This window comes from Eleutherodactylus coqui, chromosome 5 (genome assembly GCF_035609145.1).
Source record: "Eleutherodactylus coqui strain aEleCoq1 chromosome 5, aEleCoq1.hap1, whole genome shotgun sequence".
Taxonomy (NCBI): domain Eukaryota; kingdom Metazoa; phylum Chordata; class Amphibia; order Anura; family Eleutherodactylidae; genus Eleutherodactylus; species Eleutherodactylus coqui.
Genome location: NC_089841.1, coordinates 43131901 through 43203989, shown reverse-complemented (window position 1 = coordinate 43203989; position 72089 = coordinate 43131901). Strand labels below are relative to the sequence as shown.

Below are 72089 nucleotides of genomic sequence, written 5' to 3'. Positions count from 1 at the left end.
AAGTTATCTGTAGGTCCTGGCCCGGTTCCAGTCTTACTCCTCACGTTCTCCTTCTCCACCAGTCCATATTCACTGACCATTCCACGCTGCACAGCTCCAAAGGTCAGCTATTCTCACAAGCAGTAAAACATCCTCTCTGCCTCCTCCATTCTGTCTCTGCCGGTTGAAGATACCCACAGGTAGCTGCCTTGTACTCAGCTCTCTAGCACCAAAAATCCCAGAACTGCACCACACAGAACTCAACTTACAATCACATATATCACACAAGGTCACGTGACAAAACAAACAGATACATTTTCCAGACAGTCATCTCACTTACCAGACACTTAACACTTTCAGTGCTGCAGCTGTGCAATACACATCCTTCTTGCAACACAAAAGACACTGACATTACATAGACAAATGCATGCATACAGTTATGGAGGGGCCCCGTTGTACTGGGCCACTACACATAGGGGTTACAACATCTAAAAACTGGAGGTACAGTTACAACAGTTACAAACAGCTTTCTTTGCTGCTGGCAGCGGTGGTTCCTCTAAGCTGGCTTGCCCTTCGTATTGCATTATGTGAGCGTAATAATCACCCTTATCTATATAGTACATACATTAATCGAGACGGAGGAGGAATTGCAGCACTGGAGTCCTAGGTTCAAATCTGGCCAAGAACATCTACATGCAGCTTGCATGTTCTCCAAAAATGTGCCAATAGGTGAATACAGATTGTGAGCCCCATAAGGGACAGAAAATATGAAGTGATGTAAAGTGCTGCATAACCTGTATATGCTCTATAAATAAATGTGATAGGAAACACAGGGCAAACATACAACCTTACCCCCCGAGAACCCCACCAATCCTGAGAACGAGGGTCCCAAGTCACCCTCTCCTCCGCACTGCGGGTCACTGCACCCACCCACTTGTACACCATAGGTTGTATATAGATTGCAGTCGCAGCACACTTCACTTGTAGACTTCGGACATAAATGAATTCACATTAACCCGTCTTTTTCCACTGAAGTTGCTCGCACATTGCATGATTTCCTGCAGTCTCACAATTATAGCTCGCTGGCGCCCAAAACACCAGTAAATAAAAGGATGTAATAAAAAAGGGAAAAAGCATTTTCTATTTCTGTTTAAGATGCACATGATTGTAACGAGGGGGTGCCGGACAGTTTCAGGGTGTGAACCATGGATTAAACTATGTACAGAGTCAGCGGAGCTGTAGTTGCTGATGCAGCGCTGTTGGGTTTCTAATTTATGGCAATATGCTATGATATCACATTACCAGTGGTTTTCCATTGATTGGCTGGTAAGTTATTTCACAGGATACTGTAAGTGATAAATGTATGATCACCGACTGTTGGGACCCTCAGGGGTCATGAGAACAGCATACCTCGAGTCCCCCTAGTGCATGGAGCAGCCGTGCATGTGCATTGCCACTGCTCTATGTACTATCTATGGAGGGAGCCAAGCAATGGCAGCGGTAATCACTAGGGGGACTCGGGGTGTGCTTACCAGTCCTTCTCGAAGAGTTATCTACCAACTCTATAAATTATATGTGTTTTTAACAAATAGTGAAAAGTGAAAGGAGCAGAACAAATTTAGAGACAGAATGATAAGGCCCAGGGGTCCTGAACACAATGGGGCCCACAGCCCAGCAACAAGTGGGAGGCCTGTACTTCAATATTGGTGCTGCGAAAGGCTAACAGGGGAGCGGAGTGTAAGATGGCAGCGATAAGAAATAATGGGGTGCCAAAAACCATTGGTCCCATATATCTTACGGCAAACTATATAATAACTACACTAGACGGAATAGACCACACGACGCACAGCAAATGCGGTAAACTCCTCACCAAAATTCACAAGCTACCTGAGGATTTTGATGCCAAATTACAAAATGGCTTCAAGGGCTTATTCCCACTGCTGTAGGCGCAACTCTATTTGGCGGCACAAAGCATAGTTGGACCTGAACGAGGGGAATCCCTTCACCTTTGATGGCTGTTCAAACTCCGCTCCAGAGTGCAGGAGTCTAAAAATGACAGCGGGAAGACAGGTGGGGAAAACAAAACCAATGAAATCCAATAGCGATCAGTGGTTTCCATTTGTCTCATTGCACAGCTATGATTATCACGGCCGTATAAAGGGACAAAACCACGCTCGTCTGAATCCGCCCTCCAACTGACTGCAATTCCGTATTAATTGGGAGTCGGTCTGACCCTGATATGAGCTATCCAGTCTAGTCAAACATGTCATTGCCATTTCAACCTTCAAATTGAGCAAGAAAAACATTTACAAGTTAACCTCCAGTAGAACATCACGCTCCAGGACATTCTTCAGAGATGCAATAAAGTTTAATTAGGTGACTGGATGCAAAAATTCCTAGAGAGAAAGATGATAGATATCAGAAGGAAGGAAGCAACTCAAAAGAAATAACTAAAAGCTTATAAACTGTATGGTGACGTTAGGTACCGCGTAACTCCATGTCTACTCTCAGACGTCTTTCGAAAGACACTTCTTTCTTGATCACAGCTGTGATCAAGAACAAAGCGTCTTTCAATTGCATTTGAATGTAGACGTGGTGTTACACATAGTAACATAGTTCGTTAGGCCGAATGAAGACAATGTCCATTTAGTCCAACCTTTTATCCTCCTGTGTTGATCCAGAGGAAGGCAAAAAAACCCAAGAGCAGAAGCCAATTAGCCCTTTTGGGGAAAAAAATTCCTTCCCGACTCCCTAATGGCAATCAGACTGTTCCCTGGATCAATCCCTAACAGAACCTACCATTTGTAATTTTATGGATTATTTGGAATAAAAGAAGTGTTTTTAAGGAACTGGCTTTTCTTCTTTCTTGTTGCTATTTAAGCCGTTTGACTCACGGCCAGGCTGAGCAGCGGCAAACCTTCAAGTTAAATCATGGTAAATATCACTTACTGACCAGATGAAGATAACGTTGTGTTACGTATTTTGAAATGTGTTCTCTATAGATGACCAAATATTATAGAGGCTATTGAAAATCCATTATTGAGGTAAATTGATGAAGTGAAGCAGCAAATCACAATGATATTTTACCTATCCTGATATAAACTGGGAAGCCGAAACCTGCGATGTCATAAATGTAACACCTTTCTGTCAATAACTAAAGACAATTATCTTTCCCAGCTTGTACAGGACCCAACTAAGGGGACTGCCATTTTCGACTTAATATTAACCAACAGACCTGACAGAATAATAGGGGTGCAGATTGGGGGGGGGGACCTGAAAAATAGTGATCATAATACAATAAATTTTTACATGTCTTTCAAAAGGGAGTTTAATCGGGGACCTATGAAAATAGTACACTTTAGGAAGGCCAAGTTCGATCACCTTAGTGATGCCCTTAACCTTATTGACTGAGATAATGTCTTCAAAAATAAGAGTACAGACAATAAATGAGAAATGTTCAAAAACATCTGAAATACTCACTGTGAGCAGGGCATACCTTACAGGAATAGAAGACTTAGTGATAGGGAAAACCAATGTGGCTTAAAAAAAGATGTAAAGGGGCAATAAACAACAAAAGGAAGGTGTTAAAACTACTAAAACAAGAAGACAGTGAAGAAGCACTAAAAACCTATAAGGAAAAAATAAATGATATAAAAATTAGCAAAGATGGAGACAGACAGACATTGCTAAAAAGAGTAAAACTAACCCTAAACTGATCAACTATATAAATAGTAAAAAGATTAATACTGAAAGTGTTGGCCCTTTAAAAAATAATGTAGGAAAAATTGTAGAGGTTGATGAGGAGAAAGAAAATGTATTAAATAGTTTTTTCTCCAGTGTATTCACAAAGAAAAATGAAATGTCAGATGAGATGCAGTGTTATAATGTAAACTCTCCACTAAGTGTTTAACGCAAGAATGAGTGCAGAACCGCCTTAAAAAGACTAAAATAGACAAATTGCCGGGTCCCAATGACAAATGTCGCTGGGTACTAAGGAAATTCAGTAATGTGATAGACAAACCCTTGTTTCTTATATTTAAGGACTCTATAGTGACGGGATCTGTTCCACTGGATTGACGCATAACCAATGTGTGTCAGGGAACTGGGGTCTGGTACTGGTAGTCCCTAAAAGCTGCCTGCAACCACTGTCCCTACCTACTTGCCCTCTTGGGCTTGGCCCAAGGGCGACAACTGGGTGACGGTCCCTATACTCACTAGGGAAGCGGGGGCAGGGGGTCAGACTTACAAACAGATACAGAGACAAGCAAACACAGAGGCAAGTCAGGAAGTCCGGGTCAGCAACAGGAGAATATGCGGTACCAGGGATCAGGCAAAGGTGAAGTCAGGGTAAGAAGTAATACGTCAAAACAGAGAATCAGGCAAGTACAAAGGACACGAGTGTAGCAGGAGACCAAACTAACACTGGCAATTGCTGACAGGAACCTAGGCATTTAAATGCTGTCAGAACTCCCTCCCCAACAGCTGATTGGGGCGGGGAGCCTGACAGCAGCAAGTCAATACCTGAGGTACTGGGGAAACTGCGCCCCAGCCTAGTTGGAGAGAGAGAGACCAAGGACGCGCGCCTGGTCGTCATAGTGACGGACATGCAGCGCGGGACAGCACTCGCTGCGTCCTTTTTAACTCGGCGGCAAGTAGGATTCCAGGGGCCAGGGGAGGTCACTAGAACCGGGGCTCCCCTGCGCTGCATCACTGCAGTCTGGGTAATAGAGTCGGCGGTAGTATGGGCACGGCGGCCCCACGAGCCGCCGGTCCTGACAATGTGGTGTGAATATTCAAAAAGTGAATCGGTAAGCTACAGGCCAGTAAGTCTTACGTCTATTGTGGGTAAAATGTTTAAATGGTTTCTAAGAGATGCAAAACTGAAGTACCTCAAGGGAAATAGCTGTATGACTCCATATCAGCATGAGCTTACGAAGGGTCACTCCTGTCAAACCAATCTGATGAGCTTCTACAAGGAGATAAATTCTAGACTGGACCAGGGAGTCACTGGATCTTGTGTATCTGGACTTTTCCAAAGTGTTTGATACTGCGCCGCATGAAAGGTTGGTATATAAAAAGAGAATGCTTGGTCTGGGGGAGAATGTGTGTAAGTAGGTAAGTAACTGGTCAGTGATAGGGAGCAGAGGGTGGTTATAAATGGTACATACTCTGATTGGGTCACCATTACTAGTGGAGTACCACAGGGGTCAGTAATGGGCACATTTTTTTTAATATATGTATTATTGACCTGTTAGAAGAATTGCACAGTAAATTATCAATATTTGCGGAGTATACAAAAAAAACTATGTGAAGTAATAAACACAAGAGGGAACAGAATGTGGTTACTAATGGATTAAGCAGTAAAGTGGAAAATGGGGTTTAACACTGATAAACGTAAGGTTATGCACATGGGCAGAGGCACACAGAACTCAAGGACAATCTTCCAAAGAGAACTGATAGGTTAGTGAGAAGACTTAAAGGGGTTGTCCCGTGAAAGCAAGTGGGGTTATATACTTCTGTATGGCCATATTAATGCACTTTGTAATATACATCGTGCATTAAATATGAGCCATACAGAAGTTATACACTTACCCCTCCGGTGCTGGCGTCCTCATCTCCATGGCGCCGACTAACGCTGTCTTCTCCTTCCATTAGACGCGCTTGCACTGTCCGGTCTTCTGCTCTGTTGAATGGGGCCGCTCTGGCATGCTCGCGCCGGAGAGCTGGTCTGCGCATGCGCAGAAGACCTCGGGGTAAGTGTATAACTTCTGTATGGCTCATATTTAATGCACGATGTATATTACAAAGTGCATTAACCCCTTCATGACACAGCCTATTTTGGGCTTAAGGACACAACAATTTTTGGCGGATTTTCTTCTCCGTTTATCAAAAGTCATAACTTTTTTATTTTTCCGTCGACGCGGCCGTATGAGGGCTTGTTTTTTGCGTGGCGAACTGTAGTTTTTATTGGTGCCACTTTTGGGTACATAGACTATATTGTAAAACTTTTTTTTTTTTTTTTTAATGATAGCAGGGAGAGAAAATGCATCAATTCTGCCATAGATTTTTTTTTTTTTTTTTTACAGCGTTAATCATGCAGCATAAATGAGACATTCCATTTTTTTCTGCAGACCGGTACGGTTACAACGATACCAAAATTCTTACATTTTTTTTAGGTTTTCCCACTTTTCTGCAATAAAAACCCTTTTTCTGGGTAATCTTTTTTTTTTCTAAATTGCTGCATTCAAAGTCCTGTAACTTTTTTATTTTTTGATGTACGGCACTCTAAGAGGGCTTATTTTTTGCGAGACGAGCTGTAGATTTTATTGGTATCATTTTGGGGTACATATGGCTTTTTTGATCACTTTTATTGCGTTTTTAGTGAGGCAAAATGCTAAAAATTAGCATTTAGCCTCAGTTTTTTAGCATTTTTTTTAGCGTTTTTTTTTCCGTGCACAGTCAAAAGCATGTGCAACTTATTGTACGCGTCGTTACGGACGCGACAATACCAAATATGTGGGATTTTATTTTTTTTTTATGCTAATCTGAGAAAAAGCATTAAAAAATGTGTTTTTTTACTCTTTTTTTTACATTTTTTTGAATTCTTTTTTTAATCTTTGTTTTTTTTACACTGTTTGTGTCCCTCTGAGGGACGTTAACCACTGCCCTGATGATCGCTGGTATAAGGCATGGTAGAGCTACTGCTCTGCCATGCCTTATCGCTTGTACAGTGATTATAGGCATAGGCAATACAGGACGCCAGTGTCTGGCGTCCTGTTGCCATGGTGACAGGCCGGGCTCTCGCGATCACATCGCGAGTTCCGGCCGGAGACACAGAGGGAGCCGCGCTCCCTCTATGAAGTCACTCTCTGCCGCGATCTACTTAGATCGCGGCAGGGAAGGGGTTAACAGCGGGGGAGGCATCTCCGATGACCCCCCGCTGTTGCAGCGGGACGCCGGCTGTGACTGACAGCCGACTCCCGCTGCGGGATAGCGCGGGATCATATGTGATCCCGCGCTATCTCCAGGACGTAAGTTTACGTCCTGTTGCGGGAAGTACCAGGCTGCCAGGACGTAAACTTACGCCCTGCAGCGGGAAGGGGTTAATATGGCCATACAGAAGTGTATAACCCCACTTGCTGCCACGGGACAACCCCTTTAATGGCAGATTACTAACTTCATCAGGGAGGTATGTAGGCCCGTAGGGACCTCCATCAACTGCCTGTGTCCAGAAAGGCAGTATCCAAATAAGGCGGGTTTGAAGTAACAGCAACTGGTAGAGGAATGGTTGCAGCGTGTTTATTGGAGGTAAAAGCAATAAAAACACAATAAGATAAAAAATATAAAATAAGATTGAAATATAAATAGATAAATAAAATGGGTAGATGAAAAACAAGGGGTGTTCTACAACATGTTTCGGGGTTTAAAGCTAAGTCATCTGCTCCTTTTTCAAGCAGTAGCCATAATGTCCATGTGACAGGTATATATAGCAAAAGTAATATGGTCTTCAATTGAACTTTTGTCATGTGAAAGATGTGCCAAAACGGCCAGAAGTGACGTTCTAAATGTCTGTGCGACCGATCGTTAGTGGATATTCCAGCCTGCATTTCAGCGAGTCGATATTCCAATAATGCGATCCATAATCCTGGATGGACTATGGAATTAGTGAGTTTAATCTTGTGAGATTTAGCATGCCAGATTGCACAGTCCCATACAATGTGTGGGGCAATTCAAGACATTGTGGGGTAGAAACAAGTAGCCTATAGTATACAGAACATTTGTTTGTTTGTCAATCATATAACAAGGAATAGTTATAAAAGACATTAGAGTACATCAAAGTGATGCATAAAAAATAGACAAAATCACACTCTTTATAAAAACAATATAATAAAAACTGTAATAAAATATAATGAAAAGCAATATAAACCACATGAAGTTTGGAGGATAGATATATAAAAACATAAAAGTAATGTATAAGTGTACATAAAATCACACTTTTTATGGAAGCAATATAATAAAAAAATTATAATAAAAAGAAATGTAAACCACATGGAGGGTGGATATAAAATCGAGAGAACACTTACCCTTTTCATTAGAACTAGAAAAAGTGATGAGAGATGATAAATGAATGCTGTGATAAAAACAATAAGAAAGCTAATAATGGAGAGAAAAATACTGAAATGTTTGCATGATAAAATAAAGATATTATAAAATCTGGTGATAGTATATAGAAAGGAAGGAAAGTGTGGGGGGGAATTTATGTAGTGGTGTGGATGATTGTATATGTGAAGGTACGGATGGGCAAAATATATATATATATATATATATAAAATAGAAGTGAGTTAATAGTAGAACGCCAATAAAATAAAATAGAGATAACAAAAAGGGCTCCTGCACACTGGCAAGAGTGAAATCTGGATGTGATTGAGGCCCCAATATCGCTCTCGCAATCCTTCTGAAGCCCTGGATGCAAGGTGTTCTTGCAAGGAAACAGCCTCCCATCCCAGGAGGGCTAAGGGAATCTCCTGCTGTGGCTGTCACAGCCGCGGCAGGAGATGGTGATCTTCTCCCATTGATTGCAATGGGGCCAGCCACAGCAGCACCAGCCCCATTGAAATCAATGGAACACGATCGCTGAAGGAATCCCCTGCTGCAGCTGTCACAGATGCAGCAGTGGATTCTGATGTTCTCCCATTGTTCTCAATCAATGGGAGATGATCGCAATCCTCTGCCACTGCTGTGACAGAAGTGGCAGGGAACTCCCTGCGACAAGGATTTTTCGGGAGGAGGTTTGAAATATAAGCCCTACCCCAAAAATAATCCCTAACTGTAGGAAAAAAAAAACATCCCTTTAGAAGAGCTGTCATCTGCAGCATGTCTTCTAGCAGGTCCCCGACACTCTTCAGCTTCTCTTCTGGACGGGGATTGAAAAACCCCGCCTCCTGAAAGCGCTGCCTTTGATTGGCTGAGCGCTGTGACCAATCAGAGGTAGCGCTCAGCTGTCATTCAATGAATGGCTGAGCACTGCCTCTGATTGGTCACAGTGCTCAGCCAATCAGAGGCAGCGCTTTCAGAAGGCAGGGATTTTTCAATCCCCAGCCACAAAAGCAGCTGAAGAAGAGTACCGGGGACCTGCTAGAAGACTTGCCGGAGATGGCAGCATTCTAAGGTGATGTATTATTATTGTTATTATTATTATTATTTTTTTCCTATAGTCAGGGATTATTTTCAGGGTATTTTTGGGCTGCCGCCGACCCCATTGGACATAATGGGCAAGATCACGAAAAGAATGGACATGCTGAGATTTTGTTTTCACGCTGCATCGCAAGCATTAAAACATTGCACATGTGAATGGAGATAATGGAAGCCATTGGCTTCATAATTTTGTGATTTCTCACAAATCGTGCAATTTCTGGGAAATCGTGCGATTTCATCGTGAGTGTGAAGGCACCCTAAGAACCAAAGGTAAAAATGGGGAAGATAATCATGATAAAAAACTAAAATATTTATGATAATAATGATAAAACTTAGGCCTGTGTGACTAAAAAATCCTAAAAGAAATAGTAAGATAATATTAAAATGTAAAATAAAAAACTAACATAAATAAAAATAACAATAAAAAATAAAATCTGGCTGAGATTTTTTTTTTAAAAGTATTGAAAAAAATAATTAGAAATGGAGGGAGAAGTTGGAGTGCAAAGAATGAAGTCTCATAGATGTTTTCCAATGCTTGGATAAGACCATGAGGAGTCGTGGTGCTCAAACGGTAGATCCAGTACATCTCCACTGGAGTTTGTTCTATTGGTGTAAAACACACGTGGGCTGAATGCTTATTATGATAAACTGAGAAGTGTTTGGACTGACTTTGCTTGTCATAACCATTCGTGATGTTGGATCTGTTTGTTCATCCATTCTTGCAAGGGGTTTATGGTGCAACTCACATATTTAAGGTGACAGGATCACTCCAATAGGTAAATAATGTAGTGTGAGCTGCAGTTTAGGTGGTGTTGGATCTCAACGACATGCTCTTCTTCCTCAATCTCAATTGTCTTTCTCCCATAGTAAATATCATTACAGCACTTACGTTCTGCCTTTTTCCATTTTAAAGCACCCTTATCTGTTCCCATTCGGCCAATCTCATTGGTGTCAACCCCCTGTCATGAGCAGGAGTGGCCAGGAAGAGTTCTTCAGCGTCTAAAGAGATCATTCTTGGTTCAGTAGTCAGAACATTCTTCAGGATATTCAGTGCTTGCAGAGTATTCCTTTGATGTTACTATGTAGCGTGTTGTATCTTGTAATAAAGGAGATATTTAAGTCCTTTGTGTTGCTTGTCGTATTTATGTATTTAGAAATACAATCTTCCTAATTGAAGGCCCCTGCCTTCTCACTAGCTGATTCGATTAAAGCTTTTGGGTGCCCTTTCTCAATATACATGCTCTTTAAAGTAGTTGATTGCACTTTAAGGCGTGAACCTTTCGTGCAATTTCTCCGAACCCTCTTGAATTGGCCATAGGGGATATTGGTGTTCCAACTTTTCAAGTGACAACTTCTAAAGTTTAAATGTTTGAGTAACCTGCCATAAAATGCTTCTCTACAGGGCCTTGTGTTTTCCACAAAAATACATAGACCTAAAAATACTACATCCTTGGAACTAAAATCACCAGTAAAATATAAACCCGAGTCATTTCGGTTGAAGTTCATGATAAAATGTCCCATACACTGGCATACCTATAGGGGATGCAGGGGATGCGGTTGCACCCAGGCCCAGTAGCCTCAGGGGGCCCATAAGGCCTCTCTTCTCCATATAGAGTGCCCAGTACTTTGAATAAAGCATTATAGATGTGGGCTCTGTTACAGGTTTTGCATTGGAGCCCAGGAGCTTCAAGTTACACCTCTGCATTAAGGGGTTAAGAGAAGTTGGGGGGCCCCAAGATAAACTTTTGCACCCGGGCCCATGAGCCTTCAGCTACGCCCCTGGTACCATATCTGACTCAGAGCCTTCCTATTTAATTAAAAGATCATCGATGAATCTTTGATTAAAAAAAACATATACAGGGTCATTTAAAAAGATTTCCTCAAAAGCCCCCATGTAAAGATTAGCGTAACTTAGCACAAACTGCACCCCCATCGCGGTGCCTGTTACCTGCACATATAATTAATTATTGTATTTAAGATAGTTATCGTGAAGGATAAAACTTATTGCATCCAAGATAAAAAAGCTGTTGCCTAATTGGCATCAAGGGGTCTACGCTAAGATATTTTTGGTCCCATAAAAGGTACAGCGATGGGGACGTATTTTGTGCTGAGTTTTGTTAATCTTCACATGGGGGCTTTCGAAGAAATCTTTTTAGAATTCTATTACTAACTGACTTTTAGTTTTTATATAAATTTTCCCCATCCATACCTGCACATATAGAGTGGTCCACACCAATACATAGATCCCCCACACACTTCCCTTCCTTTCTATATGCTATCACCATATTTTATCCCCTTCACAGTTATGGACACATTAAAACCAAAATTTATTGATCCTCTTAAAATCAAGGGTTGACAAGACCAGACTAGAACAACAAAGGAACAACAAAAACACACATACGTTAGTATGTATAATTCTTCACTCTCATAACTGACTAGTATCTAAAGGCTTGTGGGGGAGGTGGTAATTTGACAGTACTTTGTTGGAGTCACCAAGAAGACGACTATGATGAGTCAAAGTGAGCAATAATTGATCACATAAGCCCTTATGTGCAGTTCCAGCCTAAACGATCGGAAGACATATATAAGATAAATATTAGAGATGAGCGAGCATACTCGTCCGAGCTTGATACTCGTTCGAGTATTAGGGTGTTCGAGATGCTCGTTACTCGAGACGAGTACCACGCGATGTTCGAGTTACTTTCATTTTCTTCCCTGAGAAATTTGCGTGCTTTTCTGGCCAATAGAAAGACAGGGAAGGCATTACAACTTTCCCCTGCAACGTTCAAGCCCTATACCACCCCCCTGCAGTGAGTGGCTGGCGAGATCAGGTGTCACCCGAGTATTAAAATCTGCCCTCCCGCGGCTCGCCACAGATGCCTTCTGACATAAATCAGGGAAAGTGCTGCTGCTATAGGGAGAGTGTTAGGAGTGATTTTAGGCTTCAAGAACCCCAACGGTCCTTCTTAGGCCATAGAAATCGCAGATCGCACCTATGTGCGATCTGCGATTCCTGTTCTCTTCTCTATATGCGCTCAATGGGGCCGGCGGCAGCAGCGCCGACCCTTATTGAGAACATATAGAAGACAAATCATTCTTCTCTGCCACAGCTGTGACAGCTGTGGCAGAGAAGAACGATGTTTTCCCATTGAATTCAATGGAGCCGGCAATACAGCAGGTTCCACTGAAAGCAATGGGCTGCCGGCGATCGCGGGATGAATTGTCGGGAAGGGCTTAAATATATAAGCCCTTCCCTGCAATTCATCCAGAAATGTGTTACAATAAAAATATATACCGTATATACCGGCGTATAAGGCGACGGGGCGTATAAGACGAACCCCCAACTGTCACCTTATACGCCGGGAATACAGCGGAGCAAAGAATAAAAATCATTACTCACTTCTCCTGGCGTTCTGCGGCGCTGCTGCAGGCTGTCGCTCCCTCCTGGTCCCCGGCAGAGCATTGCTTTCTGGACACAGGGCTTTAAATCCCCACCTCCAGGAAACACACGTGCCTTCAGCCAATCACAGCCAATGACAATGATGTCATTGAATGATGTCAACGCTTAGGTGGTATGGATTTAGTTAGAGAACCTAGGCTGGATCTGCCAGATCATTTTTCTGTGTTCAAGGAATCCTGCAAATTATACTTTAAACTGCGCCCTGGTTCTCCTGGTGATTAGTCTCAGAGGGTAGGGCTGGTAATCTCCAGGTTACAGGGAGATCCCCAGGCCTGGGCGTTTTCATTGCCTCCCACTTCTGAGGCTTTTTTGTCGGTGGATTTGTTTTTTTGGCTTTGGGTCTGATCTATGATGACCCAGATAGGGTATCCCTGGCAGAGGGTAAGATTAGAGGCCTACGTCAGGGAAAATCGCCTATTAAAGACATTTGCGCAGAGTTTCACCGTTGGTCTAATGATGTACAGTTGAATATTCCCGCACTGTAGAGTCAATTTTGCTTTGTTCTTTGAGACAAGATAAAAGATCTTATGGTTTCACATCCCACAGCTAGAACTCTTGACGGGGCCATGTCCCTTGCCATATGGATTGGTCGATGGTTGAGAGAGCGGGCAAGTGAGCTATTCTTTTCTTTGTCCGTAGAACCCGTGGAGCTTGATGAGCCCATGCAAGTAGGCTCTTTGTCTAGTGGAACAGGGAAAAGAGAGAAGCAGGGGGCAAAGGTCACAGTTTTTTTTACGGCCGTAAGGGACACTTCATACAGGTATGTCCTTTTGGGGGTCCCAGTCGAGAAACTAGGTTGCCTGGAGGTTAAGGGGAAGTTCCCTTTGGGCTCGCAAATCGCCTGGATATCATCCTCCAGGTTGGTCCTTCCCGCAGAGATCAGTGTTGGTGGGCATAGTTGTCCGGTGACAATTTTTGCAGTGGAGCCAGAGTCTATTTAATTTATTATAAGGTGGCCAAGCGTCTAAGACTTGATATTAGACCCTTGGACTACCAAATACCTGTGTCTGCCATTGATACCACCCCACTGTTTCAGAAATGTTTAAAATTTTTTGTGGTAGACGTTTGTCTTAAGATTGGCTTGCTTCAAACTGTGAAAATAATGTTGTTTGTCATGGAATCTCTCCTCACACCAGTAGTGTTGGGTTTGCCATGGCTTAAGTTGCACAACCCAGTGGTAGACTGGGAAAAGGGAGACGTGGTTCAGTGGAATCCTTCTTGTAAACAGAACTGCATGCCAGTCAATGTCTCTGCGGTACAAACCGAGGAGTTACCGGAGTACGTCAAGGATTTTGCTGACGTTTTTTTCTAAGGAGGGAGCGGATAAGTTACCACCACTTTCGCAGTACAGGAGATTTAGTTTCTTGGGCATATTATAACCCCAGAGGGATTTAAGATGGACCTGGGGAAGGTCCGAGCTGTTCCGGACTGGGTTCAACCTAAGAATTTGAAGGCCCTTTAGAGATTCTTGGGGTTCATGAATTACTATCGTAAGTTCATATGCAGGTTTTTGGAGAGGGTCAAACTTTTGACCGATATGACGAAAAAAGGGTCTTTTACTCCTAAATGGTCTCCTAAAGCAATTCTTGTTTTTGAGACTTTGAAGGGGTGTTTTGCGTCTACCCCCATTCTTGTACAACCAGACTCGAGCAAGTCTTTTGCTGTCGAGGGGGACGCTTCAGAGGTCGGGGTGGGGGCTGTTCTGTCTTAAAGTGCTGGCGAATTAAAGAATCTTTGTCCATGTGCATTTTTTTCACGTAAGTTTACCTTTACTGAACAGAACTATGACATGGGGAACAGAGAGTTGTTAGCCATTAAGTGGGCGTTTGAGGAATGGCATCATTTTCTGGAAGGAGCTCAACATAAGGTGACAGTTATCACCGATCACAAAAATTTGATTTATTTGAAATCAGCAAAAAGACTTAACCCTAGACAGGCTCAATAGTTGTTATTTTTCGCTTGATTTGATTTTGTGGTCACATACCGATCTGGCAGTCATAATATTAGGGTGGATGCTCTCTCTAGGAGTTTTGTTCCGGTGATCTCAGATGAACCCCATGCACCCATCCTGTCAGAGGGGGTGGTGGTGTCCGTGGTGTCCCTGGATCTTGAGGAGCAGATCCATAAGGCACAAGATTTGGCGCCGGCTGGCTTGCCTCAAGACAAACTTTTTGTTCTGCTACATTTGAGGTTTCAGGTATTTTCGAAGATGCATAGCTCGGTTCTGGCGGGTCATCCTGGCATCAATAATACACGTAAGTTAATAAGTCAGGCTTTTTGGTGGCTGTCTTTAAGACCTGATGTCTTTTGTTTTATGTCAGCATGCGAGATTTGTGCTAGAGCCAAATCGCCTCGACATCTCGCTGCCGGGAAGTTGTTGCCTCTACCGGTACCAGTAACGGACTTACCTTCCTCCGAGGGAAACACAGTCATCTGGGTGGTGGTTGATCGTTTCAGTAAGACGTGTCATTTTGTGGCTCTGCCCGGCTTACCTAATGCTAAGAAATTTGCTAAGCTTTTCATAGCTCATGTTATTAAGTTACACGGGGTACTATCTAACATTGTCTCTGATCGAGGGGTGCAGTTTATATCCGGTTTCTGGCGATACAACTGTCCTTTTCATCTGCTTACCATCCTGAGACAAGTGGCCAGACGGAGAGGTGTAACCAGAGTCTCCAGAAGTATTTGCGATGCTTTGTTTCAGAGAATCAGGATTGCTGGTCTGGGTATTTACCTCTGGCAGAGTTTACTCTGAACAACAAATCTTTAGCGACTACAGGCACATCTCCTTTCTTTTGCAATTATGGTTTCCATCCGTGTTTTGGTTCTTTTACTAAATTCACGTCGGAGGTACCACAAGAGAGTGAATTTTCGTCCAGCCTCGAAGCAGTTTGGGAGGAGGTGCAGCAAATATCAAAAGATCGGTCAAAAGCTACAAAAGGGTGGCAGATAACAATACGTTCGAGTGGGTTAGCTTTCAGGTGGGGGACTTGGTCTGGTTGTCCACTAGAAACATTAAGCTTAAACAACCATCTTTTAAGCTGGGACCACGGTTTATCGGTCCTTTTAAGATCACTGAGAGCATTAACACGGTGTCTTTCAGATTGGAAATTCCCAGATCGATCACTTAAAATCACCGATGTGTTCCACAAGACATTACTTAAGAAGGTGGTGAATCCTGGACTTGGGTTGTCACCTCCTCCTCCAGTGTTGGTTGATAGGAATCTGCAGTTCGAGGTCAGCCATATTATTGATTCTTGTCGTGTCAGCAGGAACTCACTGCAGTATCTGGTGCATTAGCGGCGGTATGGTCCTGAGGAGAGGACGTGGGTTCCAACGGCTGAGGTCAACACAGACCGTTTAGTTAGGAGTTTTCACAAATGGAATCCTGGTAAACCAGGACCAAAGGGTCCAGATGCCCCTCCTCAGATGGAAGGTACTATCGCGGCTTGTTGATAGCGACAACGTCGTGGCATGGTGGCTTCAACACAGGCAAAGACCTGTTGCCCTGTTAAGCAGGTTAAGGGTTCATGCACCATGCGCAGAGTCTGCTGGTGCTGTCTGCCTTTGCTGCATAGATGCAGGCTGGATTAGCCATGCCTGAGAGTAGGGTGGAGGTGTGGTTTTCTGTTCACTCTGCCATTGTTTCAGGTGCAGAGTGGTTATATATTCTCACCCCTCCTAGTGAGCAGTGCTGCTTATTCCATTCCATAGGGGACAACTTGGAGTTTAGAGCTCTGCTGTGCTGGGTGTTTTTCAACTTGCAGATAAGTAGCTGCTGGTTCCTTTCCAGTTTGATTTGTTGCTTTTCATTTCTGTTTTTGCTTTGCGTATCGGTTCAACTCTCCAGGGGTTCCTGCAGGGACAATCAGGGCTCAGAAAGAAGACCACTCATTACCCTCCCTGCTAGGTTAGGCCCAGGCTTCCTTCCCTCTCCCTGGAGTGGTGCTACCATCCCGCATAGCATGGTGCGTGGCTATTTTATACCGTATGTACGTTCCCTGTCACTATGCAAAGTGTTTTATTCTGGTGTTGCACGGGCCTTACTTCTGGGTTATGTACTTCGGTTGTGGTGTGCACCATTCATCAGCGCAATATGCGATCAACTACTGCCGTGGTTATTATCACCCTGCGTCCGTGTTGAGCTTAGTGCTTGTGTGCTGCATGGATGTGACAGGTATGAGGAATAAAAAGCTTATCCTACCCTATGTTTAGATATAATAATCTGGATATCTGCATCAAGTGTAGGATCAACCTTCAACACAAAACCCATCTATTCCCAAGGATCTGTATAACACTACCTGAAGTAAATACCCCAGATCTCCCTGCCTATCTAATATAAGAGAGTAGTGTAGCCACTAGCCCTGATGGTCGACTAGCAGCATATCAGATATGGCGATTACAAACTCGATAAAAGAGTACAAGGGGGCCTGGACACCTTTCTAGAGCGATACAATATTATATGTTATAATCATTAATAACTTTAGAAGGGTCGGTGATCCGGGGATTATTATGATTGCTAAATTGGAGTCAGGAAGGAATTTATTTCCTTTAAATGAGGAAAATGTTAGGTTGTGCGTCTGGGACCTGTGGTTCTACAGGTTTCCATGAACACACCTTCACAGGTGAGGGATAATTGAGCTGGCTGGGTATGGTGTTCGCCATCCAATCCCCCCGGTCTGCTGCACATAAATACCAGCTTCTCTTGCCAGAGAATGCTGGTCATTTTATCATGTTTATGCACTCTATGTTAATCCTACTCTGAGTTTGGTGTTATGGATGTCTAGATCGTAGGGTTTCTCTCACCTTCCCTGAAGATGGTCTGGACACAAGGCATCTTATGCAGAACCCTCTCCATTACCTTTGACAGCTGTGGCCTCCAGACCTTTGATGTCTTATGAGTGTGTCAAATGGATGATGCCTGACACTATTCCCTGTATGTCAGTATTGTGTCTGACTCTTTCCCCTTGGTGTGAGGACACTTATGCTAGCAATGGTTTATCTGTATGCATTTGAGCTCTGAGTAGGGTTTCTGTGTTGAGTTTCTCTGTAACCCTAGGGTTTTGCTTTTATGCATGATGTGTGGTGTGTGTCTGTGCAGGTAACCGGACATGTGTGTGAAGAGTGTAGTGTTTATTGGGTCTGTGCAAGTGTCAGACAAGGTGTATGAACCGTCCTGTTCTATATTACATGAAAGTCCCTGGGGTGTTGGTGTGAACAGCGACGTGTTCAGTGTCTGTGGAGTTTTCTAGACTCCAATTGTGAACAGCCCTGTTCTGTGAGTTGACGTGAGCTGAATCCTGTCCTGCTGTGGATCATTTGCCATCTAGGGATAGGTAGCTCCCTAGGTTCCAGTGCCGGGTTGTCCTTATCGGGACGATCGCCCTGCTTGCAGGCAGGTATTCGTGTGGTGGTTGTCTCCTTAGAGTAGGTATATGTTATGTCTGCCCTTGAGTTCAGTACGCAATCCAACCTTTGGTGTTCAGTATGCATTGTGTGTGTGCTTCTGGCGTTTGTGTGAATGCTGCCCTGCGTCCGTGCTGAGGCTTGATGCCCTGGTGTGCCCAGCGGATGTAAGAGAAAATTGGCTTTTACCTCGTGGATTTATTTTAACATTGGGTGGTAATAGGCTGAATTAGATGGAAATATGTCTTTTTTGGCCGGATGGAGGTGGAGTAATGATATAAGTAAGGTATTCTTGGCAAATCCTGATTCCTCTTGTTGGTAACATTCACCACCCCTTAAAGCCATCCTTTAAAGTTCCTTGCAAAATATATTAGTTTACAAACAGAAGGCGTTCAATCAATAGTCACTTGGTAACAGTCCAACTTCCTCAAGTCAGTCTCTGTCCTATGCAACAGGACTGCAGGCTAACTAGTTTTAACCCTTCCTGGTGTGCACACCCAGTGTCCCTTATGAGGCCGACCTCACCTACAAGTGCGGGGAGTTGCAGCTTGCACTGACCGCAGATATCACATAGCATTGTCTAGGTGATTAGAAGATCTCCTCTCCACTTCTCTCTCAGTCCTCTTGCCAGTACCAGTCAGTTCTCTTGCCCTTCAGGCCACAGTGAACTCCTTCCTCTCCCATCTGCTTCATAATGCAAGTGAATGGTTCCGTTTTGGGGTTTGGCCATAGGGCTGTTTTCGGTACCTGTGACATAATCACACAGCGTACTGTGCGAACGTTCCCTAATTTCTTTCATTCCTTTGTGGAAACTGACAGCTTGGCATCATTTAGTTCTGCCTAGTTGGATTTTTCAGTCAGTGGTCGGGCATTTATAGTATAGTCAGCTGATTACTGGCATGTTGTCTCCTATCTATTATAGTTGTATCTATTAATTGGTTTGACCTACATAGGAGAAAGTGGATCACAATTAGATCTGTGCAGTGAAATGCAGTTGTCAGACCTCACCAAATACCAGAGAATTCACACCCAGTCTGACTGATAGCATACATAATTTATGACCTCTGCACAACTCTACACGCCCAAAACAAGTCAGGTTTTCAAAACTTTAATAAAACTTTTTTAACCCCTTACCAATGTAGACTGTTCATGCCTTAATGGCCAACTAATTCTTCAGTTTTTTTCATCGCTGGATTCAAGGAGCCATAACTTTTTGCTTTTCCGTATGAGGGCTTGTTTTTTGCAGGATGAATTGTATTTTTAATGACATAATCTTAGGGTACATATAATATAACATTGTAATATAGTATGTTTAAGAATATTTTTAGGGGGAATCGGTAAAAAAAGGTATTCCGACATTTGTGTTTTGGATTTCATTTTTACGGTCCTCAGCATGCAAAGTAAGTAATAATACCATTACTCTCCGGGTCAGCACGATTCCTGCAATACCAAGTTTATACAGTTTTTTATGTTTTGCTATTTTTGTACAATAAAAACACTTTGCTTTTTAAAGATTTGCTTTTGTGTCACCGCTTTCCAAGAGCCAGAACATTTTTATGATGGAGCTCCATGGGGGCTTGTTTTTTGTAGGATGAACTCTAGTCTCATTTATTGATTTTTGGGAACATCAAGCCTTTTAATTTCTTTATATTCAATTATTTTCTAGAGGCAAGATTAATAAAATCTGCAATTCTGGCATGTTTTTTATTTTTATTGGCATTCACTGTGCAGTATAAATAATATGTTCAATTTCTTTTGCAACTTTTTCAGACTTTTTAAAATGTATTTTCTTTTATCGCTGCACTCAAAGACCCCTAACATTATTCTATCCTTTTGTAAGTGGTGCTGTGTGAGTGGTTGTACCCTATTGTACTGCCTCTAGCTTGGATACAAGATGTGATAGAGGGGGGCATGGAGACTCTAGTTCCCTGTTGTACCGCCTCTATCTTGGATACAAGATGTGATACGGGCGGGCAAGGAGGCTCTAGTACCCTGTTGTACCGCCACTACCTTGTATACAGGATGTGATACGGGTGGGCATTGAGGCTCTAGTACCCTGTTGTACCACCTCTAGCTTGGATATAACATGTGATACAGAGGTGGCATGGAGGCTCTAGTACCCTGTTGTGCCACCTCTAGCTTGTATACAGGATGTGATATGGGTGGGCATTGAGGCTCTAGTACCCTGTTGTACCGCCTCTAGCTTGGATACAACATGTGACACAGGGGGGCATGGAGGCTCTAGTACAGGTTGTACCACCTCTAGCTTGTGTACAAGATGTGATATGGGTGGCATAGAGGTTCTAGTTCCCTGTTGTACCGCCTCTAGCTTGGATAGAAGTTTTGATATGGGCAGGCTTGTGTGCCCTCACACATCTACTGGTCCCAACACCCCCTAACAGTCTGGACAGATGCTCCTCTCTACTGGTGGTCTGTCGGGGGGTCCTGAGCCCAGTCAACTTATGTGCCCTCACACATCTATCGGTCCCAACACCTCCTAACAGTCTGATCAGAATGTCCGGAGGGGAATAATTAATCGATACAACCATCCAGTTTCTCACATCCCAATATTGCGCCCCTCTCAGACTCTGGTAAAGGGGTGAAATCTCTTCTCTGCGTCGTAGAGGCGTTTAGTGGTCAACAAGCTCTACACAAGCGGAAGAAGAGGTCAGTACACAAAAGGAGCCTCCGAGAGCCTCTTATAAGCCAAGGGGGGAACCACTTTTAGGGCCTCAGGTGACAAGATCGTTCATCTAATCACCATAACTTTCATCATTTGTATATTTGCCTGAGATGGAACTGCAGGACAAGTTTTACAGCAATATGACAACTTCTTCCAACGTCTGGATTTATTTATTTTTTATGAAGCATATCATCACATATAAGGAAGTGATACAACACGTTACGGCATGTATATAATGAGCTTATAGGGCAGGGCTGTACTGACACATGTATTCTTAATTTTGAACCTTCATTGGGAGATGGAGTTTAGTTGCTCTTGTTTCTGAATTTGATAATCTTTTGATCTTTCTTGTAGCTATAGAGCCCCATGAAAAACAATGGCCTTACATTTATCCTTAAGGTTATGTTCACATGTAATGGAAATTTTGTGAAATCTGCTCTGGATCTGACCATCTTCATCCTCTGGGTCATTTTTGCCCTCTGGTTCTTTCACTGGCCTCCGGCTGCTTGACTCCCTTGGCCACTTCCCCAGCATGGAGTTATGGATGTACCTGCAGCTCGCACCACTTTCAGCCTCTGGAGCAGCCTCCTGCTGCCAGATACCTGGCTGCTTTTGCAGCTCTCCTTACGGCTGCCTCCGCCACATTAAAAGTGCTGCTTCTGGTTAGCTCCACACTGTGCCCCTTGCTGAGCTGCTTCACCCCTTGTGGCACAGCTACTTTCTCCATTATATGGTGCCTGTCAGGCTGAGAAGGTTTCTAAACCATCTCGATGGGACAGGGCTTAGCCCTGCACACTATCCCCTATTGAGGGGGCTGTCCTCTGGGGTGATGTGTGAGCTATGTCACTGCCATGTTACCAAGGGGGCAGAACATTGTCTTCTGGCACTGACAAGCAGTTCTTCTCTTTCTTCCCCCTGTGCCCTCCAGGCCACATCACTAGCTGAAGAGGGAAAGGCTTAGTGTGGCCACCATGACCACTTGTCAGAGCGGCTGTGGGATGCTGTAATAAGTGAGGAGCAAAGCACCGCTCACCCCACTTACAACATTGTCCTTGTAGATACAGGAGTCTCACCTACCAGACTCAGGCCTTCAAAGTGTACTCAGGTAGGAACCATATCACACATAGCTCAAATATCAGATACACAACTGTTATTTAGATCTTAGATCAGACATGGCTCCTACAGGGCCCCTATATGAGATATGGCTCCTATTCCAGTTCTTATATCAGACATGACTCCTACTGGGTCCCTATATCAAACACAACTTCTATCTGGGCCCCAATATCAGATACAACTCCTTTCCAGGTTCTTATGTCAGACATATCTACTATCCAGACTCCTATATCAATCACTACGCTTTTTCAGGCACCTTTATCAGACACAGCACCTATTCTGGCTCTTATACGATACATCTCCTATCCAGGCCCCTATATCAGATATAACTCCTATCGAGGTTCTTATATCAAACATATCTCCTATATGTGCCCGCATGTCAGACATGGCTACAAATCAAGCTCCTATATCAGACACAGCTCTTATTCTGGCTCCTATATCAGACACGGCTACTATCCGGGCCCTGAAATCAGGCATGACTCCTATCCAGGCCCCTATATTAGACACACCTCCTATCCGTTATCAGACATGACTCCTATCCAGGCCCCTATATTAGACACACCTCCTATCCGTTATCAGACATCACTGCTATCCAGGCCCCTATATTAGACATAGCTTCTCTCCTAACCACAATATCACATACAGCTCTTATCCTGGCCCCTGTGTTTATCGTCTATAGACCCCAATAATAGCATATCCTGGTTCTCCTCTCTGATGTAGTTGATATGCCTCGGATATAATTGCATGCTGCAGTAAGTCATATGGTTTGCTGCTTATTTAAATAATTGTTAATCAGTAATGTGATATTTACCAATAATATCAGTAATTACTGTACAAATAAGAAATCTGACTCCTTACATTATATGTCTGCTGCTTCCTACAGCCACTCACAGAGGTTTCTCTTCTTGCAGTTAGAATCGGCTCAGCTATTAAAGGGACATAACTGACTAATAGCAGGGAAAGTCCATTCAATGTGACCCCTGCTTATTAACAGAATCTGCCATCCCAGCCAATCCGCCTTGCTTGGAGATGTGTTGTAGAGCTCCACCCAGTGGATGGTCAGGGGATCCACTATACAAGGACATTGGTTGGACCTCTACCAATTATAAGGTTTTAAATAGTAATGTGTCATAATAATAGGAATAAAAGGGTTGTATGAGAATCATTGCAACTTAGAGTCATAGAATGGTAGAGTTGGAAGGGACCTCCAGGGTCATCGGGTCCAATCCCCTGCTCAGTGCAGGATCACCAAATCATCCCAGCCAGATATTTGTCCAGCCTTTGTTTAAACACTTCCATTGAAGGAGAACTCCCCACCTCCCGTGGTAACCTGCTCCACTCATTGATCATCCGCACTGACAGAAAGTTTTTACTAATATGTAATCTGTGTCTGCTCCCTTTCAGTTTCATCCCATTGCTTCTAGTCTTTCCATGTACAAATGAGAATAGGGCTGATCCCTCTGCACTGTGACAGCCCTGCAGATATTTGTAGACAGCTATTAAGTCTCCTCTAAGCCTTCTTTTTTGCAAGCTAAACATTCCCAGATCCTTTAACCGTTCTTCATAGGACACAATTTGCAGACCGCTCACTATCCTGGTAGCTCTTCTCTGAACTTGCTCCAGTTTGTCTATGTCTTTTTTAAAGTAGGGTGCCCAAAACTGGACACAGTATTCCAGATGAGGTCTGACTAAGGAAGAGTAGAGGGGGATAATTACCTCACGTAATCTAGACTCTATGCTTCTCTTAATACATCCCAGAATTGTGTTTGCCTTTTTGGCTGCTGCATCACATTGTTGACTCATGTTCAGTCTATGATCTATTAGTATACCCAAGTGTGTTTCACATGTGCTGCTGCTTAGCCCAATTCCTTCCCTTCTGTATGTGTTTTCTTCATTTTTCTTGCCCAGATGTAGGACTTTGCATTTCTCCTTGTTAAATACCGTTCTGTTAGTTGCCACCCACTGTTTGAATACTTTCTCTCTCTCTCTTCCTTATTGTTAGCTATTTCTCCAAGCTTTGTGTGTCCTGCTAATTTCATCAGTTTCCCATCAACTCCCTCCTCCAGATCATTTATAAAAATGTTGACCACCACTGGGCCTAGGACAGAGCCTTGTGGTACCCCACTTGATACATTCTTCCAATTGGATGTGCAGCCATTTATGACCAGTCTTTGAGTACGATCACTCAGCCAGTTGTGAATCCACCTAACAGTTGCCTTGTTAATCCCATATTTGGTAATTTTTTCAATAAGTATTATATGACATAGTTTGTCAAATGCTTTACTAAAGTCAAGATATACTATATCCACCACATTTCCCTGATGAACCCAGTCAGTGATTCTGTCATAGAAGGAAATAAGATTCGTCTGACATGACTTGTTTGTTACAAACCCATGCTGGCTCTGGTTAATTACTCCATTTTCATCCAAGTACTTGCATAAATGCTGTTTAATAATTTGTTCAAAGATCTTTCCCGGTATAGAAGTTAGGCTCACAGGCCCGTAGTTTCCTGGATCCACCTTCTTCCCTTTTTGAAGATGGGGACAACATTTACCCTTTTCCAAACTTCTGGCACTTCTGTTCTCAAGGAATTTTCAAAGATTATGGCGAGTGGTTCAGCAATTACCAGAATTCATTTAAGTTAGCCAAGTGTTCCCTCATCATCTCTCTGCTTACAGATAGCCTGCATTCTTTTATCCCCCCAATAGCACAGGGAAGATCAGTTGACGTTCCATCTACTTTCTGAGAGAAAACAGATACAAAATAGAAATTTAAAAGTTTGGCCTTCTCAACATCATTCTTAACGAATTCACCATTTTCATCTTGTAAGCATCCAATAGCATCTTTTCTTTGGCTTTTGACATACCCCCAAAATCCTTTTTTATTGCTTTTGGGCTGTGTTGCAAGCCTCAATTCATTATTAGTTTTAGCTTTTCTGACACTTGCCCTACAGTTTCTGCAAACCGCATTATATTCTTCTTTAGATATTCCCCCTCTTTCCATTTGATAAACATATTTTTCTTCCTTTTTAACATGTGTGCAAGTTCTGCATTCATCCATCCTGGTCTCTTTAAATTCTTCCCATTCTTCCTTCTTTTAGGGATTGTTAACGATTGTGCTTTGAGAATCTAATTTCACAATATTTCTCAACCTTCTTGGACTTTTATGTCCTTAAGAACATCCCGCCATTGGATTCTTCCAGAAACAGTGCCACCCTTGTCACAGGCTGCATCTGGTATTATAACTCAGTTCCATTCAAGTGATTGCTGCAATACCAAAACAATCACAATGACATCCAATGCCTCAGAATCCCATAGGCCACTCCAACCTATAACTACAGCAGTGCAATAACCGGCCGGACAGAGGCATAATCACTTATCATGCTGCAGACAGTCTAATCACCATTGATGGAGCAGTTATGTCACTATAGAAATATGCTACCTTCATAGTGTATATAGCCTGTATCTTGTGGTGTCCCTCATATATAGGGTAGCAGACGTCATGGAAGGACAGATAAAGACGCTCGTTATTTACCGCGGCGGCAGTATTTATCTGTTGTAGTAACTTAACGTTGTAAAAGGGAAACACGTTATGAGATGACTTAACATTGGCCAGCAGATGACTAGAAGTGCAGCGTCATTACGTCTGCTGAGCCTGCAGCCTGGAGATAACCATATTATACCACGCCATAGCTATATATAGTATATCCCTCATGTTGCTGCAGACCGGTCACTATCTGCCACGCTCAGAGGCTCCGATATTAATAATACTGGCAGTCTTGCATTTAACTATAGAACATACAACGTCTGAGAAGGGGCATCGGGGAGACTCCAGAATATACAGCGATGCTTTATAAAGGACATGCCCTCAAAATACGGCAAGTGAGAAACTACTGATCCGATAAAGAAGTTTTCATGGGAGAGCTTCAGGGTCACAGCTTCAAAATTCAGTTTATCGCTCTAGCCCTGTTACTAAATACAATGGCTGAGGTACAGGGGCTCTATAGCGCCCTCTCTGGGGCAGATATCCCACCAGCTTCTCCTGTTCCTCCCCACTAGCTGCACCCTACAGACGTTTATTTTTCAGGTACAACTAAATGCTTCTTTTCGTGCACCTTATTGAGGACCTTTACTGGGTGTATCAAGAAAGCAGAAGGTAAACCAACTAATTACACAATGTATCAGTAATGTAACTTATCAGCATTCTGATTACACTTATCGCATTCTTTAGGTAAACACAAGGAGTAAAGAACATTTGTACAGAACAGCAAACCTTCTACGCGGAGAGCGTACTGCCTAAGAAATCGCTATTACGAGCAAATGTTCCAGTTCTTCCTCCAGTGCAATCAGGAAGAGTGATTATGAAAATTTGTAGGTGTGTTGATCAGTTTCAGTGCGAATCTACATTAGATGGGAACACATCACAGAAGGGGAAATATAAAAACAATCACAGAAAACGGCCATATACTTACTGACTAAGGAGGGCATATAGCTGTATCCCCTCAGCATGCAGGCAGCAGACCACCAAATGAGGGAGCTAATTACACCTGTGAGGGACACCGATGAGACAGCCACTCACACTGCCTCTCAATATAGAGGGGGGTGGCTGTTTGGTGTATATTCCCACACAGAGTAGATACAAAGTGCCAGACCTTCTGATACATGTAGTGCATCATGCAGACCCGCAACCTATTAATGACGCCACAATAGTTTGGCGGGTTGCCCTGCACTTCAAACAGTGAACCACAGGAAAAACATCTCCTGGTCAGATGGATACAGATTTCTGTTGCCTTGTGCTGATAGGAGGTCAGAATTTGGCACAAGCAGCATGAATCGATGACCTCTTCCTGTCAGAACATGTCAGCACCTCCATCTAATCTGCAGCAACTACAAGATGCTTCCTGTCCGCAGGGGCCGATATTCCTGCAGAACGATTTCATCACCTGGTGGGATCTATGCCACGGCGAACTGCTGGGGTTCTGAAGGCCAAAGGAGTCCAATGTGTTACTAGATGGGGGCTAATAAAGGGGCCACTCAATATATATAAACGTATATAAACGTGACTCTTCATACTGTTTAGAGCCTCCTATGAGACAATTAGTAGTCATAAATCACCCCGTCCTTCATATGTGACATCAGTCATAGATGACATCAGCAGTTTGGGATCTCCATATAAAGGATAATGGAATTCCATCAAACACATATTCCTTACAAGTCGGTAATCTCATTACCAGGAGGCTCATCGCAGACTGCATTCTGGGTAAAAGTAATCAATAGTAAGTGAATAAGTGTACGCTACAGATTGGAGCTGCGCTGCAGGCCGGGTGTCACTCGCCGCTCTGCACTACAGCCATGTATTATCCCTGTACACGGCGGATTACTGCACAATGTATCCCAGGGTGCAATGATATCAAATCCGTGGGCAGTGCCTTCAGTGATGATGTTACCAAAAGCCAAAGGGAGCTTTCACACTGGACAGAATTGTTCCAAAAATGGCACGCGGATTTTGTCAGGTTATGCAGAATTTGTTGCACTTTTAACTGCTGAATGTGTTCTGCGGAACGCCTTGTGGAATTTCTTGCTTTTTTTTACACGGACTTATAATTGGGGAATTCCATCTCCTGTATGTTAGAAATTCACAACAACAATTCTGCAAGACGTCCTTAATTCTGCAACAGAAAGCTTTTCTGCTGCAGAGTTTAATGTTGCATTATTGAAGTAAAGAAATGTTGGTTTTAATAGATGCGGAATTCAAGTCCTATAAGGATAACATGACGCAGAAATGTCCGCACGGAATAATTCCTTCCCGTGTGAAAGGTCCCTGAAACTTCCTGACTGCTCATAATAAAAATACTAACAACCACCTGTCTGTGAGTGACTGTGTGAGTTACATGCTCCGCCCCTTATCACATGACGGTGACATCAACAAAGGTCCTCAAACATAAAACATGCAGAGCCGGAGAGCAGCCTTGTGCTTACAGGACCTGTGATGATGTCATCATCATGTGATCAGTCACCTGGGCTCTGTGTCCGTGAATGAGTGAGTTACATGCTCCGCCCCTGATCACATGATGGTGATGTCATCACAGATCCTTTATCCCTGTGCAGATTACAGGCAGACTAAGTCACCTACAAACCCCAGCGGTCTCACTTGCAATGGAATACTAATGACCACCTGTCTGTAAGTGAGGGACTGGGTAAAAATGCCACCATAATGGGATTTGTCATTGGGGCTCTGAGCTCCACCCCTCATCACATGACAGTGATGTCATCACAGGTCCTTCATTTTACTAAAAACCTGCAGAGGCGGACGCATATTAGTAGTTTACACTGCGGTTATTCCTGCTGCCGATTCCAGCCAATGAGGTGGCTGGAATCGGCACCACGTGACCTCCCATTGTGCACGAGCAGTACAGTTCAGCTGCCGTGCACGATGAGAGCTGTGCCCGCGCCTCACGTGACCGGTGACGTCACCGGTACTTGAATTTGCCCGCGAATTCCGAGCCTACAGAGGAAGCTGATGGTTGGAGCCTTTTATACTTACAACGTGGGAGAGGAAGATTTCTGCGCTGTGTGGTGAGTACCTACCTGAGATTAATGTGCTGTGTGGTGAGTACCTACCTGAGATTAATGCGCTGTGTGCTGAGTACCTACCTGAGATTAATGCGCTGTGTGCTGAGTACCTACCTGAGATTAATGCGCTGTGTGCTGAGTACCTACCTGAGATTAATGCGCTGTGTGCTGAGTACCTACCTGAGATTAATGCGCTGTGTGCTGAGTACCTACCTGAGATTAATGCGCTGTGTGCTGAGTACCTACCTGAGATTAATGCGCTGAGTACCTACCTGAGATTAATGCGCTGTGTGGTGAGTACCTACCTGAGATTAATGCGCTGTGTGGTGAGTACCTACCTGAGATTAATGCGCTGTGTGGTGAGTACCTACCTGAGATTAATGCGCTGTGTGCTGAGTACCTACCTGAGATTAATGCGCTGTGTGGTGAGTACCTACCTGAGATTAATGCGCTGTGTGGTGAGTACCTACCTGAGATTAATGCGCTGTGTGGTGAGTACCTACCTGAGATTAATGCGCTGTGTGGTGAGTACCTACCTGAGATTAATGCGCTGTGTGTGGTGAGTACCTACCTGAGATTAATGCGCTGTGTGTGGTGAGTACCTACCTGAGATTAATGCGCTGTGTGTGGTGAGTACCTACCTGAGATTAATGCGCTGTGTGCTGAGTACCTACCTGAGATTAATGCGCTGTGTGCTGAGTACCTACCTGAGATTAATGCGCTGTGTGGTGAGTACCTACCTGAGATTAATGCGCTGTGTGTGGTGAGTACCTACCTGAGATTAATGCGCTGTGTGTGGTGAGTACCTACCTGAGATTAATGCGCTGTGTGTGGTGAGTACCTACCTGAGATTAATGCGCTGTGTGCTGAGTACCTACCTGAGATTAATGCGCTGTGTGCTGAGTACCTACCTGAGATTAATGCGCTGTGTGTGGTGAGTACCTACCTGAGATTAATGCGCTGTGTGTGGTGAGTACCTACCTGAGATTAATGCGCTGTGTGTGGTGAGTACCTACCTGAGATTAATGCGCTGTGTGGTGAGTACCTACCTGAGATTAATGCGCTGTGTGCTGCTGTGTGGTGAGTACCTACCTGAGATTAATGTGCTGTGTGTGGTGAGTACCTACCTGAGATTAATGCGCTGTGTGTGGTGAGTACCTACCTGAGATTAATGCGCTGTGTGTGGGGAGTACCTACCTGAGATTAATGCGCTGTGTGGTGAGTACCTACCTGAGATTAATGCGCTGTGTGGTGAGTACCTACCTGAGATTAATGCGCTGTGCTGCTACGTCTGGTGAGTACCTACCTGACATTAATGCGCTGTGTGGTGAGTACCTACCTGAGATTAATTCGCTGTGCGCTACGTCTGGTGAGTACGTCACCTGAAATTTGCGCGACGCCACCTGACGCAACCTGTCTTTTTTGCAGATTTGTGCGCTACGTGTGGAGACGCGGCCACCCGAGATTTGTGCGCTTTTTTTTTGCAAACTTACGTGTGGAGAGGATCCTGACGTTTGGACGCGTTTTGAGAAGAATTTCGCTTCGCTTGCACACAAGCTGACATAACTCGAGGTAAGCTGCTGCATCTGCTAAAATTTTCATTGCGTGCATCTGCTCATACGTGCTTATTTTGCGCATATTTGCATGTTTTCATGTGTACGTGTATATATAATATATGATTCTTCTGACCAGGTTGGGGGAGTAGTGGTCAATGTAAGTGGGTGGAGCGGATCTAGGGATCAGTAATACTGGTGTGATGTGACTGTTAACCTGCTGATTTTTCGTTATTTCCTGCAGATCTGACGTCCTTGAGAACGGGAAGGCTGGCGGACAGTGAAGAGACCCTCGACGTTCAGCAATCTTGAAACCCTTCGTTTTATGGACTGCTTTTTGCCGGTGACTCACCTTTTTTTTTTTTTTTTATAAGCTTTTTGGAGTATCCTGAAAAACTGCGCAATATTTTACACCGATTGAGTAAACAGAAAAGATCCCCAAACACAGCGGCCTTTGGTTTATCAGGGAATGACACTTGGTGTAAAATCCACATTTTTAATAAATAATAAAACGTGATTTGAATTTGTTTTTTTGTTTTACCTTATTTATGTTTTCAGACTCCTGATTACCCACGCTGTAAAGCCGGCTGCGACGAGCTCCGCCATGGAATTCCGGGGCGGAGCCCATCACGGCAGCCGCAAGAGACCCCAATACTTACCTCTGGTTCCGGAGTCCCGCATGACGCCTCAGTGCGCATGGGTAATAGAGCGTGAGACACACCGCAGCGGCATGTGACGCGGCTGGTGGTAGGCGTAGAGGCGGTTTCACGCTATTTTCCGCTGTGCTACAGCGGAAAATAGCGTGAATGGACGGCTTCCACAGACTGCAATGGAAGCCGTCCGCGCGTATACCCGCGGCATTTTACGGTGCGGAATTCCGCTGTGAAATTACGCACCATAAGCATTCAGCTATTAGGTTTAATACCGTGTTTCCCCGATAGTAAGACACCCCCCGATTGTAAGATGTATCGGGGGTTTCAGGGGGGTCGGCCAATGTAAGCCGTACCCCGAAAGTAAGACATATGTCTTACTTTCGGGGAAACACGGGGGTATTGCCGCCTCCCTCATCTACGGTAGCTGCGCGCCGCCCCCCCTCCATACGTCACCGCGTCTGCCGCCTTTGGCCTCATGTCCACGGGGAAAATCAGGCCCGCTACGGATTCTCCATGTAGAATCTGCAGCGGGTCCCTCCTGCCCCGCGGACATGAGCGCTGAAAATAGGAATAAATCAGAATTAACTTGCCTCTCACACGCTCCGGATACTTCCTTCGCTGCGGCGTCATCTTCTCTCGTCGCGGCCGGATCTTCTTTCTTCGGCTCGGCGGATGTGCATGATGACGTCGGTGACGTGCCCCGCACATGCGCCGGGCCGAAGCAAAATGATCCGGCCGCGACTGAGAGAAGATGGCGCCGCGGCGAAGAGAAGAACCGGAGCGTGTGAGTACAATTTGATTTTTGTGTCCCGGGAGACCCGCATGAAAATGGAGCATGGTCCAGATTTTTTCATGCTCCATTTTCCAATATAAGACATACCCCGAAAGTAAGACATAGTGGGGCTTTTGGGGATAAAAAGAAAGTAAGACACTGTCTTACTTTCGGGGAAACACGGTAGATCCGTCTGTGGGAAGGAGCCTTAAGGCCTCATGTCCACTAGCAAAATGGAATTGCGGTTTCCGCAGCGGATTTGCCCCTAGGGAATCATTGGCCATCCCGTCCATTAAACTGATTTTTGCACCCGCGGATGGAATTTTAATAGAATTGCGTTTTTCATGCGTGGGAGAAAAAACCGCGGCATGCTCCATTTTACCGCGGATCGGCCACATTGCTATCACATTGACAGCAATGTGTGCGGATATCTGCATGAAAATTATACAATTGAAAGCTGATTCTACGCGGATTGTATTTTTCCAGTGGACATGAGGCCTAAGGCCGCCTGCAGACGGCCGTGTCGCATCCAGCTGCTCGCAACGGGACCCGACCTGAGCGCCTGCAGAGAGCAGTGCGGAACTCGCCCGCTCCCGCAGCTCTGACTCATGTGCCAGCAGACGCCACATGCGCAGAGCCGGCAGCCAGCGAGTGACGTTTCTGTACGGGGCTCTGCGAACCCCGCACAGAATTAGAGAATGGCGCGGTTTGTTTTCTGCGCGTGATTTCGCGTAGATAAACCACGGCCTTCTGCATAGGATTGCGTATTGAAATGCAATCCTATGCAGGCGTGTACAGCCGGAAATGTATGGTGCTGCGTCTGGCATAGACTGAAGTGGCAGCGGTGCGCACTCGTCATCAGCTGATTGGCAGGGATTCTGGGAGGCAGATCACCACTTCACTGCGCATAGATCATCAGTACTGGAGTCCCAGGGAACCCTTTTAACCCCTTGCCACCGCAGCACGTGAATGTATGTATATGTTAGGAAGCAGCTTTCTGGAATGGACTTGCATCTACATCCTACAGATCTGAGCCCACACCATCTACTGCTGAAGACTGTTGCTAATGACAGTTGGCCTCCCGCAGCCACAGAGGGGATGGGTGAGACAACAGATTCCCGCTGTTAACCCTTTCCAGTCCAATGTCGGGCCTGCCCCGACATCATAATTTCCCTCCAATGTCGGGGCAGGCCCGACACTGCAGTGCAGGAGTGGATCTGCACCCGATCGTCAGGCACATCGGGTGCAGATGCACTCCTGCACTGGTCCTCATCGAAGACCCCCGAGGAGAAGGCAGAAAGGGATTTTAATCCTTTCTGCCTTCTCCTTTACACATTACTTAGCGCTATGTAATGCATAGATTCTGGCCGGCGATCATGTGACCGCCGGTGTTACCTGACCCCAGCAGTCACATGATCGCCGAACCGGGAGGCAGAAGGAGAGTACTGAAGACGCCGGACAGGTAAGCAGGTCCCTCCCTGCACCCTCCTGAACTCTGTCAGCTCAGGAGGGTGCAGGGAAAGTGTATTTTTTCTCACCCATTCTCCCCAGAACCAATTTATTTGGAGCTGGCGAGAATGGGTGAGAAAAAATAAGTGGATTGGAAAGGGTTAATGCTTTGCATGCAACAATTGCTCTTATTTCATTAGGTTTTTGTATGTAATCAGATATACTTCAGTCTAAGCCGACCTGAGTATAAGCCAAGGTACCAACTTTTACCCCAAAAACCTGGGGTCAATTATTGACTTGAGTATAAGGCAAGGGGTAATATTAGGTACCTCGGCTAACACTGGGATCGGCTATACTCGAGTATGCATTGTGGCTGCTGCTACAGGCCAAGTGGGCAGTATTGTCCGGGTCTCCTGGACTCATGGTTAGTGTAGGGACTAGCGGTATAACCAGGAGCTTAGAAGTTCGCCCGCTAGCTTCACGTTTTGTCTACAATGTCAAGTAATACCTGTTCTTTATCATCAGCCTATCTGTTAGTAGTGGTTGCATTTTTGGCTTCTGTATGCAGTGTTTTCTATCTCTGTGTATTCTGTTCCGTCTCTGTTATATGCCATGCGTGTGTCCTGTTCTGTGGCTCCTAGGATCAGCTATGGCCCAGTTCCGAAGACCGCTGGGCCGCCCTCTTATTTGGGGATGTATATGCTTAGGTTGGGCCACTGTCGACACCCCCCCCCCCCCCTCTTTAGCACAGGGTTAGTTGCATGGATTCCATGTGAATTTCCTGTGTGCATGTATACTACTAGACTACTAGTCCTTTGGTCACGATGGTGTTGGCAGTCTGCTAAATCTGCCCACACGATCATAACAGTCTGTTCAGAAAGCCACATAGTACGGATTACATTTTGGGTCCCATTTGTGCATACTAACATAACATTAGGGCCACAATGGGTACATTTCTGAAAACAATACAAACAGGGGTATCCATTTTGGGGTGTCAGTGCACATGAAAATGATTTTGGGGGAAAAAAATTTAGAATAGCACATTAGCCGAAATAAAGCCTTATTATAATTTTTTTTTATCATAATTCCATTAATTCCTGAAAATGTGTGATCTAAATACTCCTCACACCACTCAGTGAACACATTAAGGGGTGTACTTTGTAAAATAGGGCCATTTTAGGGGGTATGTATTCTGACACCCACGAGCCTTTGCAATCTTGGCTCGGTGGAGGAAAAAGGATTTAGCAAAATGAGGAAAAATGAGGTTCAACTTGAATGTCTCCAAAATGGTTCCAAACAAAGGATGTTTTTGCAAATGTGCGTCCAGAATAAAGTGAACAGATGGAAATATATGTTGGCAAAGATTTGTAGAGTATGCTTGCACATATTTGAGATATAACATTTGCAAATGTTAAAAAATTACAATGTCTTCAAAACTGTCAATATTCTTAATTTTAATTAATATACACAACTTCTAACTGCCCATTGTTACCACTTAAACGAAGTACAACAAGGCACAGAAAAAACAATGTAAGAATCACTTCGATTTGCAAACATGCCCATCTCGAAAGCGTCCTACTGAGCCAACATCTAGGACCGCCAGTCTCTGCTGCTTCAACAACGATTGTGAGCAAACGCAGTGTGGTAATCTTGAAATTACTTATCAGCTCACCTGTAAAGAAGAAGGAAAAAAGTTTGCAAGAAAATAAATAAAAGCTTAGTCTATCCAAAAATACCAAAAAAAAAAAAAAAGGTGAGTCACCGGCAAAAAGCAGTCCATAAAACGAAGGGTTTCAAGATTGCTGAACGTCGAGGGTCTCTTCACTGTCCGCCAGCCTTCCCATTCTCAAGGACGTCAGATCTGCAGGAAATAACGAAAAATCAGCAGGTTAACAGTCACATCACACCAGTATTACTGATCCCTAGATCCGCTCCACCCACTTACATTGACCACTACTCCCCCAACCTGGTCAGAAGAATCATATATTATATATACACGTACACATGAAAACCTGCAAATATGCGCAAAATAAGCACGTATGAGCAGATGCACGCAATGAAAATTTTAGCAGATGCAGCAGCTTACCTCGAGTTATGTCAGCTTGTGTGCAAGCGAAGCGAAATTCTTCTCAAAACGCGTCCAAACGTCAGGATCCTCTCCACACGTAAGTTTGCAAAAAAAAAGCGCACAAATCTCGGGTGGCCGCGTCTCCACACGTAGCGCACAAATCTGCAAAAAAGACAGGTTGCGTCAGGTGGCGTCGCGCAAATTTCAGGTGACGTACTCACCAGACGTAGCGCACAGCGAATTAATCTCAGGTAGGTACTCACCACACAGCGCATTAATGTCAGGTAGGTACTCACCACACAGCGCATTAATCTCAGGTAGGTACTCAGCACACAGCGCATTAATCTCAGGTAGGTACTCAGCACACAGCGCATTAATCTCAGGTAGGTACTCAGCACACAGCGCATTAATCTCAGGTAGGTACTCAGCACACAGCGCATTAATCTCAGGTAGGTACTCACCACACGTAGCGCACAGCGCATTAATCTCAGGTAGGTACTCACCACACGTAGCGCACAGCGCATAAATCTCAGGTAGGTACTCACCACACAGCGCATTAATCTCAGGTAGGTACTCAGCACACAGCGCATTAATCTCAGGTAGGTATTCACCACACAGCGCATTAATCTCAGGTAGGTACTCAGCACACAGCGCATTAATCTCAGGTAGGTACTCAGCACACGTAGCGCACAGCGCATTAATCTCAGGTAGGTACTCACCACACAGCGCACTAATCTCAGGTAGGTACTCACCACACAGCGCATAAATCTCAGGTAGGTACTCATCACACGTAGCGCACAGCGCATTAATCTCAGGTAGGTACTCACCACACACAGCGCATTAATCTCAGGTAGGTACTCACCACACAGCGCATTAATCTCAGGTAGGTACTCACCACACAGCGCATTAATCTCAGGTAGGTACTCATCACACGTAGCGCACAGCGCATTAATCTCAGGTAGGTACTCACCACACAGCGCATTAATCTCAGGTAGGTACTCACCACACAGCGCATTAATCTCAGGTAGGTACTCACCACACACAGCGCATTAATCTCAGGTAGGTACTCACCACACAGCGCATTAATCTCAGGTAGGTACTCACCACACGTAGCGCAGAAATCTCAGGTAGGTACTCACCACACAGCGCATTAATCTCAGGTAGGTACTCACCACACAGCAGCACACAGCACATTAATCTCAGGTAGGTACTCACCACACATAGCACACAGCGCATTAATCTCAGGTAGGTACTCACCACACAGCGCAGAAATCTTCCTCTCCCACGTTGTAAGTATAAAAGGCTCCAACCATCAGCTTCCTCTGTAGGCTCGGAATTCGCGGGCAAATTCAAGTACCGGTGACGTCACCGGTCACGTGAGGCGCGGGCACAGCTCTCATCGTGCACGGCAGCTGAACTGTACTGCTCGTGCACAATGGGAGGTCACGTGGTGCCGATTCCAGCCACCTCATTGGCTGGAATCGGCAGCAGGAATAACCGCAGTGTAAACTACTAATATGCGAGGCGGACAGCAGCCATGTGCCTACAGGACCTGTGATGATGTCACCGTCATGTGATTAGTCACCTGTATGGGAGGAGTCCCGAGGGTGATCAGTGTTTGCAGGACTCTGCTGTGCTGGTTGTGATCCCTGTTGTATGGGATGAAAAATGTATGTAGCACAGCTGTATGTGATGTACATGTACCAGATCTGTGTGTGTGACATGCATGTAGCAGAGCTGTGTCTGTAACATGCATGTAGCAGAGCTGTGTGTGTGTAACATGCATGTAGCAGAACTGTGTGTGTTTGACGTGCATGTAGCAGAGCTGTGTGTGTTATGTGCATGTAGTAGAGCTGTGTGTGTGTGACGTGCATGTAGCCGAGCTGTGTGTGTTATGTGCATGTAGTAGAGCTGTGTGTGTGATGTGCATGTAGCAGAGCTGTGTGTGACGTGCATGTGGCAGAGTTGTGTGTGTTACGTGTATGTAGCAGAGCTGTGTATGAGTGACATGCATGTAGCAGAGTTGTGTGCGTGACCTGCATGTAGCAAAGCTGTGTGGCGCATTGCACCACCAGAAACACTGGTGCTATAATTTCCTGATAATTACTAGTCCTTATCTATAAAAGGCAGTCAGTATTGGTGACAACTCACATCTTAAAAAGTATGTGCCCCTTCAAAAAGTATGTGTGCTGCCCTGAAAAGTATGTGCAGCCCTAAAAAGAATGTGCGATCCAACAGATATGTACGCCCTCATCTCCAAAAGTATATGTGCCCTGACCTGAAAAGTGTACATGATCCCCAACAAAAGTACATGTGCCTCCGCAAAAAGAATGAGTCCCCACAAATTGTGTACGCCCCCTGAAAAGTATGTGCATCCCCCCCGAAAAGTACATACACCCCTTTGAAAAGTAAGTGCCCCCAAAAACGTATGTACATTCCTGAGAAAAGCATCTATGCCCCCTCTATGAAAAGTATTTCCCTCCCAAAAAACTATGTGCACCCCTTTTTCCAAAATTAAAAAGTATATGTGCAGCATTAAAAAAAAATTATGTGCACCCCCACAAAAAATATGTGCACCCGTTTGAAAATCATATCCCACCTAAAAAAAATGTATGTTCCTGACAAAGAATGTGTGCCCCCACCCTCAAAAAGTTACAACCGGTTACATGGTTACAACCGGACAGCCAACCATGTGACAGCCACCCTATAATACTACCTTTACCATGCAGGAAAATGGGGAGATGCCTGGCTGGTATTTTAGGGGGTTTTCCAAATGAAAAGGGTCCTTTTCTAACACTAGTGGGTAGGTGAAAAGCTAAAGTGATTTTGTTCCTTTCGGTCCAAGTGGGCAAGTCCAACCCCAATGTGAATATTATCACATATCCTAGCAATACGCCATAATGTAAGAAGATGGGAGACCCCCTTAAGACACAAAAAGCCATAAAACGCAACGCTGCACTGATGTTCGGCTTTGATGTTGTAATTTGGACCCTGCACTGAATACAGAAGAGGTTTGGAGAACGTCAGCTCTGTAGCAGGAAATGCAAATCTTTATAACGCCTTATTAGCCGCTATAAATTACAGGTGAGATAACAGGAAGCGATAAGTCTCCAAAAAGAACGGATATTACATGGCGCTAATCACGCTGATATATCTGCTGTTTATTGGTCTGCGATCTGCTCCGTGACTTGTAATATTATTTAAGTGCTACTCATGTCTTATTATCCCATATATAATCCTCTCCCGCAGCCACTTACAGAAGCCCCAGGGAAGACATATTAATACCTTAAGTGGTGATCATCATTCTGAAGAAACATCTCACAAGGCATTAATTATCAACAAAGGAGATTATAATATCCAGAGAAGACTGTGAGAACGAGGATCATCTCCGCAGAGACACATTTATAGGTTCTGCATATTAACATAATCCATCGCCAAAAATATATCACCTAATAGTATCTGCAGGGAATAGCCAATGAGCATACAGACACTGAACAGGCCCTTTACTAGAGACCCCCATCTAGTGGCGCTTCTTAAAGTTTAGATGAAGGTGCTGACATGCTCTGACCAGCTGACAGGAAGAGGTCATTGAGTCATGCTGCTTGTGCCTGCAGTATCCGAGGAGCGAGCCCACAGCTGAGGAGGCAGCGGAGTAGATTGAGGCCTTGTCATGGGGCTTTACCATCTCCTCCCATGGGGGTAGCTCGGGACCTGTGCAAGTTACTGCTGGGGAAGTTTCACGGGGTAACCCAAGTAATGGTTTACCTTAACGTCCTTTTGTCACTCGTGACGCCATTGTTCCTTCCTCTACAGTGAATCCAGATGATTAAATAAAGAGTCCACACCCAGGGATAACTTATCAGAGCAGAACCCGGAACAGTCAGTTAAGCTTGTTTCCTTGCAGAACTAGTTACAGTTTAACTTTACACACGCCAGCAGAACACAAAAGTGGTGTGATGGAGTATTCACAGGATAACAGACAACTCCACAGTCCAAGTTATCTGCGGGGTTCTGTTCCAGGCCACTCTATTTCTTTCTCTCTCCAGCTCTCAACCACTCAACACTCACGGGCACTCAGCCCTGCATGGCGGGCACTTAGCGCTGCATGGCGGTTCTTCTCACACTCTAGGTCAACAGCAGGAAGGCCTGGGTGAATAGGGCCCAGGGCACACATCAGGCAATCGCTCAGCCTCTTTCATCTCCATGCACAGACCACTCAGTGTCTGTGGGGTTCCATCAGCAGAACTTCTCTTTTTTTTGCACTCAGAAGTACTTGCTAGACTAGACTAACTTGCATTTCACCTTACAAATACATAACATGGTCACATGACACATAACAAGATACATTTTCAAGACATAACCCAGACATTAACCATTTCATTGCTGCAGAGGTGCAATACACATCAAATTCACACACATAGAAGACACTGATAACACAAATGCTAAAGACAAACACATTCATACTTATGGAGGGACCCCGTTAACTCAGGGCCACTGCACGCCAAATTCTGATCTCCCATCAGCATGGTGCAACAGAAATCTGGATTCATCTGGCCAGGTGATGTTTTTACATCACTCAGTGATACATTTTTTTTACTGTTTTGCCCCCTGGAGTCTCGTCTTTCTGTTTCTCTTCGACACAATGGTTCTAGAACTGCTTGTCTGCTGTTATTGCCCATCCGTGCTAAGGAACGTCAGGTTGTGCATTTGGACGCATTACTTGCAGCACAAGTATTATATTCAGCTGCTCCTGACTGTGCAGCACCTGTTCATTAGAACAATTCTTGACATCCTCCTTTGACCCCTTTTAATGATGCGTTTTTTTGTCCATAGGATCCATTTTTGCTGGATGGCTTTCCTTGATTACATCATTCTTGCTATAATCTCCATGCCATTACATGAGAAAACATTGATTAGCAGTGAAATCCTGGCCCCCGGCTAGTCTAGCATCGATGACCCGCCCTCGTTGGAAGTCCTTCAGATCACTGGATCTTACCATCTAATTTGGATTCACACTGAAACTGATCCACGGGAAACTTGCCACATGATTTTATGCGGCACTCTGGGGTCACGGGGATAATTTCCATACATGGACGATCCAATTGTGAAAGGGGCGGGAGCTCTAAAAAAGGGTCCGGGCTCTAATATAGGGGCTAGTCTAAGTGTGTGTATATATATATATATGTAGAGGCCCGAAGTCTATATTTCCCAGTGGCCAGAAAGTGGCAGGGGAACTGTATACAGAGTCTTTTATTTGTGTTTATAGTGTTACTATCTGCCTTATCTAGCCTTCCAGAAGTACAACAGAGCTGCCAGTAATTCCCTGCCCTTTAGTGTTAATGAGATAACTCTTCTCACTCTGTTCCAGTCTATACAGCAAAGCTGACAAGTGACCTACATAAAACAGCAAATGTCAGATTATTGTGTGCCAGTGATAAACTTTGCTTTAAGACAGTTCAAAAGTACTAAGATACCTTCCTCGGTGACCTAACAGCGTTACACAGGGCTTTCCTGGCTCTTAAGGCCTATTTAGACACAACGTTTATCACTCAAAGTTCGCTCAAAAGCCGTCTTTTGAGCGATAATCGGTGTGTCTAACTGCAATGACATTGTGCAGTTTTCGTTAACCAGTCCCTGATCCTTGTCTTTCAGCATGTTGTTGGGCCACCTCTAGCTTGAATACAAAATGTGATACAGACGGGCATGGAGGCTCTAGTACGCTGCTGTACCACCTCTAGCTTGGATACAAGATGTGATACGGGTGGGCATGGAGGCTCTAGTACCCTGTTGTATCGCTTCTAGTTGTGATACAAGATGTTATATGGGCAGGCATGGAGGCTCTAGCACCCTGTTGTACTGTCTCTAGCTTGGATACAAGATGTGATACGGGCAGGCATGGAGGCTCTAGTACCCTGTTGTACCGTCTCTAGCTTGGATACAAGATGTGATACAGGCAGGCATGGAGGCTTTAGTACCCTGTTATAGCACCTCCAGCTTGGATACAAGATGTAATATGTACGGTCATGGAGGCTCTAGTACCCTATTGTATTGCCTCTAGCTTGGATACAAGATGTGATACAAGCCGGCATGGAGGCTCTAGTACCCTGTTGAGTTACCTCTAGCTTGGATACAAGATGTGATACAGGCAGGCATGGAGGCTTTAGTACCCTGTTATAGCACCTCCAGCTTGGATACAAGATGTAATATGTACGGTCATGGAGGCTCTAGTACCCTATTGTATTGCCTCTAGCTTGGATACAAGATGTGATACAGGCAGGCATGGAGGCTTTAGTACCCTGTTATAGCACCTCCAGCTTGGATACAAGATGTAATATGTACGGTCATGGAGGCTCTAGTACCCTATTGTATTGCCTCTAGCTTGGATACAAGATGTGATACAAGCCGGCATGGAGGCTCTAGTACCCTGTTGAGTTACCTCTAGCTTGGATACAAGAGGTGATACAGGCTGGCATGGAGGCTCTAGTAACTTGTTATACCACCTCCAGCTTGGATACAAGACGTGATATGTATGAGCATGGAAGTTCTAGTACCCTGTTGGGCCACCTCTAGCTTGGATACAACAAGTGATATAGTTGGGCATGTAGGCTCTAGTACCTTATTGGGCCGCCTCTAGCTTTTATAGAAGAAACAGAGGATTCAAAAAGATCTAGACAAGCTTGAACAGTAAGAGGCGAATAACAGAATGGTATTTAACAAGGACAAATTCAAGGTCCTACATCTGGTAAAGAGAAATGAAAAAAGCACTTACAGAATGAGAGGAATTGGGCTAAGCAGCAGCACATGTGAAAAAGACTTGAGTATACTAATAAATCACAGACTGAACATGAGTCAACAGTGTGATGCAAAAAAGTGTGATCCAAAAAGTCAAACACAATTCTGGGATGTATTAAGAGAAGCATAGAATCTAGATAACGTGAGGTAATTAGCCCCCTCTACTCTTCCTTAGTCAGACCTCATCTGGAATACTGTGTCCAGTTCTGGGCACCGCAACCTCTCTTTAGCTTGAAGTCAGGGATCACTGAAGAGAGGTTGGGTGATGCACAAAAACAATGACCCAATGCAAACAAGATTTGTGTTTTGGAATGGCCAAGTAATAGTCTTGATTCTAGGGAGATACTGTGAAGGACCTGAAAGGGGCTGTGCATATAAGGCATCCCAGAAATAGTGATGAAACACATTTGCAGGGAGGAATGGTCTAATATTCCTCCTTCATGTTGTGCACATCTTATTTGCAGCTCCAGGAAATGTTTGATAAAGGTGATTGCTGCTAAAGGGGGATCTACTGGCTATTAACATCAAGGGTTCACTTAATTTTTCTCCCTGCACTGCGAATGTTACTCAATGTGCTTCATAAAAGACATGAACAGTACAACCGCTTGTGTTATTAGTTACATTGAGTTTGTTTATAATTGTGACTTAGATAAAAATCAGACCACATTAGTCATCAGTGCAGAAATTCATGGAATTCCATAGGGTTCACTTACTTTTTCTTGCAACTGTACCATTTATAGAGCCTCGTGTGGCGCAGAGTGTAAGCTCTCGTTGCAAGTTCAATCCCCGAATGGTTCAGGTAGCTGGTTCAAGGTCGACTTGGCCTTCCATCCTTCCGAGGTCAGTAAAATGAGTACCGAGCTTGGTGGGGGGAAATGAATAAAAAATTACCTGAAAGTGCTGCGTAATAAGTTGGCTATGCAAATAACAAGATTTATAGAATATGGCGGAGGGTGCATCATGGTTTGGGGCTATGGTGCAGGGAACATCATGGTTTGAGGCTATGGTGGAGGGGACATCATGGTTTGAGGCTATGGTGGAGGGAACATCATGGTTTGGGGCTATATTGGAGGGGACATCATGGTTTGGGGCTATGGTGGAGGGGACATCATGGTTTGGGGCTATGGTGGAGGGAACATCATGGTTTAGGGCTATATTGGAGGGGACATCATGGTTTGGGGCTATGTTGGAGGGGACATCATGGTTTGGGGCTATGTTGGAGGGGACATCATGGTTTGGGGCTATGTTGGAGGGGACATCATGGTTTGGGGCTATGTTGGAGGGGACATCATGGTTTGGGGCTATGTTGGAGGGGACATCATGGTTTGGGGCTATGTTGGAGGGGACATCATGGTTTGGGGCTATGTTGGAGGGGACATCATGGTTTGGGGCTATGTTGGGGTGGACATCAGGTTTTGCGACTATTGTACCATTTATAATACTGGTGTCTTCTTGTGTGCTAGATAAATCTTTGGGCTCCTTTAAGCAGCATGGCCGCACTCCTTATAGCTAGAGCCCTGTATACTGCAGTGCATATATACTACCACACAATGCTATAACATACACACACGGTGAGCTCAGCATGTTTGAATATAACTTCTTAGTCGTACGTGACATTTTTTACTGTTTTATTTTTATAAGACAAGAAATAAGAGCAGTAAAATCCATTTTGACAGATCAGGGAAGATAATAGAATATTGCAGCTGGGAGGAAAAGTACCTGTGAGACTGGCGGGCGGCTCACACCCGGCACTTGTTGATGGAGGGGAAGATGGTTTGCAGATTAATTGTCATTTTTGCATTCTCTCCTCAGGCTTGTTTTTCTTGGCAGAAGATCCAGTGCTGCTCCATTTGGGTTGTGCGCTAATAAAAAGGAGCCGTTTAAGCTTGCTTATCCTCTTACAAGACTTCACACGTCCTCCTTGGTCTGACGCTAGAAAGCTGGCAGATCTGAGAGTTGTTCTTAGAAACAAACAGTCCCGTTCCTCGCAGTATCCTGTTTGTACTTGTAGAGGATGTTCTCCAGAAGCTAAACGTGAGGATGGAGCACAAGAAGGAGGCATGTTGGAATGGTAGCATGTGTGGAAGAAGGTCATTTACCCGCAAGGCCAGTTTTGTTCTTATGTCACGTGCAGAGGCGTAACTTGAAGCTTCTGGGCCCCGATGCAAGATCTGTAATGGGGCCCCCAACTATAATGCTTTAGTCATAGTACTGGGCTCCCTGTATGGAAAAGAGAAGCCTTATGGGCCCCCTAAGGCTCTTGGGCCCGGGTGCAACCGCATCCCCTGCATCCCTTATAGTTACGCCCCTGGTCACGTGTCCGCAGAACATGACTCGGTTTATACTGTACATGTGATCGTAAAAAAGAAAGTATCATCAGAAGTGTTAAGTGAAGTTTTGAAAATTTTGATTTGGTCGGTTCCTCTAAATTTCAGCAAAAAGTTTGACAGTTTCTAAGATCCAGAAAAGTAGAACAGTCTAAAGCCTGGTTTAGACACAGCGATTATCACTCAAAAGATGTCTCTTGAATGACTTTTGAGCGATAATCATTGTATGCCTTTACAGCTCAAACGTTGAGCGATTACTTTGCGCTCCGAGCTTGGTATGCAGAAGACAAGTGGGAACGCTTGTCTTCTGCATCTAGCTGTTCTCTGCTCAGAGAGCCGGGTTTTATACAGCCGAGCGCTCCAAGGGGGGGATGCAGAAGACAAGCGGGCCACTTGTCTTCTGCATCCAGCTGTTCCCTGCTCATTTACCCTATGACAGCCGCTGTGGCTGGTCTTCATTAATTCTGTGCTCCATCCTGAAAAAACAACCGTTCTACCTGGTTGTAGAAACGCGTTGATGGAGATGGGGGGATTGAATTTATGGGTCTAATCTCTCCTAATAGTTTTTTCCTGGCTAATGGGTTTATTCTATCAGAACCTTTGTATGCCAGATAGGGACAGAGAAAAATAATAAAATGTACTGGGCTGTATACTAGAAGTGAGCTCAGAAAACAATGGGCAACTAAAACCATAAGCCCCTCCGCTCAATCTGAAACTCACCTGGATATATGGAATTTATGGGTGATTGATGATTGAACTAAGTACGCATAAAGCACAGCAATAAACAACTATAGTAAGAAGGGGGAATTGATAAATCCACCTAACACTGACACATGGAGTGGATGGATGGGAGGCCATTTGTCTCGTTTCTATGATTGAATATATGACAGGACAAGGTGACACGAGTAATAAAGTGGTTCACCTGATGACGATATTAACATTGGGTTCATAATAGTGTGGTTATATTGATATACCCTAATGGTTATACCAAAGTGGTGGCCAACAAAACTCTGAATGTTCAGTGAATTATAATGCAAGCTTAGTGCAATAATTGGTGACCCAGATTGATGGTGCTGATATAGTGTAGCACTATATGTACTGTAAACTAACTGGGCAACCACTTCCTGCTGTGCAGCGTCTGGGTGACGAACAATCTAGTTGCTGTTAGGACTGAGTAATAGACATTATAGATAGACAATTAGTAGTTGAGTGACGACGCCATTGTTTTAATGAATACAATAAAAGTTACATTTTATATCTTCTGGTCCTTTCGGTGACTAACTTCCCTGCTCAAAGAGCCCAGCTGGTATACAGCTGTGCACTCCATGCAGAGTATGAAGAACACAACTGGACCGCTGTGTTCTTTATACCCCGCCACTTTAGAAGTACTTTAGTTTTAGACAACAGAAAACAGGAAAAAATATTTCATAGGGCTCGTTCATATCAGGGTTAGGGCATTCCATTTTCCTGCTCCGTTTGGGAAGCAGGAAAATAGTGCCCCCTAGTCGAATTGTGCCAAACAGCCTCCCATTGACTATAATGGGGTCTGTTCAATTTCTGTCAGGCATTGTGCCAGAATTTACAGGACAAACTAGTGCTGCTAACTGATGTGAAAGAACCCAAACGAATTTAAGCATCTCTGGGGCTCTAACAACGAGGAGGGGCTGCCGGCAATAACTTTGGTGTTCTAGTATAGAAAAGGGGTTAACAGTGAACAATCAGCTCAGTCAGTTTGTCCATTCAAACAATGGCGTAAGCACATAAGTTACCACTAGACCACAGATGACGATATTTGCGTTTGTTTTAGCGTGCATAACATATACGTGTGCAATACACAGAGAGTAGAACCCATTGATTTCAATAGGTTTGTTCTCAGAAACGATTTTTTATTCTTGCACCCATTTCCGGCTCGCGCAAAAAAAATAGGAGCTGCTCTATTTTCCTGCTTTTCTGCGCAGCAAGGGCCCCATGGAAGTCTTTGGGAGGTGTGCAAATACGCACTCAATATGCATGCAAATGTTCAATACAATGCACAATTCCGTGGGAGAAAGAACACATCTGGACTTCATTAGGCTAAATAGCCTTTTAAATCATGGAAGAGGTGTGTTGCGCACGCATGTGAACTGGCCCTACGTGTGCAAAAAAATATAGTACTATTCGCCAATCAAAACTCATCAAACCTTGTTCATGGCGCAGATATGTTGCGCTGAAGCTGGCATGTATAACACTGATTTTATTACCACTAGATCCCCACATACAAGTGTAGTGATACATGATCCCTCTAACTGGTTTTGGCATCTATGGTTCTGCTGCTATTGTTTGTGCATATAGAGCAGCACCTGCACACAGAGTTTCCCTTATGATCAATCATCGCACTGCCGGATCATGAAGGCAGTGGTCAGGGGTCTCTGGATATACCAGACCCTCCTGCCTCTGGATGTTAAAGTGCTTTTCAGCAAGATATTTTCCTGCTGAAAACAGCGTCTTACAGTCAGAAAAATACAGCATGTTTTCCTCCCATCATCACATATTTCTTAGAACAGTCGGGGGGCTTTAAGTACATTTAATACATTGTGTTTTATGAGGGTATTTCTCTGCAGTGACTGCTATTATTGCAATACCTCTAATTGGTATATTTAGGTGTCAGTGATAATTGCCGGTACAGGTTTTGCCATACACTGGTAAAACCTGTAAATATGAGAGAGCTCCTGGTTGAACAGGAATCAGAAGAGTGAGATAATAATCTGACAAGTACAACTTGTCTCATCCTCATTGCCTGAAGGGCTGAAATACAGGTATCATCTGCCAGACACCTTAAACATTCAAATTTTCTGCAGGGGAGGAGAAAGATCATTTTCCCCAATGAGGAAGCTACCTGTAATATGTCTGATCGGAGTCCTTCTTGTTTGACAGCCTCAATTCTGAGGATGCACGAATACCAGCCATAAACCTGTCTGAATGTTATGTTAAAGGTGACCTGGAAAGCAGCCATTATGGTACATTTACAGCTTTCAATAGTCCCAGGGACCTTTATGGGACTGTTTTTCTGTTTGATTGTTAGACATAATGTATCACGCCTATAAAACTATGTATAGCTCAGCGTCAGTCTGGTTGTTTGAGTGTCAATAAAAAAAGGTTGTGGTTGTGTCAGGTTGCGCTGCTGGAATCTGTTGTACTACAGGGTTCCAGGAGCACACCTTCACAGGTGAAGCATAATTGAGCTGGCTGGGTGTGGAGTTCCTCCTGCCGGCCAATCCCCACGGGTTTGCTGCATATATATTCACAAGCCCCACTGCAAGAAGAAGCTGGTATCCCTTCACGCTAGGGTTTGTAGTCTTGCATGCCTGTATATGTGTTAGGTGTATGCATGGGCGTAACTATAGAGGATGCAGGGGATGCGGTTGCACCTGAGCCCAGGAGCCTTAGGGGGCCCATAAGGTCTCTTTTCTCCATATATGAAGCCCAGTACTATTAATAAAGCATTATAGTTGGGGGCCCTTTTACAGATTTTGCCATGGGGCCCAGAAGCTTTAAGTTACGCCTCTGGGTGTATGAACAGTGTCTTGTCCAGTGTCTGTGCAGGTGGCCAGATATCAGGTGTGAACAGTCCTGTTCTGTGGTTGTTCTCTCTTGCATGCTAGCCCTAGTGTGTTGGAGTGTGAACTGTGTCCTGTGCTGCTGGATCATGTATCATCTCTAGGTTAGTGTGGCCCTTAGTTCCATCGCAGGGCCGCCTTTTGTCGAGGTGATTGCTCTTCTTGCAGGCAGGGTTCTGTTTCATGTCATCTCGTTAGAGTATGAACCGTGTGACACAAGGACCCTTGAAGTTGGGCTTGCAGATTAAGTTCATTGGCCAATGCACGAACTAATTCCTCGTATTTATTACAGCAATTCCATCTGCTTATGTGTGTGGGGATGTTTGGTGAGTGGTTAGCCTTTTGTCCTATGTTATATCTGTCCGTGAGTCCAGTATGCAGTTCACTGTCCCTTAGGTGTTCCAGTTGCACATTCTGTGGGAACACCATACCATTTCTGCGTCCGTACTGCCGCGAGGTGTGCCCAGCAGACATAACATAATAAGCAGCCACACGTCTCCTCAGTGGGTTTTTGTTTTTCCTTGCGGGGTCATGGATCCCATTGAGGCATTATCCAACCAGCTTAGGTCTCTCGCTAGTAAGCGTTGTTGCTTAACTTCAGTAATCTCCGTTGGTATGGGTTTAGTTCAAGAACCTAATCTAGATCTGCCAGATCGTTTTTCTGGTAAAAGGCAGGAGTTTTTTGTATTTAAAGAATCCTGCAAATTGTACTTTAGACTGCGCCCTTTTTTCTCAGGTGATGAGACACAGAAAGTAGGGTTGGTAATCTCCAGATTTCAGGATGATCCCCAGTCCTGGGCGTTCTCATTACTTCCCACCTCTGAGGCTTTTTTGGCGGTGGATTCTTTTTTCTCGGCTTTGGGCCTGATCTACGATGACCCTGATAAGGTATCTCTGGCGGAGGGTAAGATTAGAGGCCTACATCAGGGAAAATCACTGATAGAAGATTTTTGCGCAGAGTTTTGCCGCTGGTCTAATGAGTTACAGTGGAATGAGCCCGCATTGGGGAGTCAATTTTGCTCTGCACTTTGCCACAAGATAAAGGATCTCAAGAGATCGATCAGAAGCTATAAGAGGGTGATGGATAACAGTCATTTTATAGAGGAGTTGTTGGAGTGTGGTGTTCCTCTGTGCTGGGTGTCTTGCTAGTATTTCCAAATAAGTTGCTGCAGTTTCCCTTTCAGTTGTATTTCTGTTGTCATTTGTATTGCTTGCTGTGTCGGTTCACCTCTCCAGTGGCTCCTCTAGGGACAATCCGGGCCCAGGAAGAAGACCGTGGGCCCACCTTCATCGCGGCGATGACTCCAGTTCTAGGCAGGGACCCTTCACTCCCCTGCTAGGTTAGGGCCAGGCTTCCTTCTCCCTGGAGGGGTGCTGCTCTTCAGCATAGTGTGGTGTGCTTCTATTTCCAGCATTGTGTACGTTACCCACAATGTGCTGAGTATAGTACTCTTGTATCACACGGGCTTTACAGTCTGCTTTACATACTCCTGCTGAGGTGCGCACTGTTCTACAGTGCATAGTATTATCAACTGCAGTAGTTGTGAACGTCACCCTGCATCAGTGCAGAGCGTGGTGCTCGTGTGCCGCACAGAAGTGACAGGTTGACTTGGTCAAGGATCTTCTTACTTGGCTTCCTTGTTGTTCATGGCACAACAATATCAAGCTCTGAGGCATATTGGTGTCCTCAATCTTCTATGCAGCCGTGTTGTACCTCTGTATTAGCCATGATCTTAAGCAGGATCCATCATGATGTGTTCGAAGCAAGAATTAGTGGGGAAGTACATGGATCTGAGTGACTGTCATGAGGGCCAAACTGTGATGTGTAGACGACTGGGTAAGAGCATCTCTCTAACGGACAGTTTTGTTGGGTGTTTCTGGTATATAGAAGTTAGTACCTACCAAAAATGTTCCAAGGAAGATCAACTAGTGATCGCAAAAAGGTCATGGATGCCCAAGACTCACTGATGTGCGGGGGGTGGAGGCCGTCTGTCTGATCCAAAGCCACAGAAGAGCGGCTGTAGGATATGTTGGTGATAAAGGTCCTGCTAGTGATGACAGAAAAGTGTCATATCACACAGGACAACACAGATCACTGTGTAGGGGTGCAGTGTAGCTATAGACTAGTCAGAATGCCCATGCTGACCCCTGTTCGCCACCAAAAGTACCTAAAATGGGCACGTGTGCCTCAGAACTGGACTGTGGAGTAATGGTAAAAGGTGCCTGGGCTGATAAATCACATTTTCCATCATGTGAATGGCCGGGTGTGTCACTTACCTGGGTAAGAGGTGGCACCAGGTTGCACTATGGGACGAAGACAAGCCAGCGGGGCAATGGGCAATATGTTGCTGGGTACTTGGGTCCTGGCACCATGTGGATGTGGCATGTCCTACTTACCTAACATGGTGCAGACAAATATCCCTTTCATGGCAGTGGAATTCCCTGATAGCAGTGCCCTCTATCAGCAGGATAATGTGCCCAGCCACACGGCAGAAACTGACTTCTCCAAATCCCCAGATTAAGAGAAACAAGTCCAATCCACAGAGGTTGCACCGAGCCACTTAAAGGACCCACTGCTGATACCACAGGACTCTTCACAGGTCCCGTAGAGTCCAGGACTCTTCACAGGTCCCGTAGAGTCCAGGACTCTTCCCAGGTCCCGTAGAGTCCAGGACTCTTCACAGGTCCCGTAGAGTCCAGGCCTCGACGGGTCAGAGAGGAGGAGCTACACAATTTTAGCCAGGTGGCTTTCATGTTCTAGCTGATCAGTGTATGAGCTACACATAAATAGCAGAAGTTAGGGGAAAGTTCCTTATGACAGTCCAGCATGTGACTCAAAGTGACTCAGACTTACACATTTACTAGGAATAGTAACGTGGAAGTAAATCTTACAAAATCTATCAAGGGCAAGAATAAGCATTTACAGATGGAAGAGTAACCTTCTGGGACCCAATGCAAATTCTATAACAGGGCCCCATATCCACTATATGCCACTTGTAATACTGCTGTCTTCTTATGTGACTAAGGATTTTGGGTCCGCTCAGGCTCCAGGTGTAACTGTTGCCTGTTCTGTGACCTATGCAGAGAATGGGAGGTCAGCTCTGACCATTACCTATAGACATTTAGGTAAAAGACATGCTTTGGGCATGCTCTGTGACTGGTGCAGGGAGATAGAGGAGGTGAGCTATGACATCGCCTATTGTGAATGGTGGATCCTGTCTTACCTATATAGCACCTCATGGCAACCACAGAATGGACAGGAAGGGCCACACTGACTTCTATGGGGGTATGTTGGAAACATATGCTCTGAGAACTGTGCAGTGAGGGGAGGAGGTGATAAGTGACCATCATCTGTAGACCTTTATGGGAGAGTATTCTAAACATACTCAATGACCTGTACTGGGATGAGGAGGAAGTGATCTGTGACCATCAACTATAGACTTCTATATGAGTGTTTTGGGCATAATCTGTGGCTGTGCAGGGAGGGTAAGAGGTGAGCTGTGATATCACATATTATGAATAGCGGAACCTGTGCTATCTATATAACACCTCATGGCAGCCTCATGGGCCACAGACACAATGCACATGAAGGAACCCACTAACTTCTATGGTAGAAAGTTGCTCTGAGACATATTATCAATTTTTGCAACACCTCTGCCGTATTCAGCAATTCCAGCAACCAGATTGTTTCTGATTCACAATTCCAGCAACCTGATTGGTTGTTTGGGTTGGCTGATTCAACCTGATTGGCTCTTAGGGTAGACGTATTGCAGAAATTGATAATATGCATGCAGGCAGTGTAGGACTTGATATGTGACCATCATCTATACACTTATGTGGGAGAGTATTCTGGGCATGCTTTGTGACCGTGCAGGAAGGGGAGGAGGTGAGTTGTGATATCACCTATTGTGAATGGGGTATCCTTTTAGGCTGGGTTCTCACAGGGCGGATTCTCGGCGGAAATCTCGCGGTTTGGCCGCAGCGGAAAACCGCGAGATTTCCACCGGGAGAACCGCTGCTTCAAAACGCTCGGTGGTTTTGAAGCGGCCCTGTCACTTGCTCTTCCGCTGCGGCCGGCGCTCCCATAGAGGAGAGCGCGGCCACAGCGGGAAAAAAAAATGGACATGCTGCGGTCGGCAAATCCGCACCGCAGCGGCGGCTTCTGCTGGCTTAGCCGCAGCGGATTTGCCGTCCCGTGTGGATGAGATTTCTGAGAAATCTCATCCACATGGCTGGCTAATCCCGGGATTAGCGGCCACATGCGGATTTGCCGCGGCGAGATTCCGCACGGAATTTCCGCGGCAAATCCGCCCCGTGTGAACCCAGCCTTATTGTGTTAACTCTCATTGTAAACCTGCCTGTGATGATGATGATGATGATGATGATGATGAAATGATGGTCTAGACGTTTTCTCCATAGAACAGGAAGTGTAAGTCTATTTAGGCTTAGTGGACAGTGTGAGAACTGCAGGATTTCAGGATTTTTCTAAATGTAGTTTATATCATAAATTAAAAAATCACCAAAAAGTATTTAATAAAATTGATTAAAAAAAATATGTATAACCTAAAAACTTGATTTATACAAGTGGTCATTTTCTGATGTCACCTTCCCTTCAATGTCACCTATTCTTCAATTTCAGATCCAGAAATGTGCAACCCTACATTTTTCTTGCTACCTGTGTTATTATTATGCAGTTCCTGTTGCAGACCACATTATACAGTCTTATTGCAGTCTGCTCCTGTGTCATAGTGACCGCAGAAACTGGTGAAATTCCCCAATTAGTGATCTATAAGATGATTCAGCTCACTTATCACTACATTATGTATAGGCATCTATAAAAACAGGAATGTCACTTACTACTAATTTCTTGCATAATGTAAAGTCAATTGGCTCCGAGTCTTGTTCAGCCGGATGCCTATAGTTGACACTTAAAGAAAGACATAGCTGCCATTGTTTAGAAAAGCTACCGATGATGTCATCAGATACACTTCTAATGAGCTATACAATATTCTCCAGGGTTAAATCTTCCTGTAGGATGCACACGGGTCATGATGTCACTCCTGATATATAAGTAGTATATTCTAAACTGTAGTGCAATCAAAGATCAAGTGGGATACAATGATCTCTTCTCCAGTGACATCATCTATGAAACTAGAAATAAAGCATCTTGGAATTAGCTATAGGGGGTGCAGAGGTAGCATTTACACCTGGACCTTGGAACCTGAGGGAGCCCAAAGGCCTCAGACCTCTCTGCTACATACAAAGACACCAGTATTACAAATGGCGCATGGCAGATGGACCCCTAGTACAGATTTTGCATTGGGGCTCAGGAACTTCATGTTATACATCTGCTTAAAGGGATTTCCAGTTGTAAACTACTGATGGCCTATCAGCAGGATAGGCCATCAATAATAGATCAGCAGGTGTCTGCTACCTGGTGCACACCCGTTAATCAGGTGTTTGCAGGGTCGAGGTGCTCATGCAATGAGCTGATTTCTGCAGATAGCAGACAGCTCCATTCCCACGCAGTGGTCTGGCTTGCTATTACAGACCAAGTTACCATTCATTTCAGTGGGAACTTTGTCTGCAATACCAAGCATCGCCACTGCAGAGGGAACGGAGCTGTCTGCTTCCTACAAAAATCAGCTCAGTGCACAAGTACACAGGCCCAGTGAGCAGCTGATTGGTGGGGAGTTCTTGGTAACATACCCCCTTCAATCTACTATTGATGACCTATCCTGCTGATAGGCCATCAGTACTTTAAAACTCGACTTACAGGGGCACTATGAATGCTGGGGCTGCTAACGGGGACACTATTATTACTGGAGGTGAACTGTGACATCATGTATTGTGTATTATCTAGGTATATGTGTCACCTCTCATTGTAATCCTGCCTGTGATGATAATGAGATAGTGGTCAAGAATATTTCTCTACAGAACAGGAAGTTTGAGACTATTCTCAGGCTTAGTGGTCAGTGTAAGAACTGCAGGATTTAGGATTTTTTAACTTTCCTACTTAGCCCCAGGTCTTTAGGGTTGTGCTGGTCATTATACTGCAGGTCTTTAGGGTTGTGCTGGTCATGTCACTGCCCGCATCATAGGTTGGGTGGTGCTTCTTCCCAGCCACATTAGAGAGGCCGTGCCACTTTGACAGTGCGTGGGGTTTAACTTTGACCATATGAGTGCCCATTGAGGTGGCTGATACCACTTGTCTCTTCAGTGGAGAAGTGAATGAACTTCAACACCATCTTCCAACCTACCATTGTCATGCATATCTCACTAATATCTATGGCTAGGAGCAGACTGGGAACCCTTGGCCCCACCAGTAGTGATGAGCAAACTTTTTAAACTCGGTCACCTAGGAGGGTATCTAAGTGCTTTAGAGCTGTTTTAAGGCAAAGATAATGAAGAACAAAAAAGAAAGAAGCAGAGGAGGTGATCTCTGATTAACATCTATAGACTTCTATGGGATAGCGTTGTGAGCATGCTCTGTCCCTGTGCAGGGAGGGGTAGGAGGTGAACTGTGACATCATGTATTGCATATTATTAAGTTATAGGCATCACCTCTCATTGTAATCCTGCCTGTGATGATAATGAGATACTGTAGTGGTCAAGAATCGTTCTCTACAGAACAGGAAGTTTGAGACTATTCTCAGGCTTAGTGGTCAGTGTAAGAACTGCAGGATTTAGGATTTTTTAAAATATAGATTGTGACATGAAAAAACATTCTTAAACTTATGTTCAACATAAAAACTTGATTTATACATGAGGTCGTTTTATGATGGAACCTTCCCTTTAAGAAAAGCTTCAGCGCTGGAGCCAGCATTGTCTATGTGTGAATGTTGGTCCAGCCGTCTCACGATGCTCGGAGGGATGCTCTTGTGTGGATTGTATAGTATGTCAACATCTCCTGAGCACATAGAGGAAATAGGATTCATTAAAAGTCCCAGTTGCTTTATCTGCCACTGCCAGCAGCCTTGGGACAGATAAGGAGCTCCTAGAACAGGGCACGGATACCAGGAATGATCCATTATGTGTTGTGAGTCGTCTATATTATTCCTTAAATATCTTGATCAAGAGATAAACGCTATAATAAATTCCTTGTAGCTGGTGAAGCATAACAAAAACACGACCTGCTTTACATAATTACACTGACATTGTGCTGATGCTTCTGATTTTCTTCCAGTCCATCTTGATTGTAGCTTCCTTGTTGTCTTTGTAAATAATCAGATACATGAAGGGTTAATCTGTTAGCCTGAGATCAGAATAGTGATACGCTCTTGGCTGTTGCTCCAGATTTCACAATCTCACACTAGATATCTCACCACTATTCAGTGTAAAGTCATTCCAAAGGGTATTTACCTACAGAATCGGAAACTACTAGAGATGTATACATGGTCATCATTGATCTGTGAAGGCTGTCATGTAGCATGACTTTCATAGACCTTCAATCTCTCTGCTATGATTGTATCCACTTGTCACCTGAGAGCAGGACCAGCTATGTACAAAGTATCAGTCTGTCCGCGGCTGTCGGGGTCCGGCGGGTCTTGCCGCGTGTCTTTCTGGCTCTGCACTGAAGATCTTTCAGTCGGCGGGGATTTAAAATCCCTGCTGACTAAAAGCGCTGTCTCTGATTGGCTGAGTGCTCAGCCAATCACAGGCAGACCTTAGCCATTTCTTGAGTGACAGCTAAGCGCTGCCTGTGATTGGTCACAGCGCTCAGCCAATCACAGCCAGCGCTTAATCCATTCATTGAATTCTATGAATGGACCGAGCGCTGCCTGTGATTGGCTGAGCACTGTGATCAATCACTGGCAGCGGTCACCTTCTGTGCCCTCACACATCCACTGGTCCCAACACCCCCTACTAATCTGGTCAGATGCTTCTCTCTACTGGTGGTCTGTCGGGAGGTCCTGAGCCCGGTCACCTTGTGTGCCCTCACACATCCACTGGTCCCAACACCTCCTAACAGTCTGGTCAGACACTCCTCTCTACTGGTGGTCTGTCGGGGGGTCCTGAGCCCAGTCACCTTGTGTGCCCTCACACATCCACTGGTCCCAACACCCTCTAACAGTCTGGTCAGACACGCCTCTCTACTGGTCCTCTGTCCGGGGTCCTGAGCACTGTCACCTTGTGTGCTCCCATCCATTGGTCCAAACAGTCTGGTCAGAACGACCCGTTTGGGACAATTCATCCATACGACCATCCAGCTCCTCACATCCCAATGACCATCCAGCTCCTCACATCCCAATAATTCGCCCTCTCAGACTCTGGTAACGGGGTGAAATCTCTTCTCTGCGTCGTTGAGGCGTCTAGCGGCCAACAAGTTCTACACAAGCGGAAGAAGAGGTCACTACACACAAGGAGCCTCCGAGAGCCTCTTATAGGCCAAGGGGGGAACCACTTTTAGGGTCTCCGTTGACAAGACCGTTCATCTAATCACCACAACTCTCATCATTTACAGATCTGCCTGAGATGGAACTGCAGGACAACAACTTCATCCAGCGAGGAATTTGTTTTGACAAGGAGTGCATTATGTTTCATTTCCACTGTTTGCTGTCAACAAATAATTGAAATTTCCATGTTTGTATTTAGGAAAGCCAACCAGATGTTTGCCTGGGCATCTAGATGGAAGATTGATACAATGTATCAGTGTGTTAAGAGTAACAAGCCAGGAGTCTAGGAAAGGAGACGTTTGTGCTGTATAGTGTACATTCACACCTCCGTCGGGGCCGTCAGTTATAATTCCGGCTATTTCTATTTTAATGCAGTTTCGCTGCTCCAAAAATAGAACAAAGATCTGAGCCGACATTGTGCTTGACCTTGTAAATCCACCTTACGGTCACACATCGCTACACGCTACGGATTTCCATAGCGTAAGATTTCCATCTTGTTATCTGCGCTCACTTCCCAGACATTTGCAGACTGTTGTAACAGATGAGATGCTACATGATGGTAGATATGGAACTGTATCAACTTTTGTGAGATGTGTGGCTGCCATCAGTTTGTAAATGAGTACATTTTTTTAAAATACATTGGAACAATGCCTCCCTTCACCTTCTGATAGGTTCGACTGTGGATAAAATGTGGTTATGAGTAGAGATGAGCGAGCACCAAAATGCTCGGGTGCTCGTTAATCGGGACGAAATTATCGCGATGCTCGAGGGTTCGTTTCGAGTAACGAACCCCATTGAAGTCAATGGGCGACCCGAGCATTTTTGTATTTCGCCGATGCTCGCTAAGGTTTTCATGTGTGAAAATCTGGGCAATTCAAGAAAGTGATGGGAACGACACAGCAACAGATAGGGCAGGCGAGGGGCTACATGTTGGGCTGCATCTCAAGTTCACAGGTCCCACTATTAAGCCACAATAGCGGCAAGAGTGGGCCCCCCCCCCCCCCTCCCAACAACTTTTACTTCTGAAAAGCCCTCATTAGCATGGCATACCTTAGCTAAGCACCACACTACCTCCAACAAAGCACAATCACTGCCAGCATGACACTCCGCTGCCACTTCTACTGGGTTACATGCTGCCCAACCCCCCCCCCCCCCCCCGCACGACCCAGTGTCCACAGCGCACACAAAAGTGTCCCTGCGCAGCCTTCAGCTGCCCTCATGCCACACCACCCTCATGTCTATTTATAAGTGCATCTGCCATGACGAGGAACCGCAGGCACACACTGCAGAGGGTTGGCACGGCTAGGCAGCGACCCTCTTTAAAAGGGGCGGGGCGATAGCCCACAATGCTGTACAGAAGCAATGAGAAATATAATCCTGTGCCACCGCCATCAGGAGCTGCACACGTTGGCATAGCAATGGGGAACCTATGTGCCACACACTATTCATTCTGTCAAGGTGTCTGCATGCCCCAGTCAGACCGCGGTTTTTAATTCATAGACACAGGCAGGTACAACTCCCTATTGTGAAGTCCCTGTGGACCCACAGCATGGGTGGGTGCCAGGAAGCCACCGGCGGTACATAGAAATATCCCATTGCATTGCCCAACACAGCTGATGTAGTAATGTCGTGCTTAATGCAGGTGGGCTTCGGCCCACACTGCATGCCCCAGTCTGACTTGGGTTCTTTAGAAGTGGAAACAGATGCATTTATAATTCCCTGTGGACCCACAGCATGGGTGGGTGCCAGGAAGCCACCGGCGGTACATAGAAATATCCCATTGCATTGCCCAACACAGCTGAGGTAGTAATGTCGTGCTTAATACAGGTGGGCTTCGGCCCACACTGCATGCCCCAGTCAGACTGGTAATATGTACCTTAACAGTAACCTCGTTGGTGGTAATGTGGTGGTGACTGCGGACCTGGTAGCGCGGTTTTATGTAGTTGGTTTTCGGAATGTGGCCAGGATTAAGTGGGCCGTGGCGGGGGGATGGTGGTGGTGCTCTCTTGTTGTGTCGTTAAAGGTGAAATTCTTGGACTGCCACCAGACGGACCGATGCAAAGGTATTTGCCAAGAATGTTTTCATTGTTGGAGGAGGAGGGGGATGTTTTGGAGGCACTATGTGTCCTCTACACGTGTCCGTGGTTATATGCACCTTAACAGTAACAGCGTTGGTGGGAAATGGCCTCGCCGCCATCATGTCTTTGTAAAGCCTCTGTTTCCACACCCCAGTGACATACCATTAGCAGCGGTATAGGCAGAGCCCACAATTATTAACATTTCAGCGGTAGCCTTAGGGACAGGCCCCACTAACATATCACTAGCAGCAGTATAGGGGGAGCGCAGTCTTAGTTCAATTTCAGTAATAGTAGCACTCAAGACAGGCCCCAGTAACATTCCCATTGCAGCAGTTTAGGGACATAACAGTCTCTTTCACATTTCAGTAGTTGCAGTATAGACAAGGCCCCAGTTACATTTATGTAGCAAAGGTGTAGGCCAACCCCGCACACCTTTCTGTACCATGAGTGCAGGCGAAGAACATAGAAATTGCTATGATTACACTGTAGGCGAGGGCCCAAAAAAATTAGTGTACCAACAGTACTAATGTACCTCAGAAAAAATTGGCCATGCCCAACCAAGATGGCAGGTGAAACCCATTAATCGCTTTGGTTAATGTGGCTTAAGTGGTAACTAGGCCTGGAGGCAGCCCAGTTGAACGAAAAATTGGTTCAAGTTAAAGTTTCAACGCTTTTAAGAGCATTGAAACGTATAAAAATTGTTTAGAAAAATTATATGAGTGAGCCTTGTGGCCCTAAGAAAAATTGCCCGTTCGGCGTGATTACGTGAGGTTTCAGGAGGAGGAGCAGGAGGAGGAGGAGGAGGAATATTATACACAGATTGATGTCCCCGTTTTGGATGGTGAGAGAGAACGATGCTTCCATCCGCGGGTGCAGCCTACGTATTGCTTAGGTATCGCTGCTGTCCGCTGGTGCAGAAGAGAAGTCTGGGGAAATCCAGGCTTTGTTCATCTTGATGAGTGTAAGCCTGTCGGCACTGTCGGTTGACAGGCGGGTACGCTTATCCGTGATGAATCCCCCAGCCGCACTAAACACACTCTCTGACAAGACGCTAGCCGCAGGACAAGCAAGCACCTCCAGGGCATAGAGCGCGAGTTCAGGCCACGTGTCCAGCTTCAACACCCAGTAGTTGTAGGTGGCAGAGGCGTCACCGAGGACGGTGCTGCAATCGGCTACGTACTCCCTCACCATCCTTTTACAGTGCTCCCGCCAACTCAGCCTTGACTGGGGAGCAGTGACACAGTCTTGCTGGGGAGCCATAAAGCTGGCAAAGGCCTTGGAGAATGTTCCCCTGCCTGCGCTGTACATGCTGACTGATCTCTGCGCCTCCCCTGCTACCTGGCCCTCGGAACTGCACCTTCTGCCACTAGCGCTGTCGGATGGGAAGTTTACCATCAGTTTGTCCACCAGCACCCTGTGGTATAGCATCATTCTCGAACCCCTTTCCTCTTCGGGAATGAGAGTGGAAAGGTTCTCCTTATACCGTGGATCGAGCAGTGTGTACACCCAGTAATCCGTAGTGGCCAGAATGCGTGTAACGCGAGGGTCACGAGAAAGGCATCCTAACATGAAGTCAGCCATGTGTGCCAGGGTACCTGTACGCAACACATGGCTGTCCTCACTCGGAAGATCACTTTCAGGATCCTCCTCCTCCTCCTCCTCCTCCTCCTCTGGCCATACACGCTGAAAGGATGACAGGCAAGCAGCATCTGTCCCCTCAGCGGTGGGCCAAGCTGTCTCTTCCCCCTCCTCCTCATGCCCCTCCCCCTCCTCCTCAACGCGCTGAGATATAGACATGAGGTTGCTCTGACTATCCAGCGACATACTGTCTTCCCCCGGCTCTGTTTCCGAGCACAAAGCGTCTGCCTTTATGCTTTGCAGGGAACTTCTCAAGAGGCATAGCAGAGGAATGGTGACGCTAATGATTGCAGCATCCCCGCTCACCATCTGGGTAGACTCCTCAAAGTTTCCAAGGACCTGGCGGATGGCTGCCAACCAGGCCCACTCTTCTGTAAATAATTGAGGAGGCTGACTCCCACTGCGCCGCGCAAGTTGGAGTTGGTATTCCACTATAGCTCTACGCTGCTCATAGAGTCTGGCCAACATGTGGAGCGTAGAGTTCCACTGTGTGGGCACGTCGCACAGCAGTCGGTGCACTGGCAGATTAAACCAATGTTGCAGGGTCCGCAGGGTGGCAGCGTGCGTGTGGGATTTGCGGAAATGTGCGCAGAGCTGGCGCACCTTTCCGAGCAGGTATGACAAGTGGGGGTAGCTTTTCAGAAAGCGCTGAACCACCAAATTAAAGACATGGGCCAGGCATGGCACGTGCGTGAGGCTGCCGAGCTGCAGAGCCGCCACCAGGTTACGGCCGTTGTCACACACGACCATGCCCGGTTGGAGGCTCAGCGGCGCAAGCCAACGGTCCGTCTGCTCTGTCAGACCCTGCAGCAATTCGTGGGCCGTGTGCCTCCTATCTCCTAAGCTGAGTAGTTTCAGCACGGCCTGCTGACGCTTGCCCACCGCTGTGCTGCCACGCCGCGCGACACCGACTGTTGGCGACGCGCTGCTGCTGCTGACACATCTTGATTGCGAGACAGAGGTTGCGTTGGAGGAGGAGGAGGAGGAGGAAGGTGCTTTAGTGGAGGAAGCATACACCGCCGCAGATACCACCACCGAGCTGGGGCCCGCAATTCTGGGGGTGGGTAGGACGTGAGCGGTCCCAGGCTCTGACTCTGTCCCAGCCTCCACTAAATTCACCCAATGTGCCGTCAGGGAGATATAGTGGCCCTGCCCACCTGTGCTTGTCCACGTGTCCATTGTTAAGTGGACCTTGGCAGTAACCGCGTTGGTGAGGGCGCGTACAATGTTGCGGGACACGTGGTTGTGCAGGGCTGGGACGGCACATCGGAAAAAGTAGTGGCGACTGGGAACCGAGTAGCGCGGGGCAGCCGCCGCCATCATGCTTTTGAAAGCCTCCGTTTCCACAAGCCTATACGGCAGCATCTCTAGGCTGATCAATTTTGCAATGTGCACGTTTAACGCTTGAGCGTGCGTGAGCGTGGCGTCGTACTTGCGCTTGCGCTCAAACTGTGGCGCTAGCGACGTCTGGACGCTACGCTGAGAGACATTGCTGGATGGGGCCGAGGACAGCGGAGGTGAGGGTGTGGGTGCAGGCCAGGAGACGGTAGTGCCTGTGTCCTCAGAGGGGGGTTGGATCTCAGTGGCAGGTTGGGGCACAGGGGGAGAGGCAGTGGTGCAAACCGGAGGCGGTGAACGGGCATCGTCCCACCTTGTGGGGTGCTTGGCCATCATATGCCTGCGCATGCTGTTGGTGGTGCCTCCCCAGCTGATCCTGGCGCGACAAAGGTTGCACACCACTGTTCGTCGGTCGTCAGGCATCTCAGTGAAAAACTGCCACACCGTAGAGCACCTAGACCTCTGCAGGGTGGCATGGCGCGAGGGGGCACTTTGGGAACCAGTTGGTGGATTATTCGGTCTGGCCCTGCCTCTACCCCTGGCCACCGCACTGGCTCGGCCTGTGCCCACACCCTGACTTGGGCCTCCGCGTCCTCGCCCGCGTCCACGTCCTCTAGGCCTACCCCTACCCCTCAGCATGCTGTATTACCAGTGATTTGATTTCCCAGGCAGGAAATAAATTAGCGCAAGCCTGCTGTTAAACGTAGCTGGCTGCGTATGTTTTTTGTTTACTATCTCCACCCACCACACACGTACCCAGAACGCTGAGGACTGTCAGAGGCAGGCCAAATAGAATGTTTCCCTTTTTTTTGTTAAAGAAAAGGCCCACTGCGTATATTCAATCAATAATATATGTCTTCTGGCCCTGCAAATGTGTCACAGAACTGCAGGGTTGCAGAGTTATTAACTACTGCAGAGCGGTGATTTTTCCCAGGCAGGAAAGAAATTGGCGCAAGCCTGCTGTTAAACGTAGCTGGCTGCGTATGATTTTTGTTTACGTTCTGCACCCACCACACACGTACCCAGAACGCTGAGGACTGTCAGAGGCAGGCCAAATAGAATGTTTCCCTTTTTTTGGTAAAGAAAAGGCCCACTGACTATATTCAATCAATAATATATGTCTTCTGGCCCTGCCTACACAATTCTGTCCCTGTAGTATTACTGCAGGGCGCAATGCTCTGCACAGCCGATTTAAAAAAAAAAATAAAAAAAATGCAACACTGCTAACAGCAGCCTGCACAGTACTGCACACGGTTAAATGTGGCCCTAAGAAGGACCGTTGGGGTTCTTGAAGCCTACACTAACTCCTAACACTCTCCCTGCCTAACCACCACTTCTGTCCCTGTAGTATTACTGCAGGGCGCAATGCTCTGCACAGCCGATTTTGAAGAAAAAAAAAGGGCAACACTGCTAACAGCAGCCTCCACACGGATAGATGTGGCCCTAAGAAGGACCGTTGGGGTTCTTGAAGCCTACACTCACTACTAACACTCTCCCTACAGCAGCTCCGGCACCAGCAGCACTGTCCCTCAGCTAACTCACAAGGCATCTGAGCCGAGCCGCGGGAGGGGCCGATTTTTATACTCGGGTGACATCTGATCGCCCCAGCCACTCACTGCAGGGGGGTGGTATAGGGCTGGAACGTCGCAGGGGGAAGTTGTAATGTCTTCCCTGTCTTTCAATTGGCCAGAAAAGCGCGCTAACGTCTCAGAGAGGAAACTGAAAGTAACCCGAACATCGCGTGGTGCTCGTTAAGAGTAACGAGCATCCCGAACACGCTAATATTCGCCCGAGCATCAAGCTCGGACGAGTACGTTCGCTCATCTCTAGTTATGAGATTTCCACATCATTTAATTCTTTTTTTCTTTAATTTATTTACATTTGACACAGCGTCCCAATTTTTTTGAAATTGGGGTTGTACTACTGGAGCTGCTAAGAGGGGCACTATTACTAATGGGGATGTTTATAGGAGCATTATTACTACCAGGAGCACTATTACTATTGGGGCCGGTAAAATGGGCACTATGAAACTATGAATACTGGGGCCGCCAATGGAAACACTTTTATTGCTGGGGCTGATAATTGAGACACTAACTACTGGGGCACCTAACAGGGGCACTATGAATGCTAATGGGGACACTATTATTACTGGGGCTGATAATGGAGACATTAACTACTGGGGTACTATGAATGCTGGGGCTGCAAACAGGGGCATTAATATTACTGGGGCTGCTACTGGTGACACTATAACTACTGGGGCTAATAATAGTGGCTCTATTACTACTAGGGATCCTATTACTACTGAGGTCGTTAAGAGGGGCACTACTACTATTAGCGTCACTGAGGCGGTATTTACATGTGCAATAGCAAATTGTGCCCTCGGGTGCAACTCACATTGCGCCGCACATGGACACCCTGTTAGTGTGCTGTGCGATGTACAAAACACCACACATTGCAAGTCCTATACAAGTGTAAGGGGGTCACTGAAGGAGATGACAAGATACGGAGGGGGTGTGGCCTAGAACAAAAGGGGCGTGGCATTCATAAACATTTACGTACTCCGCTACATTTGACCCTTCTTTCACTGCTCAAAATTGGGAGGCATGTCATTGTGACCGGTGCTCCGGGATCTACACACAGACAGCGGTGACTATATCTGGGCAGGTGAGCTACACTCAGTACCTTCCTATCTCTGCTTCATGTCACCGGGGTGACTCAGGATTTATTCTGATCTGTTTTTAAATGTCCTACAACTCTCCACTACAGTTCCTGCATCAATTTCCGATGATTTTCAAGATCTCTGCTTGCTGTCACTTAATAGGAATCTTCACAACTTAGAAATCACTTGTGGTCATGTGATGGGCAGACAGGCATATGTTCGGCTACTAGCAATGAATAGTCAGTGACCACTGAGGTGGAGCTTTTGGCATTCAGTAGACACTGCAAGGGGCCATACCCCAAATGCTGCAGCAGAACCTCACAATACACACCTCAGCTGCTGCGGAACATCATAATACACACCTCAGCTGCTGCGGAACATCATAATACACACCTCAGCTGCTGGAGAACATCATAATACATACATCAGGTGCTGCAGAACATCATAATACACACCCCAGCTGCTGCAGAACCTCATAATACACACCTCAGTTGCTGCAAAACCTCGTAATACATATATACGCTGCTGCAGAACATCATATAATACACACCTCAGCTGATGCAGAACCTCTTAACACATACATCAGCTGCTGGAGATCTTTTTGAAAGAAATAGGAAGTTTCATATTAATCAATGGTGGGCAGGAATCTTCAACTATGTTTCCTAAAGAGGTTCCGCAGCAGCTGAAATGTGGAAGATCAGATGTGCCCCTACTATAAATGATAAAGAATATTAGAAATCACCCTGGAGTTTCCGCATTAATGGGTGACTTGTTATAATATACAGTCAGGTGGCGGAGGGGTACTATGTCAGGCCTGTCGATATGGCCTCTCGGTGCTGCAGTCTAACTCATCTCTCTATATTATAGAGACTCTAATTCCAGAAGCAAGGCTGAAGAGAAGGAGCCAGAAGCACAGCTGTAAGACGTCCTATAATACTCCGGCGCTGGCCGCCAGTCACACAGCGCTGCCAACAATGCTCTTATACAGAGAGGCCATTACTCTCCATGTCCCCGGCTGCCATTCATCACAGGTTACTGCGAAATCTCTCCTCCACGTCAGGACGCAGCATGCAGCTCCGGGAGGATCGGTCCCATTATACCTGGGCACGGGCGCACCTCTTAAAGGGGCTCCGTACTAGTAGTGAGTGAATACCACAGTCAGATAGCACAGTGATAGTGATTACAGTGCGGTTACTTCCAGTGATTACAGATGATGTCTCCTCTGATGATGTCTTTGGTGAGTTAATAACGACCCTTTTGCCATTTTGGCCTCCATTTGTCGGTAAAACTGCCTCATTTTGCCCCATTTGCTGATAATAATGCCCCATTAGGTAATAAAAACCCCTTTCCACCATTCCCCAGTAATAATTCCCCCTTTTGACCTTATTCAATAATACTTCCCCCTTTGCCCTAGTTGATAATAATGCCCCCTTTTGTCCCATCAGGTAGTAATGCCCTCTTTTGCCTCCATTCGGTAATATTGCCCCCATTTGCAAGTAATAATGCCCCCTTTTGTCCCATCAGGTAATAATGCCCCCTTTGCCCCATTCAGCTGTAATCCTGTGCCTTATATGTAATGAAATTAAAAAAAACTGAACCGCAATACCAGACACATCACACATGCAAAGTTGGTGCTGTTTCTGGTACAAACTGAAGGGGGCGCAATATACAGAGTTATTTTCAAGAGAGCCAACAGTATGGTGAAGGAGAATGGGCATTGACATTTTTTGCCTAGGGGCGCACATACAGTTGTGTTCTCTGCTGGCTATGTCAAGGTAAGCTTTGCATGGAGTTTGTATATTCCCCTCATGTTAGATGCAGAGGAACTGTACCGGCTACCAAGAAAACTGAAGCTAGTAGGCAGTCTGGGCGGACATGGAGCCCCAGGCGCTACACTGTCCCAGCTAGTATTATAATCCACCAGGCTCCTGCCAGGCTCCAAGCATTCCCTTTGACTTTGGCTCTGGCTAGCTGACTCCCATACCACTGACAGCTGAGCCACATGCTACAACCCCTCCCTACCCCTTCTTCCACCTGTGCGATGGAGACAGGGGTCGGAGAGGGGAGGTGGAACAAATAAAGAAAAAATTCTGACTGTTTCAGGGGCCGCCATCCCATGGCTGGACGCTCTAGGCACTGACCCACCAGTGCCTAGTGGCAAATATGGCCATGCCCCTCACATTTGGATGGGTTTCTTACCGGCATTCAGGAGAACCACGGTACTATTACGGTGCATGGATGACACAATCTCTAGTGGGTGACACGTGTAATATGGGGCCAACACCCCAATGTAACCGTCAGATGAGAGATAATTCGGATCTGGATATTTAACAATCACAAACAACTGTGTCTCCTGGAGAGTTTGAGGACTCTCACTTAGCCCATATGTGACATCATTGGGTGCAACTGATGGGTTTCTAGGGCAGCTGGGGTAAACAGTAATAGTCTTTACTTGGCAGCTGAACCAATGATACAGTCTTCCTAACTGGAAACAGTTTCAGAACTTGGCAACACAGTTTCAGAACATTGTCACAGCCTTAGCTCGATCAAGTCACAGTCTCCTTAAATACACAACAGACCTGGGTTGGCTCTGGGAACACACACAATGGCATTCTGAGGTCTGCCCTCACAGTCATAGAATGGTAGAGTTGGAAGGGACCTCCAGGGTCATCGGGTCCGACCCCGTGCTCTTCAGTCTTCAGTGGTGGCAAGGCTTCCAACTTTTCACAGCAGTTCAATGACTGGAGCTCCCTCAGCTCTACAGTCTGACTGTCCAGTACTCACTCAGCTCTGTGAACAGGAGGCTCCAGAGCTTTCTCACAGCTCAGTGCTACTGGCTGCACTCAACTTCATGAGGCTTCAGGGCTTTCCATGGCTCAAAAGAACCAGCCACACCCAACCTCTTCCACAGACCTCTCGTACTTGCTTCCACACTTCACATAACAGCTCTTTCTTCACCACCACAGCAATAACAACTCTTGCATGCCACACTCCACCATTTTTACCACACCTAGGCACCACCCTATGTGGCGAGATGCACGCTACCATTCATTTGACAGACTTTACATTCCCCTCATCTTGTACAATGACCAATTATGTAAATTTTAGAATGGCCACTGTACTGGGAATGAGACCAACCACACATTGTTCACGGAAAGCCATGACAAAATCATCCAAAATGGAGAGACGAGTCATGGGGTGAGGCCTTACCATCTTACCCTTCTTGGATCACCTAAATTGACAGGTCTCTCCCTGTTTGTGTATAGGGCAGCATGGACCTAATGACAGGTTTCCCTTTATAGGGTAAAAAATATTGTCACCCAGACCCTCAATAGTCCATACATTCTCATTTTGGGTTCTCTTGGAAGATTTCGTTTTTGGGGTTTGCAGGACTCCATCTTTCATTCTTGGCCCGTCTTCCTACCTCATTGGCTGTTTATGATTAGTTTACTAACTTGACTACTTGTAATACATTAGTTGGTATTTGACTCCACAAAAAGTAAATCAATTATAAAAACGATGTAAAGGCTCGTTATTCCTGTAGTAACGTCTTGTGGACCCCGGACACAATCAGGAAGTTGAGCTTGAGTGGTGTCACAAAGTCAGCTCTGGCTAAAGTGATCTCACCTTCAACAGATGCCCCCTGTCATTCAGCACTCAATGCTGATGAGTCAGTCACTGCAGATGGTCTCTTAGGAGTCGTCTCTCAGGAATCCCTCAGTGTTTAATGTTCCTTTCTTCTCTTCCTTGCTGCAATATCTCCTGTGTTGTATAGACTGACTGCCCGACAGCCAATCAGCCATAATGGAAGTATATTTATTCTGGGCCCACCTTTACATGGATGCCGGTTATTTTCCTGCCTGATGTGTCTGGTGTGGCAATGGTTATCTGCAGATAAGTATCAGTGGTTATACTATTCACCTTTGCCTAGCTCTGTTTTATATACTATGTATCAATAGCATTTCCATCTATTATATATCCTTCCCTATCCTCCGACTAGGGAACAGGCTATGTCCCCTAGGTTTGAGATGTAGGGCTGTTGCTATCACGATGATCACCTTACTTTTAGGCAGGTCCCGCCAAGTGGAAGTTGGTTACGGAGAATGTTCCCTCTCCTGTGTTGGTGCTTCCCATGTGTTGGTGTCTTGCTTCATGCATATGTGGGTCCAAAAATGCAGTCCTAAACTCTCGCTCAAGACCTGAAGGTTGTGAGATCAATTCCCGCTTGGTTCAGGTAGTCGGCTCAAGGTTGACTCAGCCTTCCATCCTTCTGAGGTCAGTAAAATGAGTACCCAGCTTGGTGGCGGTAATAAATAAGTTACCTGAAAGCGCTGCGGAATAAGTTGGTGCTATACAAATAACAAAGATTTACTTACTTTTTAATTAATTGCATTAAGGTTTGACGTGTTGGTGACGTCCGTGGGGGCCGCTGTACTTGTGCCCTGCACAAATGTACGAACCCTCAGTAAAGCAAAGCTTTACAAGCAGCCTATTAACATTGATATGTGTCCATTTCTAATGGATGTCTAAAGCCTGAGATGGCCTTTCTATTAGTTAGTATTGCAGTGGAGGATACTAAAGAAGGTCAGAATATAGTGCATTACATGATTGGGTTTTCAAACTATAACATATGGGAGTTATTTAAGGACACAAGGCAATAAACTGATTGCTAATAAATATACTATCGTAATAAATCCTAACCACATGATCCATTATGTGTAACTATGTTATGCAGTCTATGACTGAGTTATGCTGACCCAGATGTAAAAGCTTGGCGTCCCTGCAGTAAAACTCAGCATAATAAAGCTTTACAGGCAGCCCATTGGCATTGGTATGTGTGCATTTACATTGGATACCTCAAATCTGAGATGGGTGCTCTATACAAGCCCAGATCAGCACCCAGTAAACCCAGGCAGATGTCGGGGCCCACTGAGCCAGGGGAGGGCCACTTGATGAGCAGAGATAGGTCACAGGGGGGTCAGGCACAACGGTCGGGCCACCCTGACTGTAATTTAAAGTGTGTTTAATTTAAAAAAACCTCCCGTGTCACTCCGTGGCAGATGTAAATGCTACCATTGTTCCCCGCTTACTTCCACTTCTGCATTGTGCGATTATGTGACAATCACGTGATCGCTGTAGGCAATGACTGTCCTCAGCATTAGTTGAAGTAGGGGAATGTTGGCAGAGATCATGTGATTGTCACATGATCACACAATGGCGCCCTTTAAAGCTGCCGGTAAATGGCAAAAAAGGGAAGTATGGGCTGTTTGTTACTTTGTTTATATACAAGAGGACGGTGGGAGCATTTTTGGAAAGGGGCATTATTACAAAAAAGAAGCCAAACTGGCATTATTTTTGAAAAGGAGCAAATGGGAGCATTATTTCTGCAAAGGGGACATTATCTCTAAAAGAGGGCATTATTGCTAAGTGGGGGCCCTTTTTACTGTGTGAGGGTCACTATAAGCAGCACTTACTGTGTGGAGCTTACAGGGGTTACAAAAATGAGGATAGCACTACTTTGTGGGGTACCACAGGGGGCACTATTACTAACCTGGACACTATAGAAGGGGATATTGTGTTAAAGGTGTTGATAACAGGGAAGTTGATGAAAAAGCAAAGAGCCTAAGACGTCTGTGTGTCAAGATTTGCAGTGAGAATTCATCATGGTGGTCTGGGCCGAATAGAGAAGAAACGGGAAACTGAACGACACAAATCAAAGGGGACGTCACCTGTGATCACTGGATATAACGGTACTATAATCCCTTATATGGTCTGCGAAGCACCTGTGTAGAGCCGGTGTCTAATGTTATATGGCCACTGTATGCCCTGCTGCAGATTTACTGCCAAATGTGTCATGACAAACTGCAAGGGGCCCCCTGAGACTCTGTCACCCAAGGGCCCCGCACAAACCTGCAGCCGGCCCTGGCTCTATGAGTTAATGTCATAGTTACTGATACTAAAGAGAGTCTGAATACATCACATTACATGACTGCTTATCCGAACAGAACGTCTTGGGTTATTTGAGGATGTGGTGAAATAAAGCGGTCTCTAATAAATATTCCACTACTGCAATAAATCATCCGTTATGTGTAGCTGCGTTAGTCTACGACTGAGGTGTGCCACATCATCAATCCTGGGAGGTCAGCTACGTGATATGTGATCGGTAAGGGGACGAGGCGCCGTGACAGCTGGAATGGCTCCAGAGACATCTGTCTGCTGATTACCCTTTCTAATAACAGGCGGCGTGATGCGATGGAAACCCTGCGGAGCGCCAGCGCTAACACAATTGTACTGAAACAGTCGTCGAATAACCTGCAGGTAATTTTGACCTTTAGCTGGTTTAGTGTTTTTGTCTTATGTCACCACATTCTGGAGAGCCGACATTTATCCTTCTGGTGACAGATAATGAATATGTATGACTGGCCCCTACATTAGAGCCCGGCACCTTCACGACTGGCGCTTGTGTGTATGGAAATTATCTCTGTGACCCTGGAGACGAGGATAAAATCACGTGACAAGTTTTCCGTGGATCAGTTTCAGTGTGAATCCACATTAGATGGGAAAATCCAGTGATCTGAGTGACTTCCAACGAGGCCGGTCATTAGTGCTGGAATTGCCAGGGCTGGAATGTCACTGCCAACTGTGTCGGGTTTCCTAGTGTAACAGTGTGGAGAGTTAATAGAGAATAGTGTGATCAAGGAAAACATCCAGCGAAAGGAATCATGTGGATTGAAACAACTCATCACCAAAAGGGGTCAGAGGAGGATGTCAGGAATCATTGGGATGAACAGGTGCTGCACAGTCAGGAGCAGCCGAATACAACACTGGTGCTCTAACTAATGTATCCAAACATACAATGCTTCATTCCTTAGCATAGGTGAGCTATAACAGCTGACGACCAGCTCCAGCACCATTGTGTCTAAGAGAAACAGAAAGACGAGACTCCAGGGGGCAAAAGAGTGCAGAAATTGTATCACTGAAGAACATCTCCTGGTCAGATGGATCCAGATTTCTGTTCCTCCGTGCTGATGGGAGGTCAGAATTTGGCACAAGCAGCATGAATGGATGACCCCTTCCTGTCAGCTGGTCAGAACATGTCAGCACCTCCATCTAATCTGCGGCAACTACAAGAAGCTTCCTGTCCGCAGGGGCCGGTATTCCTGCAGGACAATTTCATCACCTAGCGGAAGCTCCGTCACGACGACCTGCTGCGGTTCTGGAGGCCAAAGGAGTCCAACGTGTTACCAGATGGGGGGGGGGGGGGGGATTGTAATAAAATGGTCTTTCAGCGTATAATTTTTAAATGTTTTTCCATGTTTTATTACATAGCTATGCATTAAAAAACACTTTTTCCTTAATTCCATTTGCAAATTGTTAATTGTTTAAACTTTCTTAACACATTTTTTCATTATTTAGTACCTCACAGATTTGCTGCGTAGATGTCCATGTCAATAGACAATAAATGATGGAACACAATGTAACAGGAGACGACCCTTCCCCGTCCATTATTGTAATGGGAATGACATTTTCTGTCAGTGAGGCGCTGGTGCGGACATATAACTGGTAACGAGCGGCAGCGCCCTGTGACCTATATGATAAAAGTTCCAAAGCACAAGAGCCAAGTGTCATCAGTGCAATAAAACTATCTGTATGATGTTACACAATGAGGAAGAGCGACAAAACAGAACTTGTACTTTGGTCTATTTCAGGATATATTCAGATTCAGAAGAATTCCTTACAGGCGGCTGGAATCATTCTTACTTAACAATGATCTTTCATGATGTCTATGGAGTGTAGCACAGGTCCCATATCAGCAGATGCAGAACATACAGCCTATACATCCTAACTCTCTATAGCGGTGTGTCTCCAGAACCCCAAATCAAAGCCAAAGACTCAATATGATTTACTGGGTCATATGTAAACCTCATGCAGGCCTATGGCAGACCTCAGAATTCGACCCCACACAAAACACAACTACAAAACACTCCGGCCCCTAGAAGAAGTTGTCATATCACTGTAAAACTGGTCCTGCAGTAACATCTCAGGCAGATATACAAATGATGAGAGTTGTGGTGATTAGATGAACGGTCTTGTCACCGGAGGCCCTAAAAGTGGCTTCCACACTTGGCCTATAGAAGGCTCTCAGAGGCTCCTTGTGTGTAGTGACCTCTAGAGCCTCCATGCCTTCCTATATCATGTCTTGTATCCAAGCTAGAGGTGGTACAACAGGGTACTAGAGCCTCCATGCCCGCATATATCACATCTTGTATCCAAGCTAGAAGTGGTACAACAGGGTACCAATATTAGATTGTGTATCCAAGGAAGAGGCAGTACAATAGGGTACTAGAGCCTCCATACCCAT

General features: G+C 45.5%; 2 long non-coding RNA genes across 2 annotated transcripts; one reads left to right on the top strand and one right to left on the bottom strand.

Annotated features, from left to right (window-relative positions):
• Positions 1-28204: 28204 nt before the first annotated feature.
• On the top strand, positions 28205-30488 carry LOC136626876 (uncharacterized). Its single transcript, XR_010792699.1, has 3 exons — positions 28205-28411; positions 29837-29980; positions 30206-30488. It is a non-coding gene; the product is annotated as an uncharacterized lncRNA (long non-coding RNA).
• A 3776-nt stretch (positions 30489-34264) lies between these two features.
• Positions 34265-34928, bottom strand: LOC136626874 (uncharacterized). Its single transcript, XR_010792697.1, has 2 exons — positions 34598-34928; positions 34265-34507 (listed from the first exon to the last, which is right to left on the bottom strand). It is a non-coding gene; the product is annotated as an uncharacterized lncRNA (long non-coding RNA).
• Positions 34929-72089: the final 37161 nt, after the last annotated feature.